Genomic DNA, 72,089 nt, shown 5'->3' with positions numbered 1-72,089 from the left:
TGTATAATGCTAAAGTCAGGGATTTTAGTGTGCCTGTCACCAGAAGAGTGTTCATTGTACCCAAGAGGTAAGTTTTTACCCCTCACCTTCTCCCAACCTCCCCCTTCTTGGTTTCCAAAGACCTTTACTTCTCTTTGTGCCCATCGATTAGCTCCCAGTTACTAGCAAGTACCCATGGTGTTTGTTTTTCCATTCCTGACATACTTCACTTAGGATAAAGGTTCCATCCAAATTGCAGCCAATGGGATAGGATGGCTGGGGGGGACTGGAGTTGGGCATTTCCCTTCTCTCACATAGTAGACTAGAGGGAGCTGGAATTGGGCATTTCTCTTTCCCCAGATCACTTAGGCTCTGATAATACCCCAGTGGTTTAAGCTCTCATTAACTAGTTTCTCCTGAGATCAGGCCTTGTTAAGAAGAACAGAGTGCTCTCAACCTATTTCAGAGTAGTACATTTTCCCCTCCCTCTGCCAGAAGCATGAGGGGATTTTTCTCTTATATTTGCTGTGAGTGCCTGTTCAAGCCTCTGGAGGTATCTCATAATATAGCATCCCCACCCCCAATGACTGGGTCCCCTGGCATTTAAAATTCTCAGTCTTGGCCACCCTGAGCCTCCAGCAACGCATCAAGGGGACAGTTCAGGTTTTCCTACCCTAGCACTGGCTCCCTCGGTCGTTTCTGCTGGTGACTCTCTGCTTCCTTAAGCCATGATGCTGTCTGTCTCTCCCTAATCTTGGGAGCTGCGATTTTCTCTATGTCCTTCCCTCTCCTAAGGTTGAAGAAAAGTTGACTTTTCAGTCTGTTCTACTTTTTACTGGATGTTAGGGTGTAGTGGCTGTTTCTGAGCTCCTCAACACGTGGAACCAGAAATCGGAAGTCTCTCTTTCATTCCCGAACGGTAGTTTTGCCTCATAATAGAATTCTTAGTTGACAGTTTCTTTTGTTGATCTTTGTTTATTTCTTTTACTTTCAGCATTTTAAAAATGTTATCCTACTGTCTCTGGGCCACTAGATTTTTGACAAGAAATTGACTCTTCATCTGTTAAATCGTGGGATGCTTCTCTCTTGCTGCTTTCAAAATTCTGTTTTTGTCTTTGACTTTTGACATTTTTACTTTAATGTGTCTTAGCGTAAATCATTTTGATTTATCTTACCTGGAGCTGAGTTTTGGAGGGTGTGTAGATGCATGTCTTTCTTTAAACGGGGAAAGGTTTTAGCCATTATTTCTTCAAATAATCTCCCAGACCCTTTGCTCTCCTCTCTTTCTGAGACTCCAGTTATACATATGCTGGTTACCTTTGATGGTGTCCCACAGGTCTCTTAGGCTTTGATAACTTTTCTTCATTCTTTTTCTTACCTCTCTTCAGTTTGCATAATATCAATTGTGTTACCTTCAACTTCTGCCTGCGCAGATGGGCAGGTGAACCCCTCTAGTGAATTTTTCATTTCAGTTATTTTTCTGCTCTGTAATTTGTTCATTTTTATAATTTATGTCACTTTATTGGTAGTCTATAGTTCATGAGCTATGTTTCTCAAGCTTTCCTGTAGGTCTTTATTTAAAGCATTTGAGCATATTTAAGGCAGTTGATTTATAGTCTTTAATAAGTCCAATCTCTGGGCTTCCTCAGAGACGGTTTCTTTTCTTCTTGTGACTGAACCATACTCTTAATTTGTATGCTTCCTAATTTTTTGTTGAAAACTATAATATCTTGAATATTATAGTAACTCTGGAAATCAGAATCGCATTTTTTGAACTCCTGATACTTTTTTTTTGTATTTCTAAGTTCATTTATTTTTTATTTGTAATATATTTATTTGTGTTTGTTTATTTTTTTTAATTCCAGCATATTACGGGGGTACAAATGTTTAGGTTATGTATATTGCCCTTGCCCCACCCAAGTCAGAGCTTCAAGCATGTCCATCCCCCAGACAGTGAGCACCACACCCATTAGGTGTGTATATACCCATCCCCTCCTCCCACTTCCCATCTGCCCAACACCCAGTGAATGTTGTTACTATACATGCACTTAAGTGTTGATCAGTTAATACCAGTTGGATGGTGAGTACATGTGGTGCTTATTTTTCCATTCTTGGAATATTTCACTTAATAGAATGGGTTCCAGCTCTATCCAGGATAGTACAAGAGGTGCTAGATGACCATTGTTTTTTGTGGCTGAGTAGAACTCCATGGTGTACATATACCACATTTTATTAATCCACTCATGTATTGATGGGCACTTGGGTTGTTTCCACATCTTTGCAATTGTGTGAACTCCTGATACTCTAAACCACATCTGGCTCTTTGACCCCAACTTTGTCTTTCTCTGTTTACTTAGACATCCTTCTTTTCCCTCAGTATCATGACAGAAATTGAATCTCATATAATGTCCAGAAATACACTATAGTTATCTTCTAATTATTCCAGGAGTAGTGTTTACATTTACAGTTTCTGAAGCTGAGTGATAATAAGTAAAAATATAATTTTTATTAAGGTCTGTAATACAGTTACTGCATATAGAATGATAAATTCTAGAAAAATTATTTTCTCAAATATTTTATTTCAGCATTTTATTTATTGAAAAAATATGTTTTGAGCACTTACTCTGTTCTAAGTATTAGGTGTTGGAGGAAATAATGGTGAACAAAACGGACAAGTTCATGTTTCTCATAGAGCTTATTTTAGTATACTCTTATGATAAAACAAAGATATTTGTATTTTAAGTTTTTTAAGATGGCTGAAATTGACCTTAAAATTTTTTTCTTATTTATAGGCAATTTTGCTGTTGCTTTTGGAGGTATGCTTTTTTTTGCCATCTACTTTCCAGCTACTGGCCTCCCTTTCTACTATGAACAGATGACATTCACCCAGAAGCTGACTGCCTGTCTCAGCTCAAATTTTGCAATGGCACTGGGAGTTAAATATCTGCTCGACTTGGAAGGAGAGCGTGAGTATCTACTTCATAATTTTTTTCTATGTTCTAGTAGATATATCTGTGCTATCTTATTGGATATTCACAGTTTAATATTCACAGATTAATATTGCTAAAGCATCCTTCAGAAAATTATACTACTTTATACTACCACCTATAGTACATGAATGCTTCCATCTTCTCTCCAGAAACTTACTGCAAGTCTGTTAGAGCCTCTTCTTACTCCTTTTGGAGTTGCCACCTGCTGCCTAGTGATAGGGGAGGAAGTGACACAGTCTGCTTTTAAGAACTCACTTTTTCCATCAGCATGGTATCTGTGCAAAAATTCTTCTAATCTTCTGTCCTACGGAAAGCATCCCTCCCTATTTTTCAAAGATTATGTTTTTCCAAAATTATATCTTCAAATGAACATTTAGCATGAGGACGACTGGAGAAAGAGGAGCCATCATCTTTACCCATAGGTCGTCTTATTTTTCGTAAAGCTTATTTTCCTGACTTTTTGGTACATTTTATTTTCATTTCATTCATTTCTAATCATTTGCTTGTTTGAGGTATAATGGAGAGCACTTTACTTACTCAAATGTTCTCTGGGACAACCTAAAGCCTAAGGGTGTAAGAAAGTAGCTGACTCCCGTAGGAATCTCTAGACAATGTCAATATATTATTCTCTTCACTATTTAATTATTATGTAAATAAATAACTCTGCTTTAGTCACAGCTGGCACCTAATGAAATGTTTTTTGCTATGTTTCAGAAATTGGACTTAGTTGGAGTAACATGTTCTCATCAACTAAACTGGAAAACTTTTTTTTTGGCTATCTACTGGGAGTGTTTTTATTTGATGCCTTCTTATATTGCCTTGTGGCCTGCTACATAGAAGCTGTCTTTCCAGGAGAGTATGGTGTGCCCAAGCCATGGAACTTTTTCTTACTGGTGAGTTCTAATGCTTATGTTATTGATAAGAGGTCACAGTCATTATGAACATGGTTTGTAATATCTACAAAAGCTATTATGCATTAATTTTGTACTGTCTACAATTGATTGAGTGAAAGAACCATTCTTATTTACACTCCAGCCATACCAGTTCACTAGCCTTTTCCTAATTCTCTCTCTCTCTCTGTGTGTGTGTGTGTGTGTGTGTGTGTGTGTGTGTATACAAGAAATAGTAGATAATGGCCTGAAACTTTACAAATCGTGAGTAACCCATTCCTTTGCAAGACAGTTTTTCACAAATGATTGGACTCTATCATAAAGACATTAATATATGATGGGTCTTTGGATGCTCACAAGGAGAGGTTTAGTTATGTCTGGGCACACACCACCTGCTTTATCTCCTTTTTAGAGTCAGAACCGTAGAAAAGGGGGGGGGATATTTATATCTTGCCCTCTCTTCTCAATATTTTCCACTTTTATATTTGGCTTATGTGTTGCTCAGAAAAAATCTGATAGAGAGTGATACAATGCTGAATTGCTATGAGTGATTTCCTTTAGTGGCTCTTGGACAGATACGATTTTAATAGAATATTCTGCTTTTATGTCCTGGGTATTCCAGTTATAGCCAACTAGCTCCAGAATTTCATGCCAAGAAATTTTATGCAATCCATTTCAATACAGAAGCTAAGGGCTGGAGTATTTTTTTAATGCTTTATTTTTCAGTGGCATTGGTGGTGATTACATTTTTATTCCCTTCTTAGCGCTCTTACTGGTTTGGGGAACCACTCGAGAAAAGAACTGAAACAGAACAATTTTATGAGACAACCCAAAGCAAGTATTTTGAAGCTGAACCTACTGATTTGGAAATAGGTGTCCAGATCCAACATTTGCACAAGGTACTGTTTACAGATCTCTTATTCTTGGTGGGACTGAAGTTTAGTTTATAATTCATTGTAAATATTTGTTACTGAAAATACCAAGGTAAAGATCAGATGCTATTAAAAGAATAATAGCCATCATGTTCACTTCCTTTGAGAAAAATGAAAATGAAATTTATAAAGTGCATAATAAAAAGTCATATCTTGTAAGTATCACAAGAATGGAAAAACAAGCACCACGTCAGATATGTATGCATGAGAAGCCTCTCTTTGTGGCCTTCCCAAGATTCATTTGTCAGGGTTTAAAAAAAAAAACAAAACAAAACCAAAGGTTGACTCCATTTTGATTTGGACAACTTTGGCACTACATTCTAATCTTCTAATTGAGAAGTACTTCCTGGGAACCCAAACCTGCAATAGTGCCCTGACAGTAGCTGAGACCAGAATGAAGAGGATGAGCAAAACAGTTGAAAAACTAGGGACAAAAAATTCAAACAGACAGAAAAATAATTCAAAACCCTGAGAGATGGGAAGGAGCTTTGTATGTCAAAGAATGAAAAGAAAATAAAAGTTAAAGGAAGCAAGAACAACAAATTAGATGAGTTTGGAGATACATCATAATATCAATCACGCAGGGGGCCTTGTAGGCTGTGGTAAAGCTTGAATTTTATATTTTAAGTTCTGATGATTATTATAGGCCTTTATGAAAGGAGAGGGTCATGATCTTACTTACATTTTGATTCAAGACTAGTGCCAGGCTGAGTTTGGGCAGGCAGGAGCACTCTGGACGTTTTGAGGAGTATGAATGGAAGAAAGAAGATGAACTGGAGGCTTTTGTAGTAGCTCAGGTGAGATACGATGGCAGCATGGACCAGGCTTGTGGCGCTGGAAACAGAAGTAGAGATTTAAAATGTATTTTAGAGTCACAGCTGAAGACTTGCTTATAGGTTGGGTGTGTGATTGAGGAAAAAGGAAGAAACTAATGTGGCTATCAGTTTTGTGGCTTGAGGAAATAGAGATCAGTGAGAGAATTTATGGATATTGGAGATACCAGAGGGAGGATGCAGGGTTTGCTTGGTTGGTTTATTGGTTGATTTTTAAATTTAGGTTTGGGAAATTAAGAGCTTTATTCTGGACCTAGAAACTTTACATATTTAAGCAAGTAGAGATTTCAAATAAGCAGTTACAAGCTTGATGCTTAGGTCTAGGGAGAAGAAGGTATAAAGAAAGACACCTGGAGAAAACACCTACAATCATTTAGGGTAAAAAAAATAATAACAATTTTTTTGTCTGTTACACAAGATGTTTACCTTTTTTCACCAGCAGTAGGTTGTATTGGAAGGAAAATATGCTTTAATTCTGAATGACGTGGGATTGAATCCCAATTCTTCCATTTAAATGTGTTTCTTAAACTGTTTTCACCTCATTTTTATTAAAAATTTAACCAAAATCTTCTTACTAGCTTGTGTACTGCCCCTGTCTTCTCCAGATAAGCAAATTCTCATGTACCATCTGTCCTTGACAGTATCTGTCTCTCTTAAATTTCAGGCTGGCTGGTTGCCTGCAAACCTTACTTCTCTGATGGGCTCAAAAAAAGTTAAAATTTTGTAGATTATTCAGCTTCTAACTGGTTGCTAGAGCTGGAGTGATGTTCTTTCCAGCTTTTTACATCTTAAGCAGAAGCACTGCTAGTCTACACGTAAGAAATGTAAGATGAATATCCATGTGTAGGTTTTCAGTTGGAAGTTCTCCAGACTAGGACAAAGACATTGACTGAAGACGACTATGGCATTATAAGCTTCAAGATGGTACTTGAAGCAAAGCAGGAATGAATGAGATTTCCCAGGGAATGTTTTAGATTGACTGCAAAATTCTGAAACTCACGTTGTGCCTTCAGATTATTTTTTCCTTTTTACCATTTCATTCCTTTTTTCCTCATGAGATTGGGATTTTTTTTTTTTCTCGTGAGATTGATGATGTATTTTTTCTTCTGTAGATGGTTGATACAAGTGCTTGTTTTTCCAACATGATTGTGATAAAGTTATTATTTGTGGGCTTTATCCCCACAGGTATTCCAAGATCGCAAGACTACCAAAATAGCTGTAAAGGACTTGTCTTTGAATTTATATAAGGGACAGATCACTATTCTTCTAGGACATAATGGGGCAGGAAAATCCACTACTCTATCCATTCTCTCAGGTAGGTTATCCTCACACAGAAACTGGCAGATAAAGAATGAAACTTCTATGTACCATCTTGATGCTTACAGTTTGGTGATTTCTGTGATACATAGTTTAATCCACTTTATTTTTAAGTTTGCAAATAATTATTATAAAATTTAAAAATTAGTATTCATTTTTGGGTGGAAAGAAGAGGATGTTACATAATGATAAAAAGGTCAATCCACGAAGAAGACATAACAATTCTTATTATATATGCAGTCAAAGGATAGCATCAAAATAGTCAAAGCAAAAACACATAGACTTGAAAAAAAAAGACATATTTGCAATTATATTTGTGAACTTCAACACCACTCTCCCAGCAATTGATATGACCAGTAGAAAGAAATCAAGAAGGATTTTAAGAACTTAACAACCCTGTTAACCAACAGGATCCAGTTGACATTTATCAACTACTCTACCCAACAATAGCAGAATACACATTCTTTTCACCCACCCACGAACAGTTGCCAAGATACACCATATCTTGGGCTGTCCCCAGAAGGGAGTAGAGAGAGCCAAGAAATTGAAAGTTTTTCAGGCAGAAAGTAAATTATTCCAGACTGAAACTTAGATTAGTTTAAAAAAAAAAAAAAAAAAAGCACTGGAAATAATAAAATTGTTGATAAATATAAGAAACAATTTTTAAATTCTTACATATGGAAATTTCTTTAGATTACCATTGAATTTTTAAGCAAAAATAATAATGACATTCCACTTTTGGCTCATCAGGCCCACACCCCAGTGAAACAAGAAAAACTGTCAAAATCAATAAAAAAAAAACTAACCATATTAAATGTAAATGGATTAAACAATTCATTACAAAAATTAGAGATTGTCAGATGGATAAGATCCAACTCTGTGCTGTCTACAGGAGACACACCCATAGATTCAAAAATACAAATACGGTGAAAGTAAATGGATGGAAGAAGACATATGAAAAAAGCAACTGCAAGAAAGCTGAAGTGGCTATACAAATAGCAGCTAAAATAAACTTTAAAACAAAAAGTCTTATTAGAGATAAAGAAGGATATTTTATAATAATAAAAGAACCAATTCATCAGTAACTTATAACTATTATAAACATATGCACCTAACAACAGAGCTTTAAAATATGTGAAGCAAAAACTGACAGAATTTAAGGGAAAAATAGACAAACTCAGAAACAATACTTGGAAATTTCAGTACCCCACTTTCAATAAGGGATAGAAAAAAAATAATCAGAACATCAACAAGTAAATAGAAGACTTCAACACTGCTACATACTAAATAGACTTAATAGGACTATTTATACATTTATAAAACACTTCATCCAATAACAACAAAATATATAGTCAGCTACACACAGAATATTCTCCAGGATAGACCATACAGTAGGCCATAAAACAAGCCTCAATTAATTTAAAATATTTAAATCACACAAAATATAGTATCCGACCGATCACAATGGAGTAAAATTATAAATTAATAAAAAAGAAATTTTAGAAATTTGTGGAAATTGAACAACAAACCCTTAAATAACAATAAAGAAGAAATCACAAAGGAAATTAGGAAATACTTTGAGTTGAATGAAAATGAAGACACAACATATCAAAACATATAAAATGCAGCTTAAGCAATGCTCAGAGTTAAATGCCTACATTAAGAAAAGAAGAAAGTTCTCAAACTATATAACCTCCCACTTTAAGACACTTAAAAAACTATAAACCCAAAGCAATTAGAAGGAAACAGTAAACATTAGAATGGAAATTAATGAAATAGAAAATATTAAAAACATTAAACAAAATTAATTAAACCTAAAATTGGTTATTTGAATGATTAATAAAATTGGCAGAACTTTAGCTAGAATGACCAAAAGGGAAAAGAGAGAAGGTTCAGATTAGTAACATCATGAAGAAAAGGTCCATGACAACAGTGAGAAGTCACAGGGGTTAACAACCAAACAGTCTCATTTTAAGTCAATTGAAATTAGAATAATTTATTAAAAATAAGCACTAAAATATATGTGAAAATGAATGGGACTGCTGGACAATGGGTAATTTGGGACATATGGTCACTCTCATTGTAATGGACATCTCTGAACACATTTATCCTTTTAGTTGTGTGTTTGCAAAATAGGATTAATTGGTTATCAGGTTTAAAGGGATATTTTCCCCATTAAACTTAACCAATTATCACAGCTATGGATAGATGTTTTGTAAATATTTTAAAATTATTCTAAGTTATTCTGTATCTCCTCCAAGCAGAATTTAAATTCTTCAAGCGTAAGAGTTTTATTATCTGTATATTCAGATTTTAAAAGGTTCACCTACAGTCTAAGGTCATGCAAAGCTTATAACATGATTTGTAAATTTCAAATGACTGATGGCAATGCCGGAATGTTCTAATATAACACTCTCTTGTGTTTTTGTTACCCAAGCCATTTGCGCTCATTCATACTCATGGAAAATTAGAAAATACAGTTAAACAGGAAAATACAGAATAATTTATTTCTGATTTCATTCCTCGAAAATAACCCAATTTTCTAGAATTTTTTCCTGTGTGAGATACAGCTAATGCTAATGAGTAATCCATATGTAGATTTCAAACTTGAAGTGCTAATGAGCAGTTTGTTGTCACATTCTCTCACAGGTTCTGTTATGTCTTCTGCTTGATTCTAGGTCTCTATCCTCCTACCAGTGGAAAAGCCTATGTTGTTGGAAAGGACATCTCAAAGCAGATGGTGCAGATTAGGAAATTTCTGGGTATATGTCCCCAGCAGGACCTGTTGTTTAGTTACTTGACAGTAGCAGAACACCTGCATTTCTATTCTGTGGTGAGCCAAAGACACTTTCTTTGTATCCACTCTATTCATGTACTTCAAGTAGATTGAGCTAACTATCTTATTCTTATTCTCTATCTCTAAGGAGATATAAGATATCCTTATTCTTACAGAGTTCAAAATTTGATTTTCATGAATTGTTCTTTAAACATAAAGAGAAGCAAAGGGAATAGACTGCTACGTGGATGATGTAAGAAAAGAGCTGCTGTACACCAGTGTTTAGCTATTCACAATAGCCAAAAGGTGGGAGCAACCCAATTACAAGTCCTTTGTTATTCTTACAAGAAATTTTTTTTTCATTTTGATGCAGGTGTTTCCTGCCTTTTTTCCCCACCCGCATTTTCCCCAAAAATGGAAGAATAAAGAGGAAAATTTGACAATCAAGGAAAAAAAAAAAGCTGCTGTAAAATATTTCTAAGAAGAAAGTCAGAAGCAACATGTAAACTCTGTCTCTTCTTTCTAGGTAAAAGGAGTAAATGAAAAGACAGGAACTAAGGAAACTGACAACATGCTGTCTGCTTTTAACCTGCTGGAAAAGCGTGATGCAATGTCAAAGGCACTGAGTGGGGGAATGAAGCGCAAACTCTCCATCATTATATCACTTCTAGGGGACTCCAAGGTAAGATAGACAGATAGATGATAGATAGACAGACAGACAGACAGATTCCCCTGCACACTGCAACTGGTCGAAAATAATCAGCTGACACAAATTTGTGAGCTGATCCAGATCTAACATTCTAAAAGGAACCTCCTAAATGAAAATCTGATTCATATTATCAACCTCGTTGATATAACATGGCCACAGGTTTGGAATCATCTCAGCATTCCTAATTTAGTTTTTCCTAAACTTACTATTTTAGCTTAGCTGAACAAGTGAAAACTGGTAAGACACTAGTGGCACCAGTACATAGCGTATATAACAATGGTCATGGAGTTCTTCTGGTCTTCAGGTAGTGATACTTGACGAGCCAACATCCGGCATGGACGCAGCCTCAAGGAGGGTCACCTGGGATCTCCTTCAGCAGTATAAACAGGATCGTGCCATCTTACTGACCACCCACCACATGGATGAAGCTGATATCCTGGGTGACCGAATAGCCATCATGGTCAAGGGATCCCTCAAGTGCTGTGGCTCTTCAATTTTCCTGAAAAAAATATATGGTCTGTCTCCCTTGCTTGTTCTTAGGATATTGATTCCTTAATAATATTCTTCTAACATAAGTTTTATTGTTTTTTTTTCTATCTACCAAAAAATTCGATGATTCTCTCTGTTCTGTTAATTAGGGTTCAACTGTGAACCCTTTGAAATAATGATCATATTTTCTTCAAAATTCAAAATTATTTCTCACTTAAGTGTTTAATATATTATCCAGAATCCGTGTTCATTTTTTCCTTATGGCTTCTACTTAAATTTTAATTTTTTTGAATGCATTTGTGCCTCTAAAAAAATTAGAGACAGAGAGAGAGGTAGGTAGATGATGGATGATGAATAGATAGGTAAATTGATGAATTAATGGACTATAGGGGAAGTACAGGGAACTGTATATCTCTGCTTCTTGTTTCTTTTTGCCAAACCAGTGTTAAATTGCTTTTATATGAGCAGAATAATTTATTACAATCTAAACAATCTAAAGAATTTTTCTAAACATTGAAGATATCAAATATGTCCTAATAGCTTGCTTACATTTTTTAGGTCATTTTTTAGAATTACCTATGCATCAGTCTTCTTTGACCCCCTAAATAAAATTTTAACACCTCAATATTTCTTATTTCTTTTCATGATTTTTCCTTCAACACTAACTTAATAAAATGTATAACTTATTTTTACCTTGTCCATGATCCATCTCTCTAGAAGAAATGCTCTTATCAGGGAAGAATTTTTTTAAATTGAAGTATAACATACACAGTGAAATAGATAGATCTTAAATGTTCCATTCAATGAGTTTTTATAATTTTATGTACTTATTTGACTGCAAGAAAAACAAGACACTTAAATAGTTCCATGACTTCAGAAAGTTTCTTTGAACCGCTTTCCATCAGTTCCTCTCTCCTAGAAGAAACTCCTTTCTGATTCTATTCCCATATATTAGTTTGCCTGTTTTTCAATGTCATATAAATGAATGATACACCATATTTTTTTCTTTCTGGTTTCTTTACTTTGGCACAATATATTTGCAATTTACCTATATTTTTGCATGTATCAATGGTACATACATTCTAATCTTCATGAATTTTTATGTTGTTTTAGGTCATTTCTGGTTTTCAAATATCATAAACAAATGTGCCATAAACTTATAAAAAAATCTCTCTTGAGTATAAATTTATCTTGGATAAAAATACTTAATAGTGGAGTATTTTCGTACTTAGTATTGGAGTATTTGGTTAAAGATTGTGTTTGTGTTCTAGTAAAAGTTTCTCCAAAGTGCAACTTGTAATATTTTATATCAGTCAGCATATTTGAAATTTTCACTTGCTCCATATTCAGTGACTTTACTTTGAGTTTGCTGATTCTTTCTACTGTTTGATGTAGTCGACTCTTAAACCCATCTAGTAAATTCTTCAGTTCAGTTATTATATTTTTAGTTCCATGGTTTCTGTTTGGTACTTGTAAAACTTTTCTGTCTCTTTGTTGAAATTCTCACTTTATTCATTTGTTATTCTCTTAGCCTCAGGGAGCATCTTTATGAGTTATTTTAAATTCTCTGTCAGGTAAATTATATCTCTCCATTTTATTAGGCTCAGTTATGATGATTTATATTGTTCCTTTATTTGGAAAATATTTCCCTGTTTTTTCATTTTCCTTGATTCACAGTATTTGTATGTGTTCATTAAGCAAAATAACCATCTCTTTCTTTCTTCATAGAGGAAACTTCATAGAGTTTCCTTGTACTAGAGGAAACCCTCCCCAATCATCCTAAACTGAGATTCTGGGAGCCTCTAAACTTTCGTGCTAGCCCAACCCATTTTCTTTGTTTTCAGTAGCTGCAAAGCATCTAGAGTATGCAGGGTCCTATCAACACTCTGAGACAGGTGAGATTGAAGCCAGTTCTTCAAGCAGTGCCAGATCAATTGGGCTATGGAACGCGTTGTGTACCTCTTTCCCTTTCTACCTCTCCAGGTATAAGCTTGGAACTAGGGTTTTCCATATACTCACTCTGTGCTGAGTTGGTGCAAGTCACTATGACAAATGACAGCCTAAACTGCCATCTCTGCTCTTATTGGCTTCAGGTGGCTGTATCTTATGTCTTGTTAGTGATCTAAGATAGGATAGACATAACCCAGTCTTCTTATAACCCCCATAAAAGTTGGGGTGTTTGATATACTGTGTACCTCTTTACCTCCCAAGAGAGAAGCTAGGGACTGTAGTTCAACAAGCTCTGTGGTGAGCTGGGGTGGGGGGGGGGGAAGTTGCTAAGATGACTGTCAGCCCAGATCACTGCCTCTGTTGTCACTGGCCCCAGGTGGGTAAAGTATGTCCTGTCTTCACGGCACTCCAAGACAGGCAGAAGTCAATTCTCTGCTTAGTTCCTAGAAAATTGGGGCACTGGATGAATGGTGCACTTCTTTCCCTCTCCGAGGAGAAGCTGGAAGCTGTGGATTTTGTCCTGATTGTATGATGATACGCTGGGGTAGAGATTACGGCAATACAGTATCTTGAGTTTTTCAACCAGTCTCAATATAGCTAGTTTTGTATTTGCCTGGAGTGCAAGGGCCTATTAACTAGTTCCTGGATTTCTCACAAAGGAAATCTGCACTGATTTGTTGTGTTTTTTTTAATTTTTTTTTTTTTTTTTTTTAGAGACAGAGTCTTGCTCTGTTTCCCCAGGCTAGAGTGCTGTGGCGTCAGACTAGCTCACAGCAAACTCAAACTCCTGGGTTCAAGCAATCCTTCTGCTTCAGTCTCCTGAGTAGCTGGGACTACAGGCATGTGCCACCATGCCTGGCTAATTTTTTTCTATATATATTTTTAGCTGTCCAGATCATTTTAGTAGAGATGGGGTCTCGCTCTTGCGCAGGCTGGTCTCGAACTCCTGACCTCGAGTGATCCTCCCGCCACGGCCTCTGAATTGTTGTTAAATTTGTGTTTGTAGGGAGGTAGGAGGGTCCAGGGCTTCCTATTTCTCCATCTTGCTAATATCACCTAGCCAGTTTTTTCTTTCAGCACGTTGAATATATCAACCCATTGCCTTCTGGCCATCAAGATTTCTAATGAGAAATTAACTGGTAATCTTATTTCAGATCCCTGGTGTGTGACATGTTGCTTCTTTCTTGCTTCTTTCAAGATACTCTCTTTTTCTTTGCCTTTTGACAGTTTGATTATAATGTGCCTTGGTGTGAGTCTCTGATTTTATCCTACATGGAGTTCATTGAGCTTTGGGGGTTTTTAGATTCATGTTTTTAGATTCATTTATCAAATTGGGAGAGTTTTAAGCTGGTATTTCTTCAAATATTCTTCCTGCCATTTTCTCACTCTCTTCATCGTCTGAAGTCCCACTCTACGTATGTTCATCTCCTTATTGTCCCTCAGGTCACTTAGATGCTGATCACTTTTCTTCATTATTTTTTTCTGCTCCTCAGCATATATAATTTCAATTGTCCCATCCTCAAGTTCACTGTTACTTTCTTCTACTTGATCATCTTTGCTTTTGAACACCTCTAGTGTATTTTTTTATTTCAGTTTTTGTACTTTTTAGCTCCATGCCTTTTTGGTTCCCTTTTATACTTTCTGTCTCTTTATTGATAATCTCATTTAGTTCATACATTGTTTTCCTGCTTTTTCTATGTCTTCCTTTAGATCTTTACAAATCATTCAGATGAGATGGTGGTTTTAAAGTCTTTGTCTGTGTGTGACCCCACAGTGGGAAAAGTCCCCTGCCTCTGTTTCCCACAGCTTTCTTGTCCCCAGCACTGCTTTGTATCAGGCCCAAATATAATTAGCTTCCTGTTCTGAGCAGGGTTATATTTTCATTTCTTTGCATGTTTTGTAATTTTTTATCTTACGACTGATGTTGTGGATAAAATGCTACTTCAGTGTTTTCCACAAAGTCCTGGAGTGCCCTAGAGGGATTTTTCTCTGCTACCCTATACCACCCCTACCTTCAGAAAGGCCAGTGAGATGTACCTAGTGAAAACACAAAGTGTTTTAGGAGGATTTCTCAGATCTCTGAAGGATAGAATTTTTATCTGACTTATTTACTGCCTGGAATATAATAGGCACCCAATATCTTTTTAATGAATATTAATCTCATTGTCTCAGATTTCAATGTCAATAGGATGAGAAGGCAGATAACAGAGGCTTTCAGTACTATCTTCACTCTATCTTGTTATATAATCTGGATCATTATCAGTCCCTAAAAAAAATAATGAAATTGTAAAAGAAATATTTATTAGGTTCTCAGATGATTTGTGACACACCCTATCTTCTTCTTACTCACCAAGCCATGGAAAGTCTAGTATGGTCTCACAAGAGTATGGGAAGTGCGAAATTGTTTTATTTGTTTCTCTAAATGGATTTTCTCAGGTGTGGGGTACCATATAGTCCTGGTGAAGGCACCTCATTGTGATGTTGACGGAATCTCAAGATTGATTCATTATTATACACCAACAGCCACTTTGGAGAACAATGTAGGAACTGAATTATCATTTATTCTACCGAAAGAGTATATACACAGGTATGGATATCTATAGGGAGAGAGTGCTAAATGGATGATTTTTAGATAGCCAGAAATCACTGTTACTTTTCCTAGTTTCTTCAGGCTTAGCGAGTAGAGTTTATTTAATAAGGTAAAAATCCTCCGCTACCTAATGGCTGGAGTTGGCTGGTGTTAATCAGTGATAACTGATGGTATGTTGTTGGAAAAGTAAAAATTACTCCTGGTGAATGGGGTGAAGGGAAATATTAAGATAATGAGAGAAAAAAATGGATGGCTTAGATGGTGGCTCTTGGAGTCAGGATGACAAGAACCCAGAGGAAATAGGCAGTTTGAATGCGCTAGTTAGCCAAATTATTCCTCAAAGAGTGTCACAAAGAATAATAACTCTTCCTGGGATAACCATCCTAAAAATAGAAGGTGGAAACAAAGCATATCATCAGTGACATTCAGAGCATGATATTTTTATCTTATTGCCATATATAAGTAAATACTTGCTTTGGTATTCCCAGATTGAAGCCAGTTGTCATATTCATAAAGAATATGAAGGATGTTAATTTCTCCTTTTCCAGGAATGTGTCATAAAGAAGAAAGAGAAGGAAAAGGCACTGCACCATTTGAATTTTGTTTATTCACTAAATCAGAAAGTTCTTGAGAAGCGGCAGCATGATCAGGCAGAGGAGTAGAACCGAGACCCTAGTCATAAACTGGAGAGAGAGAATGAAATATAAAAAAATAATTGAAAGGAAAATTCTAGATATGTATCCTTAGAGTTACAAGGTAGTTGATTCATTCAGCCAAGGCGGGGAGGCAGGTTTTATGTTGGTGCCATAGCCCTGGCTGATAGTTATGATCCCTCTGGAGCTACAGAATCTATTTGAAGGAGATACACAGATAAAGCCCTTGCATAAACTTGTCACACTATCTGCCTGTTCTGATTCATACGAACACAAATGACATTTTCAGACAAGATCGGGAACACCATGTTAAGATTATTTCTAAAACAAGGAATGGAAAGATTTGGAAGCAGATGATGCTTTATAATATCTTCTTACTAATCATTTGGACTGAAGAGAGACATGAAGAAGCACTAGGAGGTGAACAACTAATTGTAGATTTCTGGGCCATAAATCCAGATATGGAATAATAGACTCATTACAGCATAAAATGAAAATCATGAATTTGGAGAAGAATATGTTTGCTCAGAATGAAGTTTTCTCTAACAGAGTTTTAAACTAAGAAAAATGGGAAGAAGAAAAATTATAAGGAAAAGAAATACCTCTAAGTCTAGTTATTTCAGAGTATAACATGAAAAGAATGAAATTATGGTTAAATTTTATTTTTCCTTTCCAGCTAAAATTTTGATGGCTAACAGTAATTGAGCTTCTGCCAGACACTGTTCTAGTATGTATTTATTTTCATGAATAAATAATATTGAAGGGAAAAAGAGATGACTTTTAATCACATATTACCTGTATTCCAATTCATTGACTGTATCTCACAGGGAAAGTAATTTTGAAATTTTAAAACAGCATTGTAATTTATTGTGATATAAAACCATGCTGAGACTTGTTAGAATGAAACTTAAGTTTAGAATATGGCAGTGGAATGATACCCAGCACTTCAAAGAAACATATATGTAAGAGTGTAACCTATCAGAATAGTTCTACATATCAGGGAATCTTCATATGCTTAAAATTCTTGAACTAGGAGGGAGAAACATATAGGAAAACCAGTGAGTGACAGTAGAAGGAGGAAGAAACAAGTTAAATAATATTGGAATTTGTGAAACTTCTGCAAGCTAAAAGGAGGTATTCCTGATACAAAGTTTAAGCAATATTACACAGTAAAGGGAATAATTTGAGTATAGACATGTAAGACATGTCTTATTTGCCCCAAAGCAAGTCTTCTGACATGTTCCTGATTTTTCTTGCCAACATTTACACTTGCTATAAAGATAGAGCGAAAGAGAAAGAAGCTGTTACTCTAAATCTAATTCTGATAGTCAAGAATATGTTGGTTGAAGGGAAAAAAAAGCATGTCAGATACTTTTGGGGGATTTACCATATTGTGGTAGACTTCATGGCATCAAAGACAGAAGGAAGTTGGTAGATCCAGACACATACCAAAATTTGAAGGCATCTAGAGAAGCAAGATTCCATAGTTCATAGTTAAAAGGTTACTCAAGAAACCCTAGTTGAAAAGCCATGCTTTGGGAATGAACAAACATAGGAGGAAATGGAAATAAAACCTGTCAAAGGCTGTCAGGTAGGGGGATTACACCTGTTCTACATAACCTCAAAGTGTAAGATTTAGAGCTACTGTGCAGTACTAGATAGAATTTAAGCTTGACTATGGAGGAAATTTTGGTAAATTTTCTGAAAGAGGCAATTTTTAGTTCCCCTAATGCTGAGAGTGTGCAAAGAGAGGTTCAATTGCACTTCATTGGGAATGTGATAGAGATGATTTTGAGAACTGGAGGCGTCTGACAAAAACAATCTTTTGAACACCGTGAGGTATTCCCCTGAAAACTGTTCTTTAAAAGACTTGATGTCTCCACATTACGTATGGCTCTACTTCTATAGAGTTCTCTGGATATTTAAGCACATGGTTCGCTCTAAGATTTCAAGTTTTACTGCACTTACTCTATTTTCTATTTTTAAGTGTCTTTTTTTTCCTATTGAGTATCGTTTTCTTTTTTTGATTTACTGAGTAATAAGAACCATAGCATATATGTGTGTGATAAGATAACTCATGTCAACTAGCTGAAGTTATTAATACATAGAGTCTATTGATAATTGTATTAGAAGAGCAACAATATGTATATCCAGGAACTGAGTGGATTCACCCATATTTTCTTCTTTTTCTTTTACTTATGAAATTAATATGTGTGCCTTGTACAGAATTCAGAAAATAAATTGCTATAGCAATTTACTAGCTTCTTTCTCTCTGTTTGTCCCATCTGTCTGATTTACCAGGAGGCATAAAATTATAATAAGCATCGCAGTGAAGAATGACTTACATTTTCCCCCCTGCTGAGGGGAAATCAATTTAGAATAAAAAGATATAAATATGAAAATCATCTAGTGTGGTGATAGGTTTTTCTCTTCCTCTTCTACTTTTAGATTTGAAGCTCTGTTTACTGATCTGGAAGAAAAACAAGAAGAGTTGGGCATTGTTAGCTTTGGTGCCTCTGTCACTACCATGGAAGAAGTTTTCCTTAAGTGGGTAACAATATATAAGGAAAAGAAAAAACCTTGGAGGGGAAGGACCATGCCTTAGTTCCTTTTGTAAACTCACCAAACTTTCAGATTTCACACAATAGAAATTTAAGGGCAATGGGGGATGTTTGGGAGCCATTGTTCTATTAATACCGTAGTTAACTGTGTTGCCTCCAAATAATGTTCCTGCCAGGCAATGAGCAAACCAAGGAGCCTTCTGAGTTGGGGGTTGCAACTCATATTCTCCAAACAATCTATATCAGGATAAAGTTGAAATGAAATGCTTTGTACATTTTTTTTTTTTTAATATAGGGTCGGCCAGTTGGAAGATTCAATCACAGATGCAGGATCTATGCAGCCTCCTGTCCAGATGAGCAAAGTCTCCATCGGGAACCAGAATACAAATATGTCAAGAAATGTTGAGAAAGCAGATTCTCCCACCCAAAATGAAAGCCCTCCTATTAGTTTTAATGCTGGGGTGAGCACCTTTACTGAAAAACATGGTATATACTTGGTTGGAGTGCAAAAGGCACATTTCGTCAACCAGATGTGAAACAGTCTGTACCACAACCTAATTAATTTTCTAATGCAGACGTGGTGGGTTCTAGATAAAGATATAAGCTGTTTACTTTTGCCATTGTTATTCCTTAGTTCTTTTTTTTTTTTCTCTCTCAGAATATATATTTTTTCCAAATTAGTAACCCTAAACTTTTTGATTTATTGAAGCCAGAGTAAAGGTACTGGTGAACCTGATTTTTAGTAATAAAATGTGCACAATTCTTTAAGTATTTTAAGTTTTTGCAGTGGAAATTGTTACTGCATAAGGGATCATTCCCTATTCAGTGTGATTTTCTGCAATCTGAAGTCTCTTTGAGTTGCCAAACATTTCTTCCCTTCTCCTTCTGATTATACATTTCTTCTGTAAAGAAGAAATTTTCTTTGCTGTCAGGAGTCTGAGGAAAATGATCCTTTTGAGACTTTGTGTGTCATATCTAAAGCCAAGCCTTAAACATTTTATTTAATAATAGCGAAGGTCAGCAAACCTTGTGTGACTAGATAACAAACATTGAAGGCATGTGGGCCATCTGGTCTCTGTCATAATTACTCATCTCTGTCATTAGAGCACAAAAACCACCATGGCAATACAGAAATAAATGGACATATCTATATTCCAGTAAAACTTTGTTTACAAAGTCAGGCCTTAGTTTGTTGACCCCTGCCTTATACAAAGAATAAACTGATCATATTATTGTGCACTGGCATGCTATGGTTATGTTCTGTTCTAAGTATTTATCTATATAAACTATGTGTTTATACCATAACACTTTTATATGTTCGTACCATAAAATTTCAAAGCATGGATTCCAACATGAATGACCTGTTTATGACTATTGTAATGGCATGTTCCTCTCTTCTTTCTTTAGTCTTCTCTCTACAGCCAGCAGTTCCATGCCATGTTCCTAAAGCGGGTGATGTTCAGTTGTCGTAGCTGGAAACTGGTTTTGCTACAGATACTGGGACTTTTAGGTTCCTGTGCCTTACTCTTGAGTTCTGATGACTTTGCACAGGGAGATATCACCAGGACGATGGATTTAAGTGAATATGGTCAAACCATTGTGCCTGTTTCTGTTTCTGGAAATTCTGCTATGTCTCAATATCTCCTTAAACACCTTGAGAATCTTCTAAAGCTTAAGAACCAAAGAATTAAGGACGTGCAAGGTAAGGTTCATTAGGGGGGAAAAAAAAAAGGCTGCTCTTAGAGATGGTCTGCTTGTGTTACTTCCAAAGAAGGATCTTAACTATAGTATTTGGCTACCTGCTGCATTCTTTTCCTGCTAGTTACCAATATCTTAGAAGCCATTAAATTAAAGTCAAGGAATAGCCTCTTTTAAAAGTGACTAGTCTCAAAAGTTAATTATTACTGTAGGCACTTTGGCTGTGGGTTGTCTACAGGGCATTTATTGTTCCTTTCAAAGAAAAAAAAAAAAAAAACCAAAAGTGCCAAAATACATTTTACTGAAAAATTAAGAATGAAGTGTTTAAAAGGTGCTGGCCAGAATGTAGTATATCTTATGTGTGGAATGGTGGTCCCATGTCTTGCAAGCTATTCTTCAGTCTTCTAGACTGGTCATATCTAAAACAGGAATACTGAAGTCTTAGTGGGATGGCTCCTAAAAACACATTTAGTTTTAAGATAGTAATAATAATAGTTTACATTTACTGAGCATTTTTTTTAAATCCCTGCTAAGCACTACCTGCCTGTCATTTAATCTGAGTAATCACCCTATTTGGTAGGTACTTTTATTACCCTGAATTAAATGAGGAGCACTGATATTTGAGGAATTAAAGTAATTTTCCCCAAATCAGACATCTAGTAAATACAGAGACTTTAATTTAACCTTATCTGCCTTGCATCTAAAAACTTAACACTCATGGACCATATTACCTCTCTGAACATAAAGTCTGCTGCGTTTCAAGTGTAATTATTTCCTCCCAGATACTGGATTTTTTTCCTTTAACTGCCACCTAATGGACAGTGTTCCTTAAAGTTAGCAAACAGCCTACAAGATTAGGAAGCCTGATTTTATTTTCTTTCTCTCCTTCAGGTTTTGTTGTAAGGGATGAAAATACATTTGGAAGTGTTGATTGTTCCTTATCAACATGATCTTGATTCAACAACCTACAAATAATAGATTGGCTGATTATAATTATTTGTCCCTCCCTTGAAAGAATAATAGATGAGCATGTTTTAACCAATTTCATACAATAAAGAAAGAGGATAAAGAAAGTATCCTGATCATAAAATGATTATTTTTGTATCGCAATCTACCGTTTACGAATTTAAAAATGTAAAATTATTAACTGAATATGCTTTATTATAACATGACTAAAATTACAGTAGAATAATACAGAAGCCCCATGATTGATATCTATTTTCAATAAAATGTTATCTGCTCATTGCTAAAAATGATCTAATAATGGAGAGATACTCTTTGGGCTCAGCCAGTCCAAGTTTGCTTTAAGAAACTTAAATTTTGGCTGGGTGTGGTGGCTCCCGCCTGTAATCCTAGCACTCTGGGAGGCCAAGGCAGGTGGATCCCTTGAGGTCAGGAGTTCAAGACCAGCCTGAGCAAGAGTGAGACCCCATCTCTACTAAAAATAGAAAGAAATTATATGGCCAACTAAAAATATATATAGAAAAAATTAGCTGGGCATGATGGCACATGCCTGTAGTCCCAGCTACTCGGGAGCCTGAGGCAGTAGGATCCCTTAAGCCCAGGAGTTTGAGGTTGCTGTGAGCTAGGCTGACACCACAGCACTCACTCTAGCCCGGGCAACAGAGCAAGACTGTCTCAAACAAAAAAAAAAAAAAGAAACTTAAATTTTAAGTTTAAGTTTTGATTTAATTATCCTAGCCACAGAACCCTTTGTAATTGCATTCTACTAATTTTATATGGCTTATGTATTCCAAATTCTATGCCTTTTTTAACTTTATTTTTAAGGTAAAGAAAGGGCAAGAAATCCTTTAGAACTTGCTCGTTCTTTTTCCCAAACTACAGGAAAATGTTTTCCAACGAGGAAATAGAGTTCTAGGTAATTTCTCATCTTTAATTTTTTTCTTGAGTACTATATGCATTAGTACGGAGGAAATCACTATCAACTTTTTACACAAAGTGATGAAATAAGTGGATATGAGCTTTAGAAAGGTATTCTATCTCAATAACTGATAAAATGCCACGTGCTTTCCCTGACAGAACTAAGTATTTCCTCTTCTTTCATAAATTAGATGCATGCCTCTTTGGGAGAATTTATCACATTGAATTACAATTCAGTTCAAATGTACATTTTTTATCTGTCTCTCAAACTAGATTGTGGGGAGACAAAGACTTCCTTTACATCTCTAAACTAACTCAATTCCTGGCACATAATAAGCATAAAATTAGATATAACCTTACCAAATTGAGTTGAATATAGGGGAAAATTTGAAAAGAGGAGATACTAGAGTCAAAAAAAGTCAGCTACACTATAATTGTGATAGTCTAGGCAAAAGCGGATAAGGACCTACACCAAAATAGTAGGGCTGAAGGAAAAATGATAGGTTCAAAAGATTTATCAGAAGTGGACTAAATAGATTTGTTTCTCTGTCATAATAAATTGTTTTCTCTTTAGATAATTGAGGAGAGTAAGAACCAGTAACACTGAGTTTGATTTTTTAATTCAGTTTTTATTTCAAGTAGTGGTAGATGGACAGTTGTGAAAAATAACATTGAGAGATCTTAGGTACTAAGAGTAACATCTTACAGAACTATCGTACAGTATTACAAACAGGATATTGACATCGCTATACTCAAGATACAAAACACTTCCATCTGTTTGTGTCTCCCCTGAAATCATATGTTACCTTGAGCCCTAACCCTCCATGTAATGGGGAGGTAATTGGGCGTAGATGAGGTCATGAGGTTGGGAAGAGGAAAAGACAGGAGCTTATTCATCCTTTCTCTCTCTCTCTTTCTCTTTAGAATTTTACAGGGTACGTACATTTTGGTTACATAATTTGCTTTTGTACAGTTTGAGTTGAAGTTATAAGTGTGCCCTTCTCCCGGTTAGTGTGTATTGTATGTACCTGTTAGGTGTAAATTTACCTATCCCCTCTTCCCCCTCTTCCCACCTACTTGATTTCCCTTGAATTTTACTTCCACACGTGCACAGAAGTGTTGATCAATTGATTCCAATTTAGTATTGAGTACATGTGATGTTTGTTTTTCCATTCTTGCAATACTTCACTTAGAAGAATGGCCTCCATTTCCATCCAGGTTATTAAAAGGGATAATAGATCACCATTTTTTTTATGGCTGAGTAGTGTTCTGTGGTACACACATACTATATTTTATTAACCCACTCATGTATTCATGGGCATTTGGATTGATTCCACATCTTTGCAATTGTGAATTGTGCTGCTGTAAACGTTCAACCATAATTGTCTTTTTTATAAAATGTCTTTTTTTCCTTTGAGTAAATGCCTAGAAGTGGGATTTGCAGGATGAAATGGTAGGTCTACTTTTCATTCTTCAAGGTATCGCCATACTACTTTCCATTAGAGGTTTTACTAGTTTGCAGTTCCACCAACAGTGTAGAAGTGTACCTTTCTCTCCGCATCCTCGCCAGCAAGTCTTGTTTTGGGACTTTTTGATAAGAGCCATTCTCACTGGACTTAGGTGACATCTCATTGTGGTTTTGATTAGCATTTCTTTGATGAATAGAGACATTAAGCATTTTTTTCATGTGTCTGCTAGCCATTAGTCTATCTTCTTTTGAAAAGTTTTTGTTCATGTCCTTTGCCCAATTTTTAATGGAGTTGTTCGATTTTACTTGCTGATTTTCTTGAGTTCTTTGTAGATTCTGTTTATCAGCTCCTTATCAGATGTATAGCATGCAAATATTTTCTCCCATTCTATAGGTTGTGTGTTTACTCTATTGATTGTGTCCTTGGCTGTGCAGAAGCTTTTTTATGTGATCAGGTCCCATCTATTTATTTTTCTTGTTTCTATGATTGCTTTGGGGATTGTCATAAATTTTTTTGTCTAGGCTGATATCTTTTAAGAGTTTTTCCAACATTTTTCTTCTAGAATTCTTGTAATTTCATGCCTTAGGTTTAAGTCTGTTATCCATTGTGAATTAATTTGTGTTGAGGTAAGAGGTGTGGATCCTGTTTCAGCCTTGTATATGTGGCTATCCAATTTTCTCAGCACCATTTATTGAATAAGGATTCTTTACCCCAGTGTATATTTTTGTCTGCTTTGTCGAAGATTAGATGACAATATGAGGATGGTTTTGTATCTGGTTTTATATTTGTACCTATGGATGTCCAATTGCTCCAGCAGCAGTTGCTCCATTTATTGAGTGGCAATATCCATTTAATCATCGTGTACCTTTCAAAAATGAGTTGGGCATCTGTGGGTCTATTTTTGGGTTCTCTATTTAATTAATCTGTGTATCTATTTCTTCACCAGTGCCACCCTTTAAAGCTGGTAGACTAACAAAACTTGGAATTTTGTTAGAATTTGGATTAAATCTATATATTAATTTGAGGAGGATTGACATCTTTACTACGTTGAATCTTTCAATCCATGAGCACACTATGTCCCACCCTTTATTTAGGACTTCTTTGACTTCTTTCATCAGTGCTGTGTAGTTTTCCACATATAAGTCCTATATATGTTTTGTTAAATTTATACTTACATATTTATACTTACATATACATATTACATATTGATACTTACATATTTAGAATGAATATAAATATTATACTTTACATTTCAGTGTCCATATGCTTATTCTAGTATATAAAATGCAATTTTTATTCTTACATGTTTATCTTGTATCCTATAACTTTGATGAACTCATTAATTCTAGAATTTTTTTCTTCTTGGTTCCTTGTGTAATTTTCTATGTAGACAATCATGTTATCTGCAAATCAAAGCACTTTTATTTCTTCCTTTGTGATCTCTGTACCTTTTATTTCCTATTTATACTTTATTAACACTCGATACAATTTCCATCACTAGGTTAAATCAGAGTGGTGAGAGTGGACATTTTTCTTTGTTCCCAGTTTTAGATAGGAAAAGTGTGAGTCTTTCTCTACTAAGTATAATGTTAACTGTAAGGATTTTTTTTTTTTTAGCTGCTCTATATAAAGTTAAGGAAGTTCTACCTTATTCCTACTTTTCTCAGAGTTTTTATTATGAATGGATGTTGAGTTTTCTCACAAGTATTTTTCTCCATAGATTTGTACAATTTTGTGATTTTTCTTTGTTAGCCTCTTATTATTGTAGGTGAAATTTGTACATATTCAAATGTTGAAGCAGCCATGTATCCCTGAAATAGATCCCACTTGGTAACGGTGAATAATTCTTTTTATACATTGCTGAATTCTATTTGTTAATATTTTGTTAAAGAATTTTGCATCTATATTAATGAAGGATATCAGTCTGTAGTTTTTCTTTGTTACAGTATCTTTGTGTAATTTTTCCATCAGGTAATACTACCTTCATAAAATGAATTAGAAACATTCCCTCTTCTGTTTCCTAGAATATATTGTGTATAATTAGTGCTTATTCTTCTTTAAACATTTGATAGGATTCACCAGTGAAAACATCTGGGCCTTGAGATATCTTTTTTGAGGAATTTTTAAGTTGAAAATTACATTTTTTTAATAGTTACAGTTATTCGAATGACCTGTTTCATATTGGGTGAGTTGTTGTAGTTTGTGTGTTTTGAAGAAATGGTCCATTTCATCCAAGTTGTCGAATTTATGAGTTGTATAGTCAGAGTTCTCCAGAGAAATAGAACCAATAGAGTAAATAGAAAGATTTATAAAAGGAGATGCATTATGGGAATTGCCTCATATGATTATGGGGGCTGTGAAGTCCCACAGTGTGCTGTCTGCAAGCTGGAGATCCAGGGAAGCCAGTAATTCAGTTTCATTACAAAGGCCTGGAAACCAGGGGTGCTGATGTCTAAGGGAAGGAGAAAATGGATGGCCCATTTTCTCTCAAGAAGAGAGAAAAAAATGCCCGCCCTTCACCTTTTTGTTCCATTTGAGCCCTCAGTGAATTGTATCATGGCCACTCACATTGATGAGGGTGGATCTTCACTCAGTCTACTGATTCAAATGTTCATCTCTTCTGGAAATGCCCTCATAGACACGCCCCAAAATAACATTTTACCAGCTATCAGGGTATCTCTTAGCCCAGGCAAGTTGACACATACAATTAACCATCATGTGTTCATAGCATTCCTTTATTTTCCTTTTGATGTCTACAGGATAGGTAGTGATTTTTTCTGTTTTATTCCTTATATTGGCAATTTGTGTTTTCTCTCTTGTTTTTCATCCTCTTTTTCTCTGTGTTTTCAACTGGGCATTCTAATCACTTCTCTTCCAGTTCCCTGATCTACTACTCTTCATTTATGTTCAACCTACTATGAGTTATATATTAAATTCTTAATTGTAATTCATGTGTTTTTTAATTCTAACATCAACATTTTGTAATTTCTAAGGACTCCAGTTCTCTGATAAATTCTCTAATACCCAGCTCACCTGTAGATCTGTTTCTATTGTCTGTGCTTTCTCTTGGGTTCTGTTTCTTGATATACTTGATAATTTTTTAATTCAATGCCAGGTATTATGTATGCAAATTATAAAGATTCTGTATGAAATTTCCTTCTCCAAAAGAGGTTTAACTTCTGGCAGGCAGCAAGCTTAAGGAGAGATCTAAATCCAATCATGGATTGAAGTAATTTGAGGCTGGGTTGAAATTTTTATAAGAATTGGTCTATCAAGCTGGGCAGTGGTGTGGGCCTATAGTCCCAGCCCTTCAGAGGGCTGAAGTGGGAGGATTGCTTGAGCCCAGGAGTTTAAAGTTGTAGTGCACCATGACAGCACCTGCGAATAGCCACTGCACTCCAGCTTGGGCAACATAGCAAGACCCAATGTCAAGAATAAAGAATTGTTCTATTTCTTACTCACTCTTACTGTATTACTGCTAGTGTATATCCCTTTTTGGGCCTCAGAGCTGGAGAATCTACCAAGGTACCTCCACCATTTATAAATCTATAAAGGCCTCAAGGAAAAGGGTGTAGAATGTTGGACTCATCTCCATGCATTTCCATTCTTCTCAGGGTTTTGGCCTCCAAATTTTGGTTGCTTTCCTAGGTCTCTAATACTGTCATTGAGGTTATTTTTAAAAATTTTTATCTAGCTTTTCTGCTTTCCAGAGGAAGGTTTTATCTGCTGTAAAATAAGCAATCAAAGCCATAAGTGGAAATACTCATAAATCAGTTTAAGACAGATAACTAAGTTGAGAGAGTCTATATTTTCTCAATGAAGTATGAAGTTAGGTTATGGACTATGAAGTGAGAGAGCATGAAATTTAATGATGGAAGAAAGTGCTGGAGGAGAAAAGCAAATGTTGAAATAATCATTATAGGAAAATTGAAAGGGGTGAGAAGTAAAATTATTTATTCCTCTTCCCTGCCATATATTGTAGGTGATCTGTACTATGGATGCAACTGACCAGTATTGTTTTTTCATCGTAGGTGACATACAGAGTTACTTGAGGAAAAATAAAGATTGTATTCATGTGTGTATTATTGCACTTTCCATTGAGGCGAAGGAAAATGAAACAATATTTACTATTCTGTTCAACAATGAAGCATACCATTCACCACCTCTGGCCCTGTCAGTGTTAGACAACGTTCTTTTCAGGATACTTGCTGGCGATGAGGCTTCCTTAACAGTCTCCAATAAACCTCAGCCACTCCCTCTTGAGAATGATGAAGACAATTTTGAGTATGTGATTGTTTTTACCGTAATTGAGTTTTACACTTTAAATACATTCTTCCCACCCTATCTGATCACAATTATATGACAAAAATTGATATTGATAGAAATCTGTCTTTTCTGCTCTGTTGATTCTCTGATATATCTTATTTTATTCCTCCCTCTGTAGGTATATGACCGGACGTGATGTGGCTTTAAGTTTACAGTTCGGCATGGCTCTTTTGGTCAGTGGATTTTGTATCCTGACAGTGACTGAGAGAACCACTAAAGCAAAGCACATCCAGTTTTTGAGTGGGGTCTCTGTCTTTGCATATTGGCTTTCTGCTCTATTGTGGGATTTCATCATCTTCTTCATTTCCTTCTGCCTCCTAATGGTGAGCGTTAGATAAAATTTCTCAAGTGTTTATTTTCCTTTTATACCCCATGGAAAATTCCTAGTCTCATGTTTTCATAAACCTAGCTATGTCCGTAAACTATCTTTGCTCATTAGTGTGGAAGACACGTTGCAAAAGTCTCATGATAGAAACTTTCTCTCCCGTGTCCTTAATTGAAAGAAAACAGCTTCTTTGGAACAGCACAAAGACCTCTCACAGACTCATTTCTCGTTTATTTTTCTCATCAACTTATGCTGACACCCCAAAACTGAGACATATTCTTACATGTAACATCTCATACTACCCAGTCTTGCCTAGTTGTGTACCCTAATACTGTGGTCCCCAACTCCCGGGCCATGGCCTGGTACCGGTCCATGGCCTCTTAAGAAAACAGGGCAGGTCGTCTCCACCTGAGCTCCACCCGCTCGTCCCCACCTCCTCCACCCCGTGTCTATGGAAAAATTGTATTCCATGAAACTGGTCCCCGATGCCAAAAAAGGTAGGAGACCGCCACTCTAATATACTTCTGGAGATACTGTTGCCAACTTTTTTAGTCAAGTTTCTATCCATTTATTTTTAAATTTTTATTAAACACCAGCTATCATACAGACACTATCCTGGGATTATACTGTGTGGTTTGTTTAAATCCTATCTCCTGGTTCCTCTATGGGCATTCCTATCCAAAGAATCTATGTGTAAGATCACTATTTAGCTAAACTAGTGCCCAGTAATTTCCAATCCTGAACTTCACAAGTGTCAGTGCTTTGAAGACCACATAGATTGGAGAGTTAAGTGAGGTTCGTCGTTTTTATTCACTCCAAATTTATACCCATTCTGTTTCTGTCAGTGGGGGATTAGAACAAAGAGTAAAATGTGTATGAATGCATACTTCCCTGTTCTCTAGTGAAATGTGGTCCCATGTATGTTCCAGAAAACTGCCCAATCACGTTAAAAATTTCTCCCTTTTGGAGTGTGTTTGTGTTGGGGGGGGGTGTGGATATGCACACTTTGGAGGTGGTGAATAGTGGTAAATATGAAAGGTAGGTATGGTGTACATAGAGGCAAAATCACTGGGGTGGGGGCAAGTTTCTTTCCTAATGGTAGATACTAAGAATTTAATCATTAATAAGAATATGACTCATCTCTCAAGTAGTTTACTGTTTAGTAACAGACACAAGCTAACCATGAAAATAATTATAACAAAATATATTGATTTTTATTGTAAAAGTGTGTACTACCATTTTCCAATCCAACCTGTACAATGAACCAGGAAAAGTACTTTATCTCCTTTATACCTCCCTTTCTGGTCATCTCTTGATTTTCTTCCATTTCTTTTATCATTTCCTTCTTCTCCTTCTTCCTTTGTTCTTTTTTTTATTTCAGCATATTGTGGGGGTACAAAAGTTTAGGTTACGTATATTTTGAGAGTACACTACATAGAACTGAAATTCTCCCAAGGACTTTTAAGAACAAAGGGAATGAATTCGTTCCCTTTGTTCTTAAAAGTCCTTGGGAGAATTTATTTAAGTTCTATGCAGTGTACCCTCAAAATTACTTGTATGTGAGCGTACGTGTGTGTGAACATGTTGGCCTGAATTCTGTATATGTGCATGCTTTTGAAATGAAAATAAATAGGTAAACATTCTTATCCCAAGGTTGAAAAACACCAGGAAGTTCTCTCTATATATTAATATATCCTACATATTGTTACACACTGCTCTGTGGTCAAGGACCTTCATGCTAGAAGTGGTAGGGAGAGGGTTGTTGTTGGTAATACAGAGAGAAACTTTGGTACAGAGATACTCAAGTTAGTATCTGTTAGTAGAGAGATATCCAGGTTAGTAAACTGCTGGAAGTTCTCTCTATGCACATCTTCTATACTGCTGCTGGTGAAAGTTATGCCATACTGCTCATCATTTACCAGGCAGCATGGCAAGAGCAAACTTCTATCCCTTTTGAGAGCCACTAATCATGTCTGTCACCACAGGACCTGCTGAAGTCAAGGAGCATTGCTTCTGGGACCATTATATTCCTTCCACCATTCCCTGCCAACTGACGCAATACACACATACTGAGAGTTGGACTCTATCAGACAATTCCTGAGTCTTCAAATCATTGTTTTAGCTGCATTTCCAAAGGTTTGATGTGTCATATTCAAAATATTTCCAGATTTTTTTTAAATGTGAAATTTTCGAAGGGTATTGTTTACTACATGGCTAAGGATATTCTTGATATCTTTGTGGCTCATAGCTTAATTTAATATGGCCAGAGAGCGAATGAATGATTTTAATCATTTGAAAGCAATTTCAAAATTGGTCAATTTTTGGTACACACTCTAATAGTACATAAAAGGAGTATGTATTCTCACTTAAAAACTCAGTTATGAAGCTAGCATAACCCCCAATATTAAGGCAAGACTGTGACATAAAAGAAAATCACAAGCCAGTATCTCTGATGAACATGCGTGTACAAATCCTCCACAAAATGCTGGCAAACTGAATGCAGCAGAATGTTAAAATTATTATACAGGGATAGAATCAAGATGGCCAACTGGATGTGGCTAGTCTATTCCTCCTCCATGGAAAGAAATCGGAATAGTCAGCAGATTCTCACATTTTGAACAGATTGTCTAGGAGAGAATGCTAGTATTCACCAGAGAAGCAATGGGAAGCACCAAAAAAGTGGGTAAGGAGAGGGTTCAGGGCAACTTGCCCAGCCAGGGCCTGGTTGACAGCTGAGAGAAGCTCTTGGATGTGGGAAAACAGTAACAAAGAAGCCCCCGGGGCTTCTCCAAGATGAGCTTTTACAATCTTGGCTACAAGAGAACGCCACAACCCACACAGGTCTTGGGCCTAACATAGGAAGCTGCTTGGAAAATGCACAGAGATGATATTCCAGAAAGGGAACTCGTGTGGAATCCCACGGGTATCAGAACCCAGAGCAGCTTATGCCCAGAGCCATTCTGAGAGCCCAGAACCCGGGAACCACAGGTGCACCTGCAGCCACAGCGTAGCTCTGAGGAGAGAGAGAGAGAGAAGCCCAGGTGCTCCCACACACCCCCGGGAAGGTGTCCACTGCTCTGTTGTGGGCTGCAGGTGAGACTGAGATGTATATAGACAGCGTTTTCCAGTTTCTCTCCCAAGCTGACTGCCTGGGTGGGGCCTCCAGCCTTTGCTGTCACAGGTCCAAGGTTCCATTTTGTGAGTTTCACCTTGGGCAGTGCCCTAGGGCTGAGTTTGGGCTTGACATAGCAGCAGCCCTTACCTGGCTGGGGAGGGGGCAGGGAAACCCAGCTTTCCAGCACACGTCTGGGATGGTGCCCACATCCTGCAGTCAGCTGCTGTGGGACCTAGTCTCAAGCAAACTTCACTCCCCACAGTGTCCTGCCAGAGCAGCCTGCTTAGGAAGGGCCCTACCCTCTCTGGCCACAGGCCCAGGGCACCACTACGGGAGTTGGAAGCTGGACAGCACCCATCCCTCAGGCTGAATTTGGGCTGACGCAACTCCACCCAGCAGAGCAGGAACAAGGGAACCTAAGCTCTCCTACACACAACTAGGACAACTCATACCAGCCTGGTGCAGACTGCAGAGAGACTGAGATGCAAGCGGATGGCACTCCACTCAGCAACTTGCCCACACTGTTTGCCTGGAAGAGGCCCCACTGGGGAGTTTGAAGCTAGGCAGTGCCCCACCCCTGGGCTGAATTTGAGCTATTTCAGGCCTGCTCAGCTGAGGAGATGGAGGGAAGTTCAAGCTCTCCTACCTACTCCTAGGACAGTTCCCACCACTGTGCTACAAACTGCAGTGAGACCAAGACAGGAGCAGATAGCACTGCACCCAGCAGCTTGCCCACACTGCCTAGAAAAGGCCCCATCCTCTATGGGCACATGCCCAATGTGCCGTCTTGGGAGTTTAAAGCTGGGCAGCCTGGGAGGAGATGTGGAGACGAGAACCTCCCCTCCTTCAACTATTCAATGCTGTAGATACAGCCACCTCTGCTCTCAAGCACAAGCTTTTGGTGCGGGTGAGCTGCAGGACAACCAGTTCTAGGCTGGTGGGTGGGATACATCCCCAATAGTACTCTGCTCACTGCACCACGTTCTGCACAGATGGTGTGGCTCCTTTTGCTCCCTTCGTGGATGGGCAGTGTTTTTTGCAGCTCTCCCAACCTGGGAATAGCCCCTGGGTCTCTAAATCACTGGATTTAGCAAGTCCCTGGCACAACCACACACCCCCTGCCAGAGCATTTCAGCCACAGCCCATAACCAGACTGGTTGCCCTGTACACAGCAGGTTGAGATGCCCCCACCACCTCTGATGCAGCTGGGTCAAGGAGCTGGTAATCTGGGCACCTTTGTGCCTCTAAGGACAGAAATCATGGTCACTGATGAGAGAGGGAGGTGTGAGTAGCATGTGTGCCCCACAGCTGCCTACCTCTGCTAATCTTGTTAAGAGGGGTCTCCCGGTCCTGTCACAGGCTCGCAGTGTATCTGCCCTTCTCCTGCCTGAGCGTTCTTCAGGAGCAGATCACCTCATCTTCCTCACTACCACAGCCAGTGCCTGAACTCAGGGAAGCTGGAGGAAAATTTTCTGACCCACTGTCAGTCTGGTTCCCAGAACACAAGCATGCCATCCAGATGCCTTATATCTGGGGATTACCTAACCTAGTCCACCTGGCACCTGAACAGTCTATGAAGGGTCTAATGTCCAACCAACACAAACTTCCAGCAACACCACAGTGAGTACCTATCTGCATGAGCTGAAAGGCACTGTACCTCTCCCTCTCTACACTGAGCAGTGGAGTTCACGGCAGAAGAGAAAAGGTGCAAGGCTATCTGTTTTGAGCTTAGGGAAGAGGTTCCAGATGAGAAGGAACCAGCATGAGAACTCTGGCAATGTGAAAAAACAAACAAACAAAAAAAAAAAAACAGGTTCTCTGAAGACCCACAAAGGATCACACTAACTCTCCAGCAGTGGACTCAAACCAAAAGGAAATTTTTGAAATGTCAGATGGGGAATTCAAAATATGGATTACAAGTAAGCTCAATGGAATTGGTGAGAAAGTTGAAAACCAACACAAAAAAACAAAAAAAGTAATCAGGACCTGAAAGAAAAATTCACTAAAGAATTAGATAATTTTAAAAAAATAACAGAACTTCTGGAATTGAGAGGGTCATTTAGGGAATTTGAAAATACGATGGGTCTTAACAATAGACTAAACCAAGCAAAAAAAAGAATTTCAGAGTTGAAAACAAGGTTTTCAAATTAACTCAGTCAAAAATACAAAATAATCAAGAGAAGTGAACAAAAATCTCTTGAGAAATACAGGATTATATAAAACATTCAAACCTAGGAACCACAGGTATCCCTGAGAGAGAAGAATAAAAAGCAAAAAAGCATGAAAAACATGTTTGAGGGAATAATGAAGGAAAACTTCCTGGTCTTGTTTGAGATTTAGACATCCATATACAAGAAGGTCAATAAACTCTTGAAAGATTCATTTCAAATAAGACATCACCAAAGCACATAGTCATGACTCTGGCCAAAGTTAAAGTGAAGAAGAAAATCTATAAGCTATAAGAAAAAGGCATCAAGTAATTTACAAAGGAAAATCCATAATATTAACAGCAGACTTCTCAACAGAAATGTTACAAATCAGAAGGGATTGTGGTCCCATCTTGAGTCTTCCTTTTTTTTTCCCCCAGAACATTATGAGGGTACAAACATATTTTTTGGTTACATATCATGCCTTTGCCTTGCCCAAGTCAGGGCTACAGACATGCCCTTCCCCCGTACACTGTGCTCTGCATCCATTAGTTGTGAGTTTGCCCACCCCCAGGCCCCCCTCTCCACCTGACTGGCACCCAATGAGTATTACTACCATGTGAGTACCTTAGTGTTGATCAGTTAGTACCAATTTGATGGTGAGTACATGTGGTGCTTGTTTTTCCATTCTTGTGATTTCTCACTTCGAAGAATGGGTTCTCAGTCATGTTCCAAAGGTCTGTGTCTCTGTTCTTGTGCCAGTACCATGCTGTTTTGGTTACTATAGCCTTGTAGTAAAGCTTGAAGTTGGTAGATTGATGCCTCCCAATTTGTTCTTTTTGCTTAAGATTGCTTTGGCTATATGAGAACTTGTCTGGTTCCATATGAAGCATAGAATTACTTTTTCTAGATCTGTAAAGAATGATGATGATATTTTGATAGGGATTGCATTAAGCCTGTAGGTCACTTTAGGTAGTATGGACATTTTAACAATATTGATTCTGCCAATCCATGAACATGGTAGGGTTTTCCATCTGTTTACATCTTCTACAATTTCTTTTCTCAATGTTTCGTAGTTCTTCCTATCATATGTGTCTCACCTCCTTCGTTAAATATATTCCTAAAAGTTTAATTTTCTTTGATGCTTTTGTGAAAGTTGGTACATCTTTGATTTGATTTTTGGATTGACTGTTATTGGCGTATATGAATGCCACTGATTTGTGTGCATTGATTTTGTACCCTGAGACTTTACTGAATTCTTTTATCAATTCCAGGAGTCTCTTGGTTGAATCCTTGGGATTTTCTAGATATAATATCATCAGCAAAGAGTGAGAGTTTGACCTCTTCTGCCTCCATTTGGAAACCTTTAATTCTCCTCTCTTGTCTGATTGCTCTGTCAAGGACTTCCAGCACTATGTTGAATAGAAGTGGAGATAGTGGGCAACCTTATCTAGTTCCAGTTCTAAGCGGGAATGCTTTCAATTTTTCCCCATTCAGTATGATATTGGCTGTGGATTTATCATATATAGCCTTAGTAATTTTAAGGTATGTCCCATCTAGGTTGGCATGTATGTGGAGAGAAAGGAATACTTATACACTTATACACTGCTGGTGGGACTGCAAACTAGTATAATTGCTATGGAAAGTATTAATGGTATGGAGATTCCTCAAAGAACTAAAAGTAGACCTACCATTTGATCCAGCAATCCCACTACTAGGGATTTACCCAAAGGAAAAAAAGTCATTTTATCAAAAAGATACTTGCACTCAAATATTTATTGCAGCACAATTCACAATCACAAAGATGTGGAATGGGCCGGGCGCGGTGGCTCACGCCTGTAATCCTAGCACTCTGGGAGGCCGAGGCGGGTGGATTGCTCAAGGTCAGGAGTTCGAGACCAGCCTGAGCGAGACCCTGTCTCTACTAAAAATAGAAAGACATTATATGGACACCTAAAAAAAAAAAAATCTATATAGAAAAAATTAGCCGGGCATAGTGGCGCATGCCTGTAGTCCCAGCTACTCGGGAGGCTGAGGCAGTAGGATCGCTTGAGCCCAGGAGTTTGAGGTTGCTGTGAGCTAAGCTGACGCCACGGCACTCACTCTAGCCTGGGCAACAAAGTGAGACTCTGTCTCAACAAAAAAAAAAAAAAAAAAAAAAACAAAGATGTGGAATCAACCCAAGTGCCCATCACTGCACAAGTGGATTAATAAAATGTGGCATATATATACCATGGAATACTACTCATCCATAAAAGATGGTGAAATAATACCTTTTGTAACAACCTGGCTGGAACTGGAGGCCATTCTTCTAAGTGAAGTATTGCAGGAATGGAAAAACAAACACCACATGTACCCACTATTAAATTAGAACAATCAACACTCATGGGCACATATGGAAGTAAAACTCAACAGAAACCAAACAGGTTGGGGGGCAGATAAATTCACACCTAATGGGTACACTTATAACTTTAACCAAACTGTGCAAAAGCAATTCATGTAACCAAAATGTGAAAACCCTGCAATATTCTGAAATTTAAAAAAAATGGGAGTTTTTCAAGTTGGAATGAGTAAACACTAAATGGCCATGAAAAAGCATATGGAGGTACAAATCTCACTGTAAACATAAATAAATATGTAGACAAACCCAGAATATCTTAAAACTAATGGTGGTGCATAAATCACTTTTAACCCTATTATAAAAGTTAAAAGACAAACGTAATAAGAATAAATATAACCACAAATTTGTTAAGGAATACAGCATATTTTAACAGTAAACACATTAATAACAAAGTAGAGGGAGAAATAAAAGTATAGAGCATTCATATGCAATTGAATTTAAATTACCAGCTTAAAATAGACTGTTACAAGAGGTTTAATGGCAAGCCTAGTAGTATCCACAAAGAAAAAAACATACAGTAGATACACAAAAGAGAAAATGATCATAGCATTTTATTTTCTCTTTATTTTTTGTGTAAACACTATAAAATTATCAAACCATTGTAAAGCACCCATCCGTTATCCAGGTGGCCAGGAAAACATGACACTGAAGGATTGTAAGACTTCAAACAGAGATTCCTGGGTCATCCCAAATTTTATCTGATTATTTATTGTGTTTAAGTTTATAGTGTACTTAAAAATAATTCAAAGACCATTGGTACAGAAGGCAAAGAAAATAAAAATAAACAATAGAAAATAATCATATCTGTAGGTACTGGATTTAACTATTATCTACTAATCTCTATTGCTTTTGCTACCACCACCAAGAATATCAGTCATCAGTATAATGACTATTCTTAGCTTAGCAGGACAGCAAAGAATTAAATAGTAAGATTAAGCTTCTACATAATTATGTGATTTCCCAAAGGGGCAACCCTACCATTTGTGCAAAAACTGTAATTACTAACTAATGAGATATAGATTTCCAGAAATTTATTTCCTTTAACAGCTACAGGTTTCTCTCTACCACCACCATCCATTCTAATTTAGGTCCCTCTTATTCTGGGCTCCACAGTCTAATTTTCTATTTGAATTATAAAAATTTAAGAAGGAGGCCTCAGAGTAGTTTAGGTGGGTGTGAGGGAAGTGAGAGAGTAGACTAGAACCAGGAGGCCCAATTTAAAGGTGGATAGCAGTGATAGGTAAGGTATGCAGTCAGAGAAAATATCTTTAGAGAAATAGTGTCTCCTGGCCAGGTGTGGTGGCTCACGCCTGTAATCCTAGCACTCTGGGAGGCCAAGGCGGGAGGATTGTCGGAGGTCAGGAGCATGAGACTAGCCTGAGCAAGAGTGAGATTCCATTTCTACTAAAAATCGAAAAATTAGCTGGGCATGGTGGCATGTGCCTCCTCTAGTCCCAGCTGCTCAGGAGGCTGAGGCAGGAGGATGGCCTGAGCCCAGGAGTTTGAGGTTGCTGTGAGCTAGGCTGATGCCATGGCACTCTAGCCCAGGCAACAGAGTGAGACTCTGTCTCAAAAAAAAAAAAAAAAATGAAAGAACAGAAAGAAAGAAAGAAGGAGTGTCTATTTAGAGAAATAATCTACTGAAACTTGACAGGATTTTTGGGGTAACTGCTCCAAGTAGGAAAAAAAAATAAAAATAAAGGGAAGCATAGTGGTTCTGCTCACTGGAATGTCCTCTGGTAAAGAATATGTGTAAATAACTTACTTCATGCTCTTAGACTAAAGATAATAAAGGAGGCAGATTGACTGAACACTATTTGTACTAAGTAAAGGTAAGACTTGCCATCTCCTTCTCTGCATGTTCTGACTTGATTGACTTTTGCACTTTCCCTTCACCTTGTCTTTATGTCTGTACCCTCTGTGTTGCAGGCAGTGTTAAAATACCACAAAGCTGATATTTATGTCACAGGTTCCCACTTTCGGGAAACTATGGTGATCTTCAACCTGTATGGCTGGGCTGTCATTCCTTTTGTGTACCTGATGAGCTTCCTGTTTTCTAAAAGTACTTCTGCCTTCATCCAGCTTCTCCTACTCAACTACTTTGCAGGCACCGTTGGTTTCCTCCTGGGCATCGTGTTAGAAAACAGTAAGTGTTAAGGACGTCATAAAACTTCCCCTCCCCCAGAAGGCAGCAGTAAATAAATAAGGCGTAATGAGCCGACAGATATCTAAAAGCATTTGCAGACAGTTAAATTCTAGGTATTGGAGGAAATTGTGTACTTGATGTAAATCAGTAAAGTTATTTGAAGTGCCTGTGATATTCTAGACAGTGTGCCAGATCTGGAATCTTCATGCTGAAATGATAGGACTGAACCTGAGCTGCAGGTCCTGTGACATGATTCCTCCTCTTTATCCCTACCTCCTATGGCTCCATCACATGACCTAAGGGATCAGTTTTACACTTGATTTTGGAAATTTTAGGAGTATTTTTCCCAGAGACTCGTTTGCCAGAAGGAGAAGGAAAGAGAAGCTTTCTTCTTAGAAGGGAAGGTCTTAGAAAGAGGAAATTATGTGTCCAATGTATCGTCACTGTCTTTAAAAGTGCTATCCCTTGATATTGTGGCACTTTAGAGTGAGTTGCAGAGAGAGGAATCCTGAGCTCTTTGGGAGATACCAGGAAGGTTTATGGAATGGCTCTTCCTCATCAATTCGTGAAAAGGCACAAGAACCTGAGCCTCGTAACAAGATTTTACAGAAAGAAGAAAAACGCTGTAGTCACCTAACATGTGTATAACTAAGCCAGTTTTTCCTCTTTTCAGTCCTAGTTTATGCAGAATTCTTAAATTTGTATTTCTTAAATTTTCCTTCTCTAATCATGATATTTGGGTATATATTTACTAAATCGACTATTGTTATGAAGAATTTTTAAAATAAAGACTATTGTCACTCCTTTGTTGAATTCTTAAACATGAATTATGAACTGGGTCAGGTACTTCATCTCCCCCTGTTACAGAGCTTCACAATCACAGGCTTCCTGCCTCTTTCCCTTAGCCCCTTCACCAGTCATAAAAGAATTCCCTGTACTAATTGAAGATTGGCTTATATTCTCCTTTGTACACTTCTTCAAGGATGAATATTTCATGTGAGCAAGACTTGAGCCTCTGCATAGCAAACTAAATTACTTGCAAGAGCTATGCCTGAATGTTCATTCTCACAAAAGAATGCCAAAATTATGAAAAGCAAATGTCTATACATTTTTTCATGCCTCTCTAAGGGGAAAGAGTGTGTTGCATGAGGAAGACTCACCTAAAAACATTGGAGTTTGTGGACCCTAACTTAGAATGAAATTTTGAAGAATTATTTAAGAGACTAGAGAGGAATAGCTGTGGTAGAATAAGAATAAGAAAAGATTACTGTTGTAGAAATTCCAAAAGATATATTTTGAGAGGAAAAGGTTGCAAAGAGTCATGTAGGATGAGGACAAAAAAAGAAGTGAGTAGATGTGGCAATTAGAAAGTCAAAAGAGACTTCCACTTCTCATCAGCATACCACTGTGCATGATACTTTGCCAAAAATAATGAACTGAGAAGAAAGTATGGAATCAGCAGAGTCCAACAATAAAGTGCAAGTGTTTTTAGAGGTAAGCAAGCATTTGTTTTTAAAGATAAAATGAATTTTCAAGGTTGTGGAAAATATTAAGATGGAGTACAGTTTTCCAGGAGATTCATTTGATTTTGAGTTTGCAAATACAAGGGTATAATTGCAAATTAAGTTTATTATCTTTTTTCTAGCTTATACATTGAATATTTATTTTTTTCAAGTTTATTACTTTTTAAATTGACATAAAATTGGATGTATTTATTGTGTACACGAAGTTTTGAAGTATATACACGTTGCAGAATGGATAAATCTAGTTAATTAATACATGCCCAACCTCAGATAGTTATCATTGTTTTGGTGAGAACACTTAACATCCATTCCCAGCATTTTTCAAGACTAACAGGATAACATCATTAGCTATAGTCACCATGCTGTGCAATAGATCGCTTGAATTTTTCCTCCTAACTGTAATTTTGTATCCTTTGCCCAACAACTCTCCAACACCCACCCCCAACTGCCCCAGCCTCTGATAACCACCATTCTACTGTACTTCTATGAGATCTCCTTTTTCAGATTCCATATATAAGTGAGATCATGTGGTATTTATCCTTCTGTGCCTGACTTGCTCCACCTAACATAATGTCCTCCAGTTTCATTCATATTGTGGCAAATGGAATGCTTTCCTTCTCTTTTATGGCTGAATTGTATTCCATGGTGTGTATATATATTTTCTTTATGCATTCATCCATTAATGGACAGTGAGGTTGATTCCATTGTGAATGGTGCTGCAATAAACATGGGAGTGCAGATATCTCTTTGATATGCTGATTTTATTTCCTTTAGACATCCATAGGATTGCTAGATCTTATGGTAGCTCTACTTTTAGTTTTTTGAGGAACCTCCATACTGTTTTCCATAATGACTGTATTAATTTACATTCCCACCATCAGTGTACAAAGGTTCCCTTTTCTCCACATCCTTGCCAGCACTTGTTAGATTTTGTCTTTTTAGTAATAGTTACTCTAACGAGTAAAATGATACCTTATGATGGCTTTAATTTGCATTTTCCTAATGATCAGTGATGTTGAGCATTGTTTCATATATATAAATGTCTATTCAGGTCTTTTGCCCATTTTTAGTTGAGTTGTTTGGTTTTTTGCTATTGAGTTGTTTGAATTCCTTATCTATGTTGGATATTAACCCCTTATCAGATGTATGGATTACAAATATTTTCTGCCATTCAGCAGGTTAAATCTTCACTATGTCAGTTGTTTCATTTTTTGTGTAGAAGTTTTTTAGCTTGACGTAATCCCATTTGTCTGTTTTTGCATCTGTTGTGTATGCTTTTGAAGTCTTATCCAAAAAAATCGTAGCCTAGACCAGAGTCACTGAGCTTTTCCCCTATGTTTTTTTCTAGTAGTTTCACAGTTTTGGTGTGAGGTCTTTATGGTTTTCTTTGTATAAGACCATGTCATCTGCAAACAGGGACAATTTAATTTCTTCCTTTCTAATTTGGATACCTTTTATTTCTTTCTCTTGCCTAATTGCTCTGGCTAGGACTTCAGTATAATATTGACTATAATCGGTGAGAGCTATAGCATATTTACGTAATCATGAAAAGTTCTATTGGACAGTGCTGGCCTATGTAATTAGCCCTTGCCATTTTGAGGAGTCTGTTCAAGTGGCCAGTATCCAAAATTCTTCATTCTTTCTCAACGTTTGGTTTCTATATCAAGTTAAGATCTACTCTGGACAGATTTGTACTGGTTTTGGCATTTGAGGGTTCACTCCTTGGCCATCTCTTTTTTTATATAGAATATCTCTGAAAAGAAACATTATTTTATTAACTGATACATCTGAACGGTGGCTATGACCTGGCAGTGCTTGGGATCTGTATTCTTTTTTTTTTTTTTCCAGAATATCATGGGGGGGGCGGCTACAAATGTTTTTGGTTACATGGATCGCTTTTTTTTTTTTTTTTTTGAGACAGAGTCTCACTCTGTTGCCCAGGCTAGAGTGAGTGCCGTGGTGTCAGCCTAGCTCACAGCAACCTCAAACTCCTGAGCTCAAGGGATCCTCCTGTCTCAGCCTCCCGAGTAGCTGGGACTACAGGCATGCACCACCATGCCCGGCTAATTTTTTCTATATATATTTTTAGCTGTCCATATAATTTCTTTCTATTTTTAGTAGAGATGGGGTCTCGCTCTTGCTCAGGCTGGTCTCGAACTCCTGAGCTCAAACGATCCGCCCACCTCGGCCTCCCAGAGTGCTAGGATTACAGGCATGAGCCACCGCGCCCGGCCATGGATCGCTTTTGTAATGCTTGAGTGAGGGCTATAAGTTGCCTATCACAGATAGTGTTCATTATACCTGTTAGGTAGGTTTTCACCCATCTCCTCCTTCTCCCCACTTCTTGATTTCCACTTAGTTTTACTTCCCTCTGTGCACATGTGTGCTCATCAGTCAGTTCCAATTCAATAGTGAGTACATGTGGTGTTTGTTTTTCCATTCTTTAGGTATTTCCCTTAGGATAATGTTCTCCAGTTCCATCCAAATTGTTGCTTAGCCATCTCTTTTTGCCAAAAGTGTTTTATAAGAACTTTTTGTTTAGACTTGTCTTTTATCCTCTTCCCAAATATGTGAATTCATTATCAAAATTCTACTGTAAAAATTCATAAATTAAACATGTTCATATCTCTAGAAATTTACTCTTTATTCATATGCAGTTCATTTTTTGGAGAGACACTCGTTAATCTATCAGCTTGTTTCTTTGAAGTTTTCTTTTATTCGGAAATATTTCAGAATTTTCCCTCTCTGTTCCCTACTGTTGAATTCCAGGCTCTATCTCCAACTTTTCTTCACTCCCTTAGTCAATCAATTAGTATTGGAAATGTGAAAAGTAGCCAGTAGTGATTTCCGGCTCATATAAGATGCCAGAAAGACTTATCCTGTGGATACCCACTTCATCAAAAAGACTTTTCAAAATTCTACAATTATTAACACAAACTATTAAATATGTCACCATCTATAAATTAGGATAAATTTATTGGGAAGTAATTAGTGTGCTTCAAAGACAATCATCTGGTTTTTAATTCCCTGAACTTGGTTTGATCATCACCAGAGGATTTATTATGCTGAGGGTACTTGATTTCCTATAATGTAACCTAATCTTATTATTCTTTTAGAAACATACACTAGCATATCAAATATCACCAGAACCTTCCTGCTCAATTCGTTGCTGCTCCTTCCCAATTACAACCTTGCGAAGTGCATTGGTGAATATACTACTATCTACCAAATGGAGATACTGTGCAACCTAAAGCACCCTCCTGACTTCTTAAACTGTAGTAAAGAAAGTAAGTATTTTCAGGGTCCCTAAGTCTCTAGGAAATCAGTCTCAGGCTCAGGCCATGAAACTTGTGGAGAATCTACCCATCTTTCAAAGGAGAGAGTCAGGACACATGTTCGGTACATAAGTCATTTTATGACACTGGGAAAGGCCTTTTAAAATATCATAAAGTCTCAAAAGAAAATCTAAGGTAAGTTTAACATAGACATCAGATAAAGATACTAATCATCAACTATCTACTAGCTTTTCTTATGTTATTTTAAATCTCCACAACAACCTCAAGTTATCTGTTTTTATACTTATTTGAAGAAACTGACTGTGTACCTTGTGTCACACAACTTTTATGGGACAGAACTGGGATTCAGAGCTTATGTTCTTCCACTGCATAATTCATTCCCTCTATAGGAAGGAATCTCCAGGAGAAGAGTTTATATTGTCTTCCTCATTTTTATTTAATACTGTTTGGTGGTTATTAGTTTACAGGTATTTCAACTATGCTGTTTTATCCCTGTATATCTTTTGATGCTATTATAGATGGAAGGACTTTTTTAAGTGTCATTTTTATTGTTGCTTATATAAAATGCAGTTGAAATAGTTTATATATTGAACTTGCTAGATCATTTTATTAATTTTAATAATTTAGGTATAGATTTTTATTTTAGTGAATATATTCAAAGCAGTTGCTAATAGTATATTTCTTTTCCAATCCATATACGCTTATTCCTTGTTCTTGACTTACTGCTTTGTCAAAGACACATTGTTGTGATGTATTAAATTTTTTATATATTATGGTTAAGTTCACTAATATTTATTAAGGATTCTTGCATCTATGTCTATAAAAAAGATTAAAATTACTGGAGTTTTTTTGTAAAGTACTTACTAGCTCTTAGTATAAAAAAATAAACACAATTGAAGTAAGAAGTGTTTCCTCTTCTATATTTACTCAAAAATGTTGTGCAGAATTGGTGTTATTCTTAAATGTTTGGTAGAATTCACTTGTGAAGTTAATTGTGAATGGAGATTGTCCTTTGGGAAGGTTTTTAGTTATTGATAACATTTCCTTAATAAAGGTGGAATTTGGGGATATCATATTAATAATTTGAGGCGTTGAGTTTTTACAGCATCTTTTCACTCCACATAAATTTTCAAATTTATCAGAGTAAATTTGTTCATAATACTTTATGGTATTTTTAGCATCTGTCAGATTTATAGTGATATCCTCATTTTAATTCACAACATTTTTTTTTTTTTTTTTTTTTTTTTATTGAGACAGAGTCTCACTCTGTTGCCCAGGCTAGAGTGAGTGCCGTGGCGTCAGCCTAGCTCACAGCAACCTCAAACTCCTGAGCTCAAGTGATCCTACTGTCTCAGCCTCCCGAGTAGCTGGGACTACAGGCATGCGCCACCATGCCTGGCTAATTTTTTCTATATATATTTTTAGCTGTCCATATAATTTCTTTCTATTTTTAGTAGAGGTGGGGTCTCGCTCTTGCTCAGGCTGGTCTCGAACTCCTGAGCTCAAACAATCCGCCCACCTCGGCCTCCCAGAGTGCTAGGATTACAGGCGTGAGCCACCGCGCCCGGCCACATTCATAACATTTCTAACTTTTACCACCTGTCTTTTTTTAATCTTACCAGAGTTTATCCATTTTATTAGTCATTTTAAAAACCAAGCTTTCAGTTTGTTGATTTTCTATTGCATGTTTGTTTCCAACTTACTAATTTATGTTCTTTGTTGTTTTCTTCTTCTACATTCTACATTTTTGGGGATTAAAGATGAGTTATTAGATTATTTGTTGTCAGCCTGCCTTCTTTTCATGACTGGGACGTTTCTCACTGTGGTTTGGGGGATTAATATTTTTCCTGCTTAGGTTCCCTGAACTTCTAAAATGTTACGTGATGTCTCAATACTTTTGGAAAATTCTCATTCTTGGAAAAACAAAACTCCTGAGAAAAGGAAGGATAATTTGGCAGACAGAATTATCCCTTGGAGATTTGATGTGTCAAAAGAAGAAAACAAATAGCATAAATTAAGGGTACTGCATAATCAATAGGATATCAGGAAATCAGAAAACTATATTCATACCACCACCACTCCATCCCTGACTCCCCAGCCAAAAGACATTTACATATAAAGAAACTATATTTCATCCTACCAGTAGAAATAGCTTTCATAAATTAGCCACCAAGTAATCATCCCAAACCCATCATCACCATTCCATGGAATTACTATTTTTGATGGTCCATCACAAAAATTCACAGCAGAAAGAGGTAGCCAGCATTCACACAGAGCTAGTATTAGAGGAAAACAAAAATAGGAATAAAAACAATACCTATGACAAAATAACATTTTTAAAAACCACAAAAGCAACTTATAAATACACATGTGGCGGGGGGAAGTCTGGGGAGCAAATGTGGCAAAACATTAACAGTGTTGATACTAGGTGGAGGAAACAGTGTTTGTTGTGTTGTTATTTCAGTTTCACTTTATGTTTGAGAATTTTAGAAATAATAACATAAGGAGAAAACAGGTTCCAGAAGACCATATGAAGTATACTATAAAGTTCCAACTTAAAAATTAAATATTGTTAAATATATATATAATGATCCGCTTGTATGTAAATAAAACAGGAATGCAGAACACAGTTCATCATGGTGGTTACCTCTGGAGGATGGAAAAGTGAAGGAGCACATAAACATTTGAAAATTATTTGTAAACTTTTAATTTGGGGACTGGGTTTATAGATGCCATTATGCCATTATGCTATTATACTTAGAATTTATACATATGTAGCATATAATCTTTGGTATGAATCAAGCATTTTAAAAACACAATTCTAAAGTATGAGAAATGGAAAAAATGAAATAATGCTAGATATGGTCTACCTAGAAATCTCAGAGAATCCTCTAATTATTAAATTTTGTAGTAATTGAGTGCACTGCTGAATTCAAAATAAGTACAAACATAAAATTCAATTTCATTTTTATATGTCAACTACAAACACTTATATAAAATATGATTCCTAAAATAGGGAGAGTTCAATGGTCATCAAATCTGGAACAATTCAAGCAACAAAATAAAGTAGAATTGGATTATGACCCAAAGTATTAAAGATAATATCTATGACTCTAGATATAAATATCAAAGGAATTCTGATATTTATTTTGATATTTAAATTATGTTCAAATATATTTATTTGAATTTGCTATTTATAATTTCCAGCATATAAAGGGGAAAACAGGAAGACCTTATATCAGAGAAAGCTAACAAAGACTACCTCAACCAGGTGACCAAGCTCACCATCAACAGTGATCACTCACGTTGATAGCGTGCTGTGCCCTTTTTATGTGTGATAAATGGCACTTTAACTCTGTGGTCTTGCTCCTCAAAAGCCATAACCCCAGTCTAGTCATAAAAAAATAGATAGATACAAATTAAGGGTCTCCCAATTTACCTGACCAGTACTCCTCAAATATGTCAATGCCATTAAAAATAAGAAAAATCTAAGAAACTATCACAGCCAAGAAGAACCTGAAGAGACATGACTACTAAATGCTAATGTGGTATCTGGATTGAATCATAGAACAGAATAAAAACTAGGAAATCTGAATAAGTTAGATATGTTGGTTAATAATCATGTATTAACTTTTATTTATTAATTGTAACATGTACCATGTTAATATGTGTTATTAATAACAAGGGACATTGAGTACAGGGTATATGGAATTCCCTTGTACTCTCTTTGTGATTTTTATGTAATTCTAAACTGTTCTAAAAATTTTTTTAAAGGGGGTAGAGTTTATAATTTTCTTATAATGGAATTCTGTGCCTTTTACTGATTAACTTTCTTCTGAAGAAAGTTCAAAAAGTTTCAGCTAATGGTCAGTTTTACCTTGTTTAAGGCGTACTGTGTTCTCTTTCCCAAGAGTATAAGTACATTAAAGCTTTCTTGTAATTATCAACGTACGATTCCACAACTCTGAAAGGATGCGGGGTATATTTTTCATGGTATGCAATAATTATTAGACATATGAATAAACATATTATTAAAATAATATTCATATGCTTACTTGATTACCATGCATTATGTTAATGAAGGTCAAAATTCATTATTCAAATGTTATTTTTGTAGCAAGATAATCACATTCTATAAATACTTTGTCTCAATTTAGCCTAATATTTCATTTCATCTTATATTTCTTCTTGTTTTTTGAATCCTTGCTCATGGTGTTGATGTTGTGCAGTAAGATTAACTCTCTTGCTTTTTTTTTTTTTTTTTTTGCCATTCTCAGATATTGAGAAGAATATATATTCTTTGAAAGAGGACATGATTGGAAAGTATTTGATGGCCATGAGTATCACGGGCTTTCTTTTCTTCCTCTTCATTTTCTTTGGGGAGACAACTCTGCAAAGACTAAGAACATTTCTCAATCAACATGTTTACTTTGGCATCTACAAGCAAATCAGGAAGGTGAATACTTAAGCATGAACAACTTAAGAGAAATTCTCAAAGAATTAAAAATTAGGCCTGAAAAGCATATATCTGTATATAACTACCTCAGTTATTGGATAAAAAAACTCTGTGTCTAGAAGAATGCATTTTATTAAATGATTGTTACTGAGGTACAATTACCTACAATAAACTACATTCATTTCATTGATTATTTCAAAGGACCAAATTTTGCCTTTATTTTCTCTACTGTTAACTATCTTCTCTTTCATTGATTTTTTTTTTTTTTGGTCTTTATTTTTATAGTTTTCTTTATTCTACTTACTTTGGGCTTATTTTTCTCCTTTCTTAATTTCTTAGTTTCTTTCTTGGCCTGCCACCATAGCTTTTAGGTCTCTCTTCTTTTCTAATATAAACATTTAAAGTTAAACATTTCCTATAAGCACTATTCTAGCTATCCCCTAAAATATTGATTTTTTAAAATTTATTCTTAACTGACAAATAAAAATCATATATTTATAATGTACAACATGATGTTTTGATATATATGTATACATATGCACACACAGCGGAATGGATAAAGCTTATTAACATATTCATTACCTCACATACTTACCTTTTTTTGTGTGGTGAGAACATTTCAAATCTATCTTAGGAATTTTCTTTCTTTTTCTAATTTTATTTTTAACTGCCAAGTAATGATTCTATATATTTCTGGAGTACAGTGTGATATTTTTATATATGTTTACATTGTGGAATGATTAAATCAAGTTAATTAAAAAGTATGTCATCTCTCTTACTTTTCTTTTTCTTTCTTTCTTTTTTTTTTTTTTAAGACACAGATCACTCTGTTGCCTGGGCTAGAGTGCAGTTGCATCATCCTAGCTCACTGTAACGTCGAACTCCTGGGCTGAAGCACCTGCCTTAGCCTCCGGAGTAGCTGGGGCTCCAGGTGCATGCAACTATGCCCAGCTAATTTTTTTTTTTTTCTTTTTTTGGAGACAGGGTCTCACTATGTTGCTCAGACTGGTCTCAACCTTCTGGCCTCAAGTGATCCTCCCACCTTGTCCTCCCACCATGCTGGGACAACAGGAGTGGGCCACTGCACCCAACATTTTTTGTGATGAAAAAAATTTAAATCTTTTTTTAGCAATTTTGAAATATACGTTGGATTATTATAGTCACCATTCTGTGTGATAGACATGAAAGATTATTCCTCCTAACTAAATCTTTGTACTTTTGCACTCTCCTTTCCCCATCCACCCCCACCCGTCACATAGCCTCTGGTAAATCCCACTCTACTCTCTACTTCTATGAGTTCAACTTTTATATTTTCCATATATAAGTGAGATCCTGTGGTATTTATCTTTCTGGGACTGGCATTTTTTACTTAACATAATGTCCTCCAGGTTCATCCATGTTGTCACAAATGGCAGAATTTTCTTCTTTTTTCCTTCTTAGCTATGTAAATAATGTTGCAATGAACATGAGAGTGCAGATATCTCTTCAGCATGATTTCTAGTTTAGGGTGGTATATGCCCAGAAGTAGGATTGTTGGATCTTATGGTGTTTCTATTTTTCATTTTCTGAGAAACCTCCATAGTATTTTCCATAATGATGACTGTATTGATTTATATTACCACCACCAGTGCACAAGACTTCCCTTTTCCTATACCCTCACCAACACATTTTACCTTTAATCTTTTTAATAAAAGCCTTTCTCACAGGTGTGAGATGATGTTCTATTGTGGTTTAAATTTGTATTTCCCTGGTGATTAGTGATAATGAGCATTTTCTTCATGAATCTGTTGGTTATTTGGCTTTTTTAGTGAAATCTTTTTCCCTTCTGGTGTGAAGCCTCTGATATTGTTCCTCAGATGGTGCAGACCTGGATATGGGCACAGTCATCCGGGATGACAGTGATTTTTGCAAGGATCTTTTTAACTGTCTTTTTCCATGACCACAGCTAGCTGTTAAACTTGACTAATTTCTGGCTTATTTTTTTATTTTTTTCAACAATACCCTAGTAGGACATAAATTGCTTCAAACATCTGATTAAATTTGGGATCCTTTACATAAATAGTTTGAGTTCAGTGTTTAAGATTGACTCTCACCCCAGGAGGGCTCTTCATAGCTGTCTTTTTCCCTGGTTCTCTCTGGTAAACTAGCTAGCCTATGGTTTAATTTATATCCCTAATGTATCTATCAATCATCTGAATTGCTTTCCACCAAAAGCTCCTTTTTTTTTTTAGGGTTTAACTTTCCCATACTGTTTTAAATGAACTCAGTTACATTGGGTAGAGAAGTTCACTGTTTTACAGCCTAACTCTCTCCCTGGGGAAAATCTGTGAGCTGGGACTCTTTTATGCTTTTCTCATCCAGGAGCTTGGTGTTCAGTGGAAGACAGTGTTCTTTGATCTTTTTGGCTTTCCACTCCCAGCATGAAACCTCTGCCTTGTGAATGATCCGGGGCCCAGGCTCCAGTGTAGCACACCATGCCCAAGCTAGAGACTCCCCCCTGCCCATGAGTAGGGGCTGGGTGGAAGAAGGGAGATCCAAAATCTCAACTGCACTTAGTCATAACTTAGCCTCTGCAACAGATTACTGGGAGATGGGGTGAGAAATACTGATATTCTGCCCCTTCCAGAAAGATACCTTAGCTCTTGATTAGAAACTTAAGGAAGACGGAGCCCTGTATTTTTGGCTGAGTCTGCCTGGAGTAAAGTTCTGTTACATTGGGCTATGGGGAGGGAGAAAAAGAGGGGGTCTTGATTCAAATGGATTTCACTGTTCCTAACATTTAATGGATTTTCTCGAATAAATGTGTCTTCATTTATATATGCTCTTAGGATGTGCTATGGTTTGAGTGTGTCTCCCAAATTTCATGTGTTGGAAACTGAATTCCCAATGTGGCAATATTGAAAGGCGAGGCAATATTGAGAGGTGATTGGATCATGAGTGCAGAGCCATGGGATTGATCTATTCATTCATAAATTAATGGATTAATAGGTTATCATGGGAGTGGAACTGGTGGCTTTATAAGAACTAGAAGAGAGACCTGATCAGCCATGTTAGCACAGTCAGTCCTCTCACCCTGGGATGTTCTTTCAGAACTCTGCAAAGTCTTCACCAGGAAGAAGTTCCTCACCAGATGCCCAGCCATGTCCTGGGACTTCCCAGCCTCCACAATTATAAGAAATAAATTTGTTTTCTTTATAAATTATCCAGTTTCAGGTAACCAACAAAATACAGACTAAGATGAGATCATTTGTAAAGGCTTTAAGTGATTATATTTTGAAGCAATTTTCACCAGGTCCACTAGGGGCATAGGTTCACAGATCTCTCACACTGCAATTCTGGAAATCTCAAAGTTTTTTTATATAAAGTATGGCTAACCTTTCTCTCTCCTTCCTAAAAGAAATAATTAACTCTTCTTTTAGTCTTTCTGTATGTTGAACATACTGCAATTGTAACAAATCATATTTGACTAATCTCAGCTGTGGCTTCTTTGACAGGGTATTTGGTTCTGGTAAAAAAAAAAAAAAAAGAAAAGAAAAGAAAAGAAAAGAAGTAGGCTGTATAGACCTAATTTCTTAAGCTGTAGAAAACAAAAATCTATGTGTTCTGCAATGATTGGACAAAAATGTCTTGAAAATTATTCCAAATTTCTGTTCTGATACCTTGGGATTTATTTTCTGAAGCTATGTGGTCTAGTTGACATGACTAAATAGCATTCATGTGTGTAAAATTTATCTTGAAAATATAGACCATAGAGTCCAGTGAGTTTCTTAGGAAAAGTCCATTAAAGCCTTGCTACTTTTCTTAGCTTACATTCCCTTTTAATGTTGGCAAAAGATATTTATTATAAACTTATTACTGTATTTTTAAAGCTTTTCTTCTCTGTTGAGATGACTTCCTTCTTAAGGATCCAGGAGATAAAATCATTTCACTGAATGCTTTAAATTATGTCTTTCAAAGATTTAAATACACACCATGTCATGTTAATTCTCATCCTTTCTACTATTAATATGTAATCACCTTTTCCCTCTCCTCTGATCCCCATCCTTATTTCCCTGATGAACTCTCCATTACTCAAAATTTTTCAGGTTGTACATGAGAGCTCAAGTGATATTCAAGAAGTCTCTAAAGAAATAACTCACACATTCTGTTTTGACATCTTTAATATTATCCCCCAGTTTAGCTTTCATGAAGCCACCCAGTCTAAAACAGTTGCCTAACGGGCATCTGCCTCTATGATTCTTGTCTTAAAAATACAGGATATAGTATCCAAGGAGTTATCTGGGAAATCTGAAGATCAAGATGTACAAAATGAAAGAGACAGAATCCTGGAGCTTCCGCCTCAGGAGTTGCCGAATTCCACAGTGCTTATTAAGGAACTGATAAAGGTAATGTAATGCCATTTAATGGCCAGCATATGCTAGTTTCATTCCTACTTAAGAGCATGCCTTTGGTGCCAAGGGCTCATTGCGGTTCTTCGGGATCTATGTGTATTCTCACAGTAGAACAGAAGAGTCCTTGTGAAACTGAGGTAGTGGTCCCTAGGGATGTGAGGTATTGAGTTTATTTGACCTGTAAGTATTCTTTACTTAATTATGTTTCCTGGGCCGGGCGCGGTGGCTCACGCCTGTAATCCTAGCTCTCTGGGAGGCCGAGGTGGGCGGATCGTTTGAGCTCAGGAGTTCGAGACCAGCCTGAGCAAGAGCGAGACCCTATCTCTACTAAAAATAGAAAGAAATTATATGGACAGCTAAAAATATATACAGAAAAAATTAGCCGGGCATGGTGGCGCATGCCTGTAGTCCCAGCTACTCGGGAGGCTGAGACAGGAGGATCGCTTGAGCTCAGGAGTTTGAGGTTGCTGTGAGCTAGGCTGACGCCACGGCACTCACTCTAGCCCGGGCAACAGAGTGAGACTCTGTCTCAAAAAAAAAAAAAAAAAAAAAAATTATGTTTCCTGGATTTTTTTTTTTAGATCTATTTTACCTATCCAGTCATTCTGGCTATAAAAAACATCTCCCTTGCAATCCAAAAAGGGGAGTGCTTTGGATTGCTTGGATATAATGGAGCTGGAAAAACGACTACTTTCCAGATTTTGACTGGAGAGATGAGTGCTACTTCTGGGGAAGTGTTTACTGATGGCTTTAACATCACCAAAAATATTGTAAAGGTAAGAGGCTATTACAGTCTAACATATAAGTAGCATAATGACTCAGAGGTTCAGGTAACAGGCAGATGTCTAGGGATAATAGATGGGAATTGTGGTAGGTCTGGATGTTGCTACAGTTATTGGATTCTTGAGAGAGAAATTTTTGAAGCGAGAGTGAAGCAATAAGAGTAGAATCTAAAACTAGAGTGAATTTTTTGTGTGTTCTTTGAAACTATTGGAATAAAAGGCAAGTTTTTCAACAGTACATCTAACGGATGCCATATGAGATGCCGTAACAGTGTAAGGATTGCAAAACTGGACAGAAAGAGATGATCTGCAATTCAGTTGTAACTGAGGCCTTGGTATCTTACTGAGAGCTCTGAAGCAAGATGGCCTTTCAGAGTTGTCCCAAATCAAAGCAAAATCATCAGTGTTTGTACCTCTGCATTATCCAGTCCTTGTCTGCACATGCCACCTGGGAGAGAGGGTATAAACCTTAGGAAGAAGCTAAATGTGGAGAGAATTTCAAGAAGAAGTGATAGTCAGAGTTTGTCAAATGCCAGGAAATCTCAGGCAAGGTAGAGCCTGAGTAGTATAGATTTGATTTATTAGTAGAACTTCACGGATCAGGTTGGCAAGAATAATCGCACTAGGATCAGGTGGGTGGTAGTGATGGCAACCTTGGTAGTGTAACTCTTTCCTCTTCCGTTCACATGGGCCACTATCACCATGGAATCAGAAAGATGGGGTGGGGTGGGGGGAAGGAGTGATAGATGGTGGCAGGAAGTGAGTTGTTTCTGCCAGCTGGTCCTCACAGAGGAGGGGATATGTGAGGGTCTCCCCTAAATATCCTTCTCCATACCACTTATCAAATCCTCTTCAGTGGCGTAAGGGTGGTGTACAACAGTCCAGTCCCCTGACTGTGGGGAATGCAGAAAAGGATCAAACGAATTTGGAGCCAAGGAGCAAAAGCTGACTTGGGAAACAAAGAGATAGTCCATTTAAAAATGTCAAATTTAAAGAGAGACCAGGCATACAGACAAAATATGAGCCTTTTGCAAGGGCTGATTCTGAGTTCAGTAAAATCTGAGGGAACTTTTTCAGAGAATCTCTACAAGTTTGCTATTCTGAACCATCTCTCACATTTTATGTGACATATGGTGATATCTTCATTATTCAGGCATTTAAAAACCATCTTTAACATTGTCTTTTTATTATGGTAAAAATACATTCTATGAAATTTACCATTTTAACCATTTCTGAGTGTACAATTTGATGGCATTAAGTACATTCACATTCTTGTACAACCATGGCCACTATCCATCCCCAGAACTTTTTAAACTAAAACTGAAAATCTGTACCCATTAAACAATCGCTGTCTTTACCCCCAGGTAACCATTGTTCTACTTTCTGTCTCTCTGAATTTGACTGTACTAGGTACTTCATATAAGTAGAATTCATATAATATTTGTACTTTTATATCTGACATACTTCATCTGGCATAATACCTTCAAGGCGCACCAGTGTATTAGAATCTCATTCAGTCTCAAGGCTGAATACTACTCCATTGCAGGAGTATACAACATTTTGTTTATCTATTTATTCATTGATGGACATTTGTATTGTTTGTACTTTTTGGCCACTGCATATAATACTGCTATGAACATTGGTGTACAATTATCTTGTTGAGCCTGTGCTTTTAATTAACTTGGGTATATACCTAGAAGTGAAACTGCAGGATCACATGGTAATTCTATGGTTATTTTAAAAGGAACTTCCATATTTTATTCCACAGCTGTTGTACCATTTTATATTCCCACCAGCCATGCAAAAGAGTTCCAATTTCTCTACATCGTCACCAACACTTCTTAACTTTTTTTTTTTTTTTAAATAATAGCCATCCTAATGGACATGAGATAGTATCCCACTGTGGTTTTCTTTTTTGTTTATTTTCGAGACAGGGTCTTTCTCTGTTGCCTGGGCTAGAGTGCAGTGGCATCATCATAGCTCACTGCAACCTCACACTCCTGGGTTCAAGTGATCCTCCTGCCTCAGCCTCCCGAGTAGCTGGGACTACAAGTGTATGCCCACCTAATTTTTCTATTTTTTGTAGTTGGGCCTGTTTCTCTGGCCTGGCCTCAAGCAACCCTCCAACCTTGGCCTCCCAATGCACTAGGATTATAAGCGTTAGCCACTGTGTTGGGCCCCATCATGGCTGTGATTTGTATTTCCCAATTTGTAATGTTGGGCATTTTTTCATGTGCTCAATTGTCTTTTGACGAAATATCTATTCAAGCCATTTGCACAATTTTAAATTGGATTGTTTGGTTTTTGTTGTTGTTGAGTTGGAAGAATTTTTTATATGTTCTGGATATTAATCCCTTATTATATATATGATGTGTAAATATTTTATCCCATTCTGTGGGTTGATTTTCCAGTGTCCTTTGGTGAACAAAAATTTTAATTTGATGGTGTCCAATTTACCTAATTTTTTTTGTTGCCCGTAACTTTGATGTCATATTCAGAGAAATCAATGCCAAACTCAATGTCATGGCCACATTGGTAAGCCTCAGTTCAGTGACCAAACTAATAATAGTTCAAATCTATTTCTCTAACTCCTAGGCTATGTGTAACTGAATGCAAATCAACAGAATGGTTTGACTAATTTCTACAGTGATACACTTTGCAGTCTCCAGTTAGGGGTGGAGCTCAGGGCCAAGGGAAAGGCTTTGCCGCTGGTTCAGCCTTACTATAGAACAAGATGTACACATGACTGTGCAAGTCGAACAGTGAAAAAACCTCCATGGTGACCATGCCCCCTGGAATTCCTGACTAATGAGGTAGTATCTCATATTCTAATACTCTCCCAAATTGATGGAATCTAAAATTTAATTTTTAACTTCTTTATCCCCAAGATCATTAAAACTGAACTAGGAAACCTATTATCCCAGTGCCCTACAATAGATTCAACAGGCATAATTTTGTATCCCTTTAGAGAAATAAAAAATCTCAGTAGAACTCTTAGAAACATGGCTTGGAGGACTGCAGGTCTTCCATTTCATCCATGGATATAGAGTGCAATAGGTGACTTGGATCTTTACTTAAGGCAATTCTTGTAATTAGGTGAGGCCAAGAATTGGCTATTGTCCTCAATTTGATGCCTTGCTGGAATACATGACTGCTCGGGAAATAATGATCATGTATGCCAGAGTATGGGGAGTTTCTGAGCATCAGATTAAGCCATATGTGAACAAATGTTTGAACTCACTGGAACTGGAGGCTTATGCTGACAAGCTTATCAGCACCTACAGGTGAGTCACTATGCTGCTTCTCTTTCTTGTTAATGCTACATTATGAGATGTTTCCTTAATATTCCTGATGTTTGAAATAAATGCCCACATCTCCACCTAAGGTGCTATGCCCACAATTACCTAATTGTGAAACCATTTAATGTTCTGATAGGTTTCAGATGCCATTAATAAGCCAAATCAATGTAGTTCTGCATCTTTCCCTTACAGAAAGGAAACTCAAAATCTTAGTTATATTTAAACTATGGCCCTGAACGTCAAAAGAAAACATCTTCTTCTTCCTATTGTCCCTGTGATTCTTTATCTCTCAAATAAGGAGTAATATAGGCCCTTGGAATTATGATGGGGTTTATGTGCCTGGGAAACCGTGACAGCCTAAAAACATGTAAATAAATGCTGTTGATAATACTGCCGATATCAGTAATATAAATATCACTCCTCTATATCTCAAGTTAAAATGAATTGATATATACCCCTGTACTTTGGGCTGCTACTTTATCAAAGTCATATCTAATCAGCATTGAGGATTTCCATGTTTAGTGTTTGCTGGGACTCTCAGCATTTGAGATATTTGTGCTAGATCTCTCCTGTAAATAGCTGATATGTATAGCCTCCTCTTCTTACACTTTAACTTTCTCTTTCCTTCTTTGGCCATATAGTGGAGGAAACAAACGTAGGCTCAGTACTGCTATTGCCCTAATGGGAAAGCCCTCAGTCATCTTCCTGGATGAGCCATCAACTGGCATGGACCCAGTAGCCCGACGCCTGCTGTGGAACACAGTGACACGAGCACGTGAAAGTGGAAAAGCCATCATTATAACCTCCCACAGGTGTAACTCATCTAGAGGCTTGGTTGAGGGTTGGAATGAGTTTTAGTGGCTATAAGAGGGAATTATTTGGGGCCAGGAATATTGGACAGTGAACTTTCTTGAGTTTGTGAGCTCCTCATTAGGTACGAGAATTCACGTTAATCCTAATAAGTGAAATGGGCAGGAATTTTCATTTAGCTAAAAAATCAAGGATGAGGAGAAGATAGGACTTCAGGAGATGTTTTATGGGAAGATTGGGCACTCTATTATTTATCCTTTGAAAAATCCCCACTTCCCAGCTATGAGCTTCATGATTGGCAAGTGCAACTTGCGATTGAAAATAGGATCACAAAATCCCTGCTCTGATTAAACTACACAATGTTCTCCAAAGGAGAACTTTTTAGCCTTACAATGATATGCTCTCTTTTTTTTTGCAAGTATGGAGGAATGTGATGCCCTCTGTACCCGTCTAGCCATCATGGTGCAGGGGAAGTTTATGTGCTTGGGCAGCCCTCAGCATCTCAAGAACAAGTTTGGCAATATTTACATCCTGAAGGCCAAGGTCAAGACTGAGGATAAGTTAAAGGATTTTAAAACATTTATTGCAATGACATTTCCAGGTAAATTAATTTGTGCTAACTTTGTTAGAAATGTGTTAAATTATATTTGTTGTTCTCACCATCCCTATGATTTATGTCTTCAATACAATTTCCTATGAGTTACTGATATTTATTGATTTTTTGATACTGCTTCTTTTTGTGATGTTTGTTACCATGACCCTCTTGTGTTAGATTATGCTTAAAAAGTGTCACAAAAAACAGAGGCTCACAAGAGCTCTTGCATCACCTAATAAGACAGTTTTATATTTGTGCTCTCATATAAATTATATGTCTAAAGTAATATTTTCAGCATAGGGTGGACACAACAGAAAAAGAAAAGTATAGGCCAGTATCTCTTATGAACATAGATGCAAAAGTCCTCAAAAAATACTATTAATAGCAAATCAAATTCAACAACACATTAAAAAGATTATTAATCATGAACAAGTGAGATTTATCCCAGGAATGTGAGAATGGTTCAATATATCAATTCACGTGGTACCTCATATCAACAGAGCTAAGGACAAAAACCATATGATCATGATCATTTCAATTGATGCTGGAAAAAGCACTCAATAAAATTCAACATTGCTTCATGCTAAAAATTCTCAAAAAACTGGAGGATATAGAAGGAACTTGCATCAACACAGTAAATGCCATATATGACAGACCCTCAGTAGGTATCACACTTAATGGTGAAAAACTAAAAGCCTTTCCTCTAAGATCTGGAACAAGACAAGGCTGCCAACTTTCACCACTGTTATTCAACATAGTACTAGAAATTCTAGCTAGATCAATCAGACAAGAGAAAAAAATAAAGGGCATCCAAATTGGAGGAAGAAGTCAAATTATCCTTATTTGCAGATGATATGCTCTTATATCTAGAGAAACCCAAAGACTCCACATAAATACTATTAGAACTGATAAACAAATTCAGTAAACTTGCAGGATACAAAATCAATATACAGAAATCAATTGCATTTCTATATGCCAATAGTAAACAGTCTGAAAAAGAAACCAAGAAGGTAATCACATTGACAATAGTATGAATAAAATAAAATACCTAGGAATAAGCTTAACCAAATAAGTAAAAGATGTCTATAATGAAAACTATAAAATATTGATGAAAGAAATCAAGGACACAAAAAAGGGAAAGATATTCCATGGTTATAAATTGGAAGAATCAATATTGTTAAAATGTCCATACTGCTCCAAGCAACCTACAGATTCAGTGCAATTTCCATCAAAATACCAATGATGATCTTCACAGAAATAAAAAAAATAATCCTACAATTTATATGGAACCACAAAAGATTTGGAATGGCCAAAGTCATCCTGAGCAAAAAGAACAAAACTGGAGGAATCACATTACCTGACTTCAAATTATACTACAGAGCTTTAGTAACCAAAACAGCATGGTACTGGCATAAAAACAGACACATATACCAAGGGAACAGAATAGAGAACACAGAAATAAATCCACACATCTATAGCGAACCTATCTTCATCAAAGGTGCCAAGAACATACAATGGAGAAAGGACAGTCTCTTCAATAAATGGTGCTGGCAAAATTGGATATCTATATGCAGAAGAATGACTAGTTACTTACCTCTCATCGTGTACTAAAATCAAATCAAAATGGATTAAAGACTTAAATGTAAAACCTGAAACTATGAGATCACTAAAAGAAAACCTTGGATAAATGCTTCAGAACACTGCTCTGGACAAGGACTTGAGTGATACCCTCAAAGCACAGGCAACCAAAGCAAAAATGGACAAATGGGATCTCATCAAGCTACAAAGCTTCTGCACAGCAAAGGAAACAATCAACAAAGTGAAGAGACATCCCACAGAATGGAAGAAAATATGTGCAAACTACCCATTTATTAAGGAACTAATAACTAGAATATATAAGGAGCTCCAAGAAATCAACAGGAAAAAAACAACATTACAATTGATAATCACAGAAATACAAAAGATTATTAGAGACTATTATGAAGAACTATACATCAAAAACTTGAAAAACCTAGAAGAAATGGATAAATTCCTGAACACATACTACCTACCAAGACTGAGTCAGGAAGAAATAAAAGCCTGAACAGACCAAAAATGAGTAATGAGATTGACAAGAATAAAAAGTTGCCCATCAAAGAAAAGCCCACAGCTTCATCGCTGTTTACCAAACATTTAAAGAAGAACTAATGTCAATTCTACTCCAACTATTTCAACAAGTTGAAGAGGAGGAAATACTTCCAAACTCATTATACAAAGCCAGCATTACCCTGATCCCCAACCCAGACAAGAACGCAACAAAAAAAGGAAACTACAGGTCAATATCCCTGATAAAGATAGATACAAAAATCCTCAACAAAATACAAGCAAACATAATTCAACCACATATTAAAAAGATCATTCACCATGATCAAGTGGGATCCACCCTAAAGATGCAAGGATGGTTCAACATACATAAATAAATAAATAAGATACATCACATTAACAAAATCAAGAACAAAAATTATATGATAATTTCAACAGATACTGAAAAAGAAAGCATTCAATAAAATTCAACCCATCCTGATTTAAAAAAAAAAAACTGTCAACAAACTGGATGCAGAAAGAACATTCCTCAAAATAATAAAGGCCATATATGATAAACCCACAGCCAACATTATACTGAATGGGGGAAAAATGAAAGATCTGGAACAAGACAAGGATACTCACTTTAACCACTTTTTATTCAATATAATACTAGAAGTGCTAGCTAGAGCAATTAACAAGAGAAAATAATAAAGGGCATCTAAATTGAAAAGAAGTAAAATTATCTTTGTTCACAGATGACATGATTATGTATTTAGAAAAACCTAAAGACTTCACCAGAAATCCCTTAGAACTGATAAGCAAATTCAGTAAAGTTGCAGGATACAAAATCAAAGTACAAGAATGAATATTATTTCTATATACCAGCAGAGAAAAACCTAGAAAAGATATCAAGAAAACAATCTCATTTACAATAGCTATCCAAAAAAAAAACCTAGGAATAAATTTAATCAAGGAAATGAAAAATCTCCACAATGAAAAATTATAAAACATTGGTAAAATAAATTGAAGACACAGAAAAATGGAAAGATATCTCATATCTCATGCTCATGGATTGAAAGAATTACTATTGTTAAAATGTCCATACTACTGAAAGCAATCTACATGTTCCCATTCATATGTGGGAGCTAAAAATATTCATCTCAATGGAGGCAGAGAGAATAATGGTTACCAAAGGCTGGGAAGGGTTGAGGGATGAAGAAAGGTTGGCTAATGAGTATAAACATACAGATACACGAAGGAATAAGTTCTAGTCTTTGATAGCACAGTAGGGTTACAATAGTCTGTTGTATATTTCAAAATAGGTAGAAGAGAAGATCTGAAATGTTCCCAACACAGAGAAATGATAAATGTTTGAGGCAATGGATATCCTAAATATCCTGATTTGATCATTACATACTATATGCATGTATCAACATATTACATGTGCCCCATAAATATGTGATTGTACATCTTTATGGGGTACAAATGGCCAACAGGTACATGAAAAGGTGCTCACCATCACTAATCATAAGGGAAATGCAAATCAAAACCACAAAGAGATATCACTTCATACCTGTTAGAACAGCTATCATCAAAAAGACAAAAGATAAGTGTTGGCAAGAAGAACAGTCATGCACTGTTGGTGGGAATGCAAATTGGTGCAGCCATTATGAAAAATAGTATGAAGTTTCCACAGAAAATTAAAAATGAATTACCGGCCGGGCGCGGTGGCTCACGCCTGTAATCCTAGCACTCTGGGAGGCCGAGGTGGGCGGATTGTTTGAGCTCAGGAGTTCGAGACCAGCCTGAGCAAGAGCGAGACCCCACCTCTACTAAAAATAGAAAGAAATCATATGGACAGCTAAAAAAAATATATATATAGAAAAAATTAGCCGGGCATGGTGGCGCATGCCTGTAGTCCCAGCTACTTGGGAGGCTGAGACAGGAGGATCGCTTGAGCTCAGGAGTTTGAGGTTGCTGTGAGCTAGGCTGACGCCACGGCACTCACTCTAGCCTGGGCAACAGAGTGAGACTCTGTCTCAAAAAAAAAAAAAAAAAAAAAATGAATTACCATATGATTCAGCAATCCCACTACTGGGTATATACCCAAAAGAATTTAAATCAGTATGCTGAAGAGATATCTGCACTACCATGTTCGTGGCAGCATTATTCACCTATAGCTAAGATATGGGAGCAACCAGGTGTCCACCATCAGATAAATGGATAAAGAAATGCAGTATATATATATACATAATGTAGTACTATTCAGCCTTAAAAAAAAAAAAAAAAAAAAAAGAAGTAAATCCTGTCATTTGTGACAACATGGATGAATCTGGAGGACATTACGTTAAGTGAAATAAGCCAGGCACAGAAAAAGAAATACCACAGGATCTCACTTATATGCGGAATCCAAAAAGTTCAGCTCATGTAGAAGCAGAAAATAGAATGGTGGTTACTAGGTGCTGGGGGTGGAGTGGAGTGGGAAGATGTTGGTAAAAGGGTACAAAATTTCAGTTAGATGGCTGGAATAAATTCAGAAGATCTATTGTATAACATGGTGACTATAGTTAATAACAATATATTGGTTTCTTTAAAACTACTCTTTTAGAGTAGATTTTAAGATTTCTCACCACAGAAAACTGGTAAGTATGTACTGGTAAGTAATATGTATGTTAATTACCCTATTTTAGCTCTTCCACATTTACGTATTTCAAAACGATGTGTTTTACACAATAAATATACATAATTTTTTTCTTTCAAATAAACAAGTAAACACCCTCAAAAAAAAAAAAAACAAAGAAAGAAATGCCAACAACAACAATTAAGGTATTGGGTATTTTTATGGGGGTATAGAGGCTGGAAAGTTATACATGAGAATGAATGGGTTACTATTACTTGATCTGGATGGAGTGGTTTCATCATTGCTTGTTTTGAATAATTCATTAAGCCTTTTGTTTAAAATATTTCACAATAAAAGGTTTTGCATAATCATGGAGATAATACATGCTTATGACCAATATTAAGAAAATCCACAAACCATTACAAACGTGTTTTTTTCCTTGAAGACATTTTAAATCCACATTAATTCCATTTGCACAAATCTGCAGGTATGTGTTGATAAGTTGAAACACATCTGTTTGTTCTAAATTAGGTATGGATACCACCCACTTCCCTCTCATTCTATCAGTGGATTTTCACCTGTGTAAGAAACAAGAGCACATGGCCTGACTTTGGTGATTTATACATATGATTTCCAATTTCACATGGCAGAGAGAATACATTGCTGTGAACTCCACATAAGAAGATTATTTCATGAGGATTAAATGTGAACTCCACATAAGAAGATTATTTCATGAGGATTAAATCTGATGAAAGCATTAACCATGTTATGTATACCAAAGAGAGTGGATTATTGGGTCACATTCTCTTTTGTATTAACCCCATCTATTCACCCTTCCACTGTATATAATTAGGTAGATATAGCAATATTTTGGAAATTTCAAATGAAATCTATAAGATTATTCACCTGTTCTATTTTCCTTTCTTAGGTAGTGTCTTAAAGCACAAGAATCAAGGGATCCTTAACTACTACATTCCCAGGAAGGACAATAGCTGGGGAAAGGTGATGGTAGAAGCCACACCCTTCTAACATTACATGTTAAGAGAGCACTAATGATGGGGAGTATTTGGGATTTGGGCATGTCCAGTGGAAACCTGGCACTGTGACAGGAGTACTGCTTTTAGGTTACTTTTCAGACAACCTTAGAGTTTAATTGCTTTAATTTCTGCCCCTAAATCCCATTATCAGTCCATGTCCATCAAGAGAATGGGAACAGAGAACTGCCTCTTCTCAGTTCCTCAATTATCTGTTTCTTTTACTTTCCCATCTCTCTCTTCTGTGCCTTTTGTCCTCCAACATAAACACAACAGGGATTGGGGGAAGTGGAGAAGAGGCCTATCTGGGCTGGAGGCTGAAGGGGAGATTGCAATAGTAACTGCATTTTTGTTGTTGTTAAAGGTGTTTGGCACTTTGGAGAAAGCTAAAGAGCAATTTGATTTAGAAGACTATTCCATCAGCCAGGTAACACTGGAACAAGTCTTCCTGACCTTTGCTTATGCCGATGAAACAGCAGAAGGTTGTGAAAAACAGGAGCCATGAGATTCAGCAACAATGACCCTTGTGTCTTTCATAGACTATGAGTGGATGTGTAGAGGGACGTTCCTGTGTGTATATATCTTGGTGTACATATATTTATGTAATAAAGATTTCCCCAAAGGAGAAAGTTTGTCTCCTTCTTTGCAGATTTAGATGAATAGATTATGTATTCAACATGTGTAAATCTAAAGACATTTGATGAAATCCCTGTTTTCTCTCCTAGAGATATGAAAAGAGGAACACTTATCAGGGTAGGAACAAGTGCCTGTTCCTGAGTATTCTGAAGGTTTGAATAGAAACATCCAGAAATAATGGTGTTGTCAGATGGAACAGCCCAAAGAACAAGAGCTTTATGTTTTAGCAGCTGTTAGGGATAAGAAGAGCATAAGGCCTGGACCAAATAGTGTGTGGATACATGCACATGCACACAGAGATGTGCACATATACAAACACACACACACACATATAAATATACACATGCACATATGTGGATATACATGCACATACACACATGAATACACATAAATATACACAGACACACACACCAATATCATTCCCAAATGTCTAATTTAAATCAACACCAGTGTTTGAGGGGTAAATTCAGTTACTGTTTCCAAAATCCAAAATAAAGTTCTTGTGCTTCAATTGAAAGGGAATCTTTGTAGCAAGAACATTTAGAGTCCATGGCCAGAAAGAAAGTTTCTTTAAAATAGTGTTTTTTCCTTTCTGCTCTTGCCTCACCTCTAATAAAGAAGGATGTAAGAATAAATGGAATGGAGAGGAGGGAGACAGATTTTCTTCTGATTCTTATCTAGGCAGATGGGGTTCCCCAGTATGCAACAGGAGAAATATAATCACCTCTCCAGGATTGATCGGGAGATAAGCAGATAATTAGAACGGTCTTTGTGGAATTACAAGATGCAAAGAGAGCCTATGAAGCTGCCCTATTGTGGGTCGCTTGTTTAATGTTTTCAAATTTTTAGTTGGATATTGTCAATTACAAAGTGATGTTTATCATATACCCATAGTTCTATTTTTAGGTGAGGAGGGGATTTGAGTTTGTTTCTGTGAAGTGTCTAGGAGCATGAACCAATTAAATTCATAGCTTTTTTTCTGGCTACCTGGTCTATGTGTACCTGAATGAAAATCAACAGAAGAGTTTGACTAATTGGTAGAGCAACGCTCATTGAAGTCTCCAGTTTAAGGATGTTCAGCCTTATTATGGAACAAGATGTACATATGTCTGTGCAGGTTAAACAGTGCAAACACATCCATAGTGACCATGCTTTCTGGAGTTTCTGTTTAATGAGGGAAGTATCTTGTATTATAATACTCCTCCAAATTGAGTGGGCTCTAAAATTTTATTTCTAACTTCTTTATCCCCAAGATCATTAAAACTGAATTAGGGAACCTATTGACCCAGTGCCATAGGACAGATGCCAAAGCCATAATTTTGTAACCCTTTTGGAAAAAAAAATTGGTGGAACTCTTGGAAGCATGGCCTGGAGAACTACAGGTCTTCCATCTCATCCATGGATTTACCGTGATGTGTTGTTATGATGTATATATTGGTTTTCATCCACGGTTCCTGGCTCATAAGTCCCATAGTCCTTGTTATAATGTTGGGGTACTTTAGGCCTCAAGAGCAGGCCTCAAAAAATAGAATATCTCTCTTTCTCTCTTTCTCTGACCTTCTCCTGTCCTCCTTTCACCTGCCTAAGGCAAGATTCCAATCTAATTGTGGGTCAAAAGACCCTCATTCCAGCATGGGTCCTGCCCCATGCCCTGGAAGAAGGAATGCTACATAGAGAGGCCAGGAAGAATCTGAACAGATCTTGCTGGGCTTAGATCATGCACTTTTTTGTCCAATCATATTTATACACAGTTGTCAATCATGCTTGTGTAATGAAGCGTCCATAAAAACCCAAGAGGACTGGATTCAGAGAGTGTCTGGATAGCTGAACATCTGGAGGAACCTGGAGGGTAGTGCAACCAGGGAGGGTATGGAACCTCGACGTTTCCTTCCCCCATATTTAGCCTTATGCATCTCTTCATCTGTATCCTTTGTAATATCCTTTGTAACAAATTGGTAAATGTAAGTAAGTGTTTGCTTGAGATCTGTGAACCACTCCAGCAAATTAACCAAATCCAAAGTGGGAAGGGGTCATGGGAACCCCAGCTTGAAGCTGGTCGATCAGAAGCTCTGGAGGCCCAGACTTGCGACTGGTGTCTAGGCAGTGGGGGCGCACCTTGGGGACTGAGCCCTCATCCTGTGAGATCTGACACTATCTCCAGGTAGATAGTGTCAGAATTGAGTTAGAGGACACCCAGCCGGTGTCCACTGCTTGGTATGTGTATGGGAAAACCCACATTTAGTCACAAAAGTCCTCTTCTGTGTTGATTGTTGTGGAGTTCAGAGGAAAGCATGGTTTAGGCCATTTTTCCCAAAGCAAGCAGGATAGATGACCTGGGCCTTTACTTAAGGCAATTCTTTTAATTAGGTAAGGTCAAGAATTGGTTGGTTATTGTCCTCAATTTGATGCATTGCTGGAATACATGACTTCTCAGGAAATAATGATCATGTATGCCAAATTATGGGGAGTCTATGAGCACCAGATTGAGCTGCATGTGAACAAATGTTTGAACTCACTGGAACTGGAGCCTCATGCTGACAAGCTTATTGGCACCTAGAGGTGAGTCATTATGCTGCTGCATTTCATTGTTAATGCTACTAATGTGGAAGTGCTTCCCTATGTTCCTGATGTTTGAAATAAATGCTCACAGCTTTCCTAAGCCCCTCTGCCCACAAAAACCCAATTGCGAAACTGTTTAATGTTTTGCTAGGTTTAAAGCAAATCAAGGTAGTTCTACATCTTTCTTTTGCGGAGATGAAACTCAAAAATCCTATTCCATTTGAACTGTAGCCTCTACACCTCAAAAGGGAGCATCTTATTCATCCTAGTGTTCCTGTGGTCCTTTATCTCCCAAATAATGATTAATGTAGGCTCTTGGAATTATGATGGTGTTTATGTGCCTGGGAAACTATGACAGCCCAAGAACAAGTAAATAAATGCCATAGATAAAGCTGCCAAAATTAGTTATCTAAAAGTCAGCCCTTTACATCTCAAAGTGAATTGATATATACACCCGCACTTGGTCTTGCTACCTTATCAACATCACATTTAATCAGCATTGAGGATCCCTATGGTTAGTGGTTGCTGGGACACTCAGCATTTGAGATATTTGTGCTACCTCTTTCCTGTAAATAGCTGACATATGTAGCCTCCTCTTCTCAAAGCTCATGAGCACTGTAGCACTCATAAGGACCACAAATATTTTACATTAGAGGGAGAGGTGTGAAAGTTTGTATTGCAGAAATTAAAAGATGAAAAGCAAAAGCAAAGACAATTCTTTCAATCAGCAATAAGATCTGGAAATAATGCCACTGAAACAACTTATAAAGTAGCTTACATACTTGGGGAAAAAGGGAAAGCCATTCAGTGATGTAGAAATTGTGAAAGAGTGCATTGTTGAAGTTGTAGGATACTTAGACCCCGATAACATTTCAAAGCACAAACAACTGCCTCTTTCAGAGAGAACCATAATGATCGGCAGCATGAATTAGCCTTTAATTTAATAGAACAACCTCATACAATACTTCAAAAGGAAAATATAGATCATTCAATCGCCTTGGATGAATTAACTGACTCTACTGACTCGGTGCAGATTTTACTTCATTTGGGTCATAACAGAAGATTTTCTTTACTATGAAGAGTTACTATCTTTGAGCACTCCTGTGAACAGAACACAGGGAATAGATATCCTCAATAACTTTCAAGATAAATGTTGTGAAGTTGGACTGAATTTGGTAAATTCAGTGAGTGTATGTACAGATGGTGTACCTTCCATGACAGGAAAATATGTAGGGTTTATTACACAGATAACGGATCCGGATGCTCTCATTTCTTTTCATTGTATCTTGCATCAGCAAAATATCTGTGCTAAAGCTACTATTTTAAGTGACACTTTGCAACAAGTATTGTTAACTATATTCATGCAAATGCAACATGGCATGGTCAGTTTCCTAACACGCTAAAGTTGAACCATGAGGTGTGTGGATTTGCCACATCATTCAAAAGTGCATTGGCTATCTCAAGGATAGGTGTTAGCCTGTGTCTGTGAAAACAGATAGTCAAATTTTATGAAGAACATAATCAGCAATGTGAATTATTCAAAGGAGTTTTCTATAAGAATGCAGCATTTCTGTGTGATATCATGTCAAATTGAAATGACTTCAATATTTCTTTGCAAAATAAAACTAAGTCTATATATGATATTGGCAAAAAGTCCAAGCATTTCTCCTTCAAAAGGAAATTTGGGATGAACATTTTCCCCAGTTAGCAAAGGTCATTGATGAGCAGGATAATATATGTGAATCGTTTGAAGAATATGCAGCTGTTACAGACCTATTAATTGGAGAACACGATGAAAGGTTCACAGACTTTGAGAATCATGAAAACATACTCAAATTAGCATTTCAGTTTCACCTAGTTGATATCACCAAGGTGCCTAAAGAACTAGAGATGAAATTGATTGAGCTTTCAGTAGATTACATTTTAGTGTCATTGTGTGATGCTAAGAAAGATCCGATTGAAATATGGAAAAATGCAAATACTCTCACCTTAGGCAACATGCCTGAAAAATGCTTTCTTGTTTTTTGACTACTTATTGCTGTGAATCTACATTCTCCTACCCAACCTGAATCAAGACACTTTAAGGTCACACATGACTGATACCCATCTAGAGGATCAGCTGAAACTGTGGACCTCCACGTTGCACCCAAATATTCAAATGTTTTGCAACAAAAAGCAGACACAACAAAGTCAATAAAAGGTTAGTTAACTTGAAAATTAACATAGTCTTCATTTTTTGAAATTATTAAGTACATGGCATTTAGATTTTTTACAAAACAATGTATATTTTTAAGTATATTTAATTGAAGTTTCTTAAATGTGGCCTTATTTCATTACAGTTCAATTAATGCAGCCTTCCAACATGAAACGGTTCCCTACTCCTGGGCTAAACAAACTGAAAACCCACAACTTTTTTTAGATCCAGTAGGGAATTAAGGTCACAGAGCAAATGTGCTGCCCTCAACATTGGAGAGACAGTTGAATACAGAGAATCACAGTTTCCAGAAGCAGAAGCTCAGGAAGAGAAGCCCACTGTTGGAACCAGTACTGGAGTGGGAAAACTTTAACTGTAATTGATGAGATTATGAAGGCCCAGTGTAGAAAATCAAGACAGTTAAATACTCCAGAGGAGTTAACTCCCAGTTAACTTCATGAGTTTTATCTCCAGGTTTTCAGGATGAATATCAGAGAAAAATCCACTCTCATTTCCAGCAGGGGAAAAACCACGGACACCAGAGGAAATTTTAGCCTCTAACACTTACAGCTACAGTGAACAGTAAACACATCCCAACTCCTATCCAGATGTACATAAAACCTCACACTAAAGGTCTATTAAGCTCAGTTCCTTTTACCTGGTACCTCATTCCAGCTTTCAACAAAAAATTACAGGACATACTAAAGCAAAAAGTTCAAAGAGGTACAGCAAACATCAGAAAAATGCTCAGAAATAGCAGAGATTTTTGGAATTACCAGACCAGGAATTTAAAATAATTATGATTAATATACTAAAGACTCTAATGGAAAAGTGAACAACATAGAAGAACAAATGGGTAATGTAAGCAGAAAGATGGAAAGTCTGATATTCCTAATGGATTTGGGAGTATCTATGGATGTAATTGCATGGGCGTTTTTCTCTTTTGTGGTATAAGAATAGGTATTCTTATATTAAAGTGTTTTTGCATTCTTGGTAATCCCATTCTGTTCTGGGAAATATAGTTAAGCTTTGGTGCTTTTTTAGATTAATTTCTCACTATGTCACTTATGGCATAGATTTAAGGGCTCTGAGCTGTCTCTCGAAGGTCTTTTCTATATTCTGTTCAATGATGCTGGCATAGGAACACTGCAAATTTCATTTTCCAGACACCTGTGCCAGCTTACTTCCTATTAGGCTCTTCTTATGGGAAGCACTGGCAGGAGATTGGAAAGTGGGAAGAGCAGAGAAGAAACACCCTCCTGTTTTCAGCAGGGCAAACCCTCCTCGGAGGTTTCGGCATCAGGGCCCCTGTTCTTAGCTCCTGGGTTCTGGAAACCACACGTCTCTGAGAGCTGCTTCCTGCAGTTAATATCTCTAATTACCTCAGTTCTTTTATCCCTTCCTAACTGTTGTGTGAACAATCCCCTGTGTTAATTCCTTCTGTTTGAAATAACTAATGCAGTTTCTCTTTTCCTGACTGGACACTATGGGCACCTTGGAGTGAGCCAGCTTGGACTTGAATCAAGCTTTGCCCTTTCTACTAGTTATGGGATCTTGGACAATTGATTGAACCTCTCTGATCCTTGGTTTCTTCAAATGCAGAATGTTGAGGCAGAAATGAGGTAATATTTGAACACATCTTTTGTTCAAGTGCTTGATAAATGTTAGTTCTTATTAATACCACTTAACATTTAAAGTTACTATTAATGTGTCAATGTTAGTATTAATAAGCATATCAGTAAACTAATAATAACAGGCATTGAATCAATAGTAATGTCAATGCCCTGCAGGCAAAGGCCACAAATAACACAGTTGCAGTCAAAGTTGAGTTTATTGACTCCTTGTAACATGTGAGACTGTACATCATGAGGAACTATGGGGCATGTTAATATTTAATAAAGTATCAGAAAGTACTATAGAATATGGTGTTAGATAATATAGAGTGGAGGCTTTGCTCTGAATCTGATGCTGTTAGGAAGTAAGAGTAATTCTGTGATTGGGTATCTTAATTTTATCTCAAAGGTGGAACAAAACAGGGCCAAGGCTGTAGTTGGTAAAGAAGTGGCACATACTCCTATTTAGCCAAAAAGGGAGCCGTTTGGGCTATGTTCTCATTTTTGTCAGGCTCAGACATAATTATGGACGTCATTTGTTTTGTTGATGTCTTGCTTTATCACAGTCAGAATGGCTTTGTGTGATTTTGGTGTTCTGTTCATTCGTATGCAACAGGAAAACACAGAGGCCGAGCGGTGAATCCAGGCCAGCCCCTAGCAACACCACGGCCTAAGCAGATAGCGCCAGACCAGTTTCTGGCTCTCGGAGGGCTGCTTTTCTCTTTTCCAGTAATGATACGAACACACTGGAAATAAGGGAGAAAAAGCGGCCTGACTCCTTTCCCTACCTGGTCAGAGTGCTCACGGGATCCACACGGAGCTTCCAGTGGGGCTCCTGTTCTGAACAAGCCTGTAGGTTAGCGGGCCCCATGCGTGTGCCTCTGGAAGTTCTGTCCTTGACCCCCAAATAAACTGTGAGGAGGAGACAGTTATTCAACCTCCTTTGCCAACAGCTGCTGAGCCCGCTGAGGGGAGCCCGTGAGAGATGAGGACCAAGAGGTGAAGAACCTGGGGAGCCAGGTGGGGCTCTTACAGGGACTTGAGGCTAGGGCAGGGTGCCGGATGTGGTTGATGGGGTGGGGGTGGGGCGGTGGATAGGGGTTGGAGCACCGCTCTTATAGGGTCACAGGCAAAAGATCCCATGCGGTGCACTGGCGGGAAGGATGTAGGAGCTGCCGCGTGCTAGCTGAGCTGGGAACAGGTGCGAGCGCCGGAAATGCGGGAAAGTGGGCGGAACTAGCTCAGCGGGGGGGGGGGGGGGGGCTAGGGCTCGAGGGCGCATGCGCGGGGAGGAACTGCGGCTGTGCGGAGGACGGTTGTGGGGCGGGCGTTGGAGAAGTGCCGCCGACCCCGGGCTGGGTGCGCGCCTCCGAGCTGCGGTTGTGAGGCTTGAGCGGTGAGTGTCTCGGCCCTCGTGGCCCTTTCTCCCCCTGCCCGGGTACCCCCTGCTCTGGCCACTGTTTCCTGACTCCCAGTCTCTCCCAGTGGGCGCAGGGCCGGAAGGTGCGCCCCTCTCCCAAAAGACGCACAGCACCGGGGAGAGGCGGTGTGGAACCCTCCACAGACCCACTGCTCTCCCGTCAAGAAACAAAACAAACTGTGGGAGACTTGGGGTTTGAATTGTTATATATTTTAATTTTTGTTAAAGCCTAGTGATTAAAAGCGAAGCGTTATGAAGTGCAGTCAACATTGGTACTGTGAAAACAAGTCAGCCACAGACAAATACTGCATGTTCTCACTCATATGGTGGAGCTAAGGAAGTTGGACTCATGGAGGTAGAGGGTAGAATTATGGTTAGCAGAGGCTGGAAAGGTTATTGGGGGAAGGGGGATGAGAGGTTGGGTAATGAGTACAAATATAGTTAGATAAAAGGAATAAGTTGCATAGCCCAGTAGGGTGACTATAGTTAACAATATATTGTATATTACAAAATAGCTAGAAGAGAATATTTGAAATGTTCCCACCACACACAGAAGAAGACAAATGTTTGAAAGTGATGGATATCCTAAATACCCTGATTTGATCATTATACATTGTATG

The 72,089-nt window shown here is 37.2% G+C and overlaps 1 protein-coding gene across 1 annotated transcript; it reads left to right on the top strand.

The window, feature by feature from the left end:
- Positions 1 to 28,204: 28,204 nt before the first annotated feature.
- On the top strand, positions 28,205 to 63,552 carry LOC138394068 (phospholipid-transporting ATPase ABCA3-like). The gene is made up of 11 exons (XM_069485687.1): positions 28,205 to 28,366; positions 37,961 to 38,177; positions 42,817 to 42,987; positions 47,274 to 47,452; positions 51,709 to 51,837; positions 52,425 to 52,619; positions 55,722 to 55,909; positions 56,566 to 56,736; positions 57,154 to 57,335; positions 62,942 to 63,015; positions 63,412 to 63,552. The coding sequence occupies exons 1-11, from the start codon at positions 28,205 to 28,207 to the stop codon at positions 63,550 to 63,552; spliced, it is 1,809 nt and encodes a 602-aa protein (XP_069341788.1).
- Positions 63,553 to 72,089: the final 8,537 nt, after the last annotated feature.

The sequence above is a fragment of the Eulemur rufifrons genome, chromosome 14 (assembly GCF_041146395.1).
Source record: "Eulemur rufifrons isolate Redbay chromosome 14, OSU_ERuf_1, whole genome shotgun sequence".
Classification (NCBI taxonomy): domain Eukaryota; kingdom Metazoa; phylum Chordata; class Mammalia; order Primates; family Lemuridae; genus Eulemur; species Eulemur rufifrons.
The sequence above is the reverse complement of the archived record's forward strand: the minus strand, read 5'-3'. Positions and strand labels throughout refer to the sequence as shown.

Bases quoted from the DNA above. Each gene is read 5' to 3' on its own strand.
- LOC138394068 (XM_069485687.1), top strand. From the start codon at position 28,205: ATGGCTCTTTTGGTCAGTGGATTTTGTATCCTGACAGTGACTGAGAGA. The intron at 28,367-37,960 runs GTGAGCGTTAGA...TCTGTGTTGCAG, and splicing joins TTTCCTTCTGCCTCCTAATG to GCAGTGTTAAAATACCACAA. The intron at 38,178-42,816 runs GTAAGTGTTAAG...TTATTCTTTTAG, and splicing joins GGGCATCGTGTTAGAAAACA to AAACATACACTAGCATATCA.